The sequence below is a fragment of the Neophocaena asiaeorientalis genome, unplaced genomic scaffold (genome assembly GCF_003031525.2).
Source record: "Neophocaena asiaeorientalis asiaeorientalis breed wild unplaced genomic scaffold, Neophocaena_asiaeorientalis_V1.1 scaffold100, whole genome shotgun sequence".
Lineage (NCBI taxonomy): Eukaryota > Metazoa > Chordata > Mammalia > Artiodactyla > Phocoenidae > Neophocaena > Neophocaena asiaeorientalis.
The window spans coordinates 170,622-241,770 of NW_020173955.1; the positions used below are offsets into that span (position 1 = coordinate 170,622).

Consider the following 71,149-nt stretch of genomic DNA (forward strand, 5'->3'; position numbering starts at 1 on the left):
ATCAGACAAGAAAAAGAAATAAAAGGTATCCAAATTGGAAGGGAAGAAGTAAAACTGTCACTATTTGCAGATGACATGATACTTTATATAGAGAACCCTAAAGTCTCCACCCCAAAACAATTAGAACTAATCAATGAATTCAGCAAGGTTGCAAGATTAATATACAGAAATGCATTGTGTTTCTATATACTAATACTGAAATATCAGAAAGAGAAAGTTAAAAAAAAATCCCATTTAAAACTTCATCAAAAAAATCCCCACAGGGCTTCCCTGGTGGCATAGTGGTTGAGAATCTGCCTGCTAATGCAGGGGACACGGGTTCGAGCCCTGGTCTGGGAAGATCCCACATGCCGTGGAGCAACTAGGCCTGTGAGCCACAACTACTGAGCCTGCGCATCTGGAGCTTGTGCTCCGCAACAAGAGAGGCCCTGACAGTGAGAGGCCTGCGTACCACAAAAAAAAAAAAAAAGAGTATTTCCATCAAACCCAAAAGTTCCCTTGTGTCTGTTTGTGGACAATTCCCTCCTTCCATTCCTAGGTCCTAGCAGTCACTGATCTGATTTCTGTCTCTATACACATTGTATTATTTAAATTTATTTTTGCATTTTCCCCCCTAAGCCTTATTTGTGTACACATCTTTCTCTCAATAGGTTGTTATCTTGCAGCTAGAGAGCTGTAATCATTCCCCTTTGTATTCCTCATCGTTCCAAGCACAAGTTCCAAGCACATTTATTACATGCCAGGTCATAAATATTTAATAAAAGAAAAAGGGAAGGAAAGGAAAAAAAGGAACGAAGAAAGAAAGAAAGAAAAGAATGAGCCAGAGAACAAATAGCCAAATGGCCTTAGGAGAGTTCTGATTTAACAATAGGGCAATCAACAGGGCTCATGCTAGTTTAATGAATTATAGAGTTATTAATCTGAACTATAAAAGTAGCTAATCAAACACCTAATATGAAATATATTAAAGTTTGAATCAGCAAAACTGTCACTTTTTTGGGGAAGGAAGTTAATGTAAATGACATATAAGGTGTAGTACGGGGTGGAAAACACCCACCCACCACTGCCTCTGATCTCCTTGCATACTACAACATCACAACTATGATATGAGGCATTCTGTCCTTGGTATACAGCAGGTACACTTAAAACTTTCAGGAAGGGGGCTTCCCTGGTGGTGCAGTGGTTGAGAATCCGCCTGCCATTACAGGGGACACGGAGCAACTAAGTCTGTGCGCCACAACTACTGAGCCTGCACTCTAGAGCCCATGAGCCACAACTACTGAAGCCCGCGCGCCTAGACCCCGTGCTCCACAGTGAGAAAAGCCGCCATGATGAGAAGCCCGCGCACTGCAACGAAGAGTAGCCCCCGCTTGCGCAACTAGAGAAAGCGCGTGTGCAGCAACGAAGGCGCAACACAGCCAAAAAAAAAACTTTCAGGAAGGTAATTACCATTTACTAAGTGCTCCCAAAGTCATTGTACTACATGCTTTTTCATGTTTCATTTAAATCTAACAACTACTCTCGCTTAGGTTAAAGTTACTAGTTATTTCTTGGGAAAGGAAATAAGTAATTAAAGGAAGTATAGGGTTATACCTCCAAGGGAAGGAACAGGTTAGAATTTTTATCTTTGGCTCAAGATGAATTCTTTTTTTTTTTAAATAAATAAATAAATAAATTTATTTATTTATGGCTGCGTTGGGTCTTCATTGCTGCATGTGGGCTTTCTCTAGTTGTGGCTAGCAGGGGCTACTCTTCGTTGAGGTGCGCGGGCTTCTCATTGCAGTGGCTTCTCTTGCTGCTGAGCACGGGCTCTAGGTGCATGGGCTTCAGTAGTTGTGGCATGCGGGGTCTAGAGAGCAGGCTCAGTAGTTGTGGCGCACAGGCTTAGGTGCTGCGTGGCAGGATCAAACCCATGTCCCCTGCATTGGCAGGTGGATTCTTAACCACTGCACCACCAGGGAAGTCCCTCAAGATGAATTCTTTAGAGATTTTCTGAGTTTTTCTTCTGTGAAATCACAATAAGCAGGAAGGCACGAGAGTCTAGGGTAATAAACACTTTTTGACGTCTATCATTGATCCATTCAGGGTACTTCTGACGTGTTGACCACGTTCATTTCAGAAGCCAACATGATGAGAAGGAATTCTAGTGTACTGTTTGATGAGGTGGTCAACTAAAGAGCATGCGTTAAATTTGTGCGTTAAAGGGGTGTAGTTAGTAAATGGGTAGAAATAAGAACTGCCTTCTTCCCATATTTTGATGTCATGGGAATTTAAAGTGATCATGCAACCACACTTCTGAGATAATTTTCTCGGTTCTTAGAACAAGTTGGAAGATAAACTTTGGCCAATGTATTACACTATGCCCTGTGTAATTAAGTAACCCGAGATAATGTGTTAAAGTTTAGTGGAGATTTAAATTCCTGAGCTGATTAAAGAGAGCTGTTAAGACAATAAGCTTTTTAAAAAATGTAGTGTTAATATTACTCCTGAAGTTTCCAGATATTGTATAGTGATGATCTGCGCTATTGCTTATTACTTGTCAATCTTGTAGAACGGCTCAGAATTAAATAACAACTAAAAATAAGTATAACTCAACACGAAGGCTGGAACCAGGGCAGGAAGATCACGATTTTTGTCTGGCTCCAGGGTGTGCTCCATCCACGCAATGTGGAGGCACTGAAAGATGTGGGGTTAGGGATGGAAATGTTTCAGGAAGATACGTCTAGATATGGGTGCAAATGGCATGGGGCAGAGAAGAGACAGAGGCAGATAGTCCACTCGGACGGAGGCTGCTGCAATATCCAGGCTGACGTGATCAGAGAGGGGCTGGAAAGGGAATGGTAAGAGATCAAAAAAGAAAATGGTAGTGCTTGCGGCCAACAGTGGTCGATGACCAGACCCAGTGGGGTTGGGTGAGTGAGGAAGAGAACTGAAAGAACGGCTTCGTGTTTTCCAAAGACCCAAAGTTTTCCGCAGAGGCCCCTGGACTCTTCTTCCATCCTTAGAGCGGAGGTCCTGGGACCAGCCGGGAAGCTCAAGCCTCAAGCTGGTCAGGCCAGCAAAAGGCGAACAGGAGGCAAGACCTTCCCTCCGCCTAGGTACTCAGGCGGTCCCTCGGGTTCCATCCCCTACCTGCCCGCCGCTCAGGGTCCCCTGATCCCCACCCCCTTCTTCCGCCAGCGGCCGGCACAGCCCTCAGTCCCTCCCCTCCCCCGTGGGGCGCTGACTCGCCTGGCTGCCACGTCTCACTGATGACATCACCAGGGCCGCTCGGCCTTAGCCAATCCGCTAGGGGGAGTCCTAGCGAAGTCCTAGCCAGCGAGTCCGAGGGGAGGGGAGCAGGGAGGGGCTGAGCGGGGGGTGTTGGGAGAGGGGGGGAATAGGGCGGGCGACAACCCCTCAAGTACGCGTGCGCCAGAAACGCGGGGCTTGGCGGGAAGCTGAGTCCGGGTCGCGGCGCCGTACCGTCGTTCCTCAGCGCCCGCAGCGACGCTCGCAACTCTTTTTCCCGGCATGCCACGCGGTGCGGCCGCCCTTTGGGCTGTGTAAAGGCCCCTTGATCTAAGGCTTTCCTATTTCCTGGTTCGCCGGCGGCCATTTTGGGTGGAAGCGATAGCTGAGTGGTGGCGGCTGCTGATTGTGTTCTAAGGGGACGGAGTGGAGGGAAGACGATTGCTATCTCGGAACAGCGTATCTCATTCCTCTCCCTTCGACTACCCGTGGCGCGGAGAGTCAGGGCGGCGGCTGCAGCAGCAAGGGCGGCGGTGGCGGCGGCGGCAGCTGCAGTGACATGTCCAGCATGAATCCCGAATAGTGAGTGCAGGAGAGCGCCGGTCGGCTGGGTCCGTGGGCCAGCTTGGGAAAGCTTAGAGGGTGCGAGGAGGGCGGAGGCGGGGGCCTCGGCCGGGGTGAGGTGGGGGTGATGGGTCAGGAGAGGTTGGCGGCGGGGAGTCGGGCCCCATTGTCTGACGGAGGAGGGGCGGTCGGGGGGAGGGATCGGGTCGGAGGGGTGAGCCGTCCGGGCCTGGACCCGGTCTGGTTGGAGTCCTGGCCTGAGTGCCAGGCCGGTGCGGAGGAGCAGTCTGGTAAGGGGGTTGGGGTGTCGGGGAGTCGGTGGTGGGGTCGTGGGAAGGGGTAGCTTCTCTTGGAGGCAGTGACTTTTGAAGGAGGGCCTGTTTTTAAGGGGAGGGAGGGGATGGGGTGGGAGAACTCTCCTAGAGGACACTGTTAGACCCTGCGCCCGCGATCTGCGGAGCTGTCAGAGCCGTTGGGGTGGAAACCAGCGTTACTTGCAAATCTTGAGCTTGTTGGCTCTCTCTTCCACCCTCCGCGCCAGGTTGTAGGTAATATGGATGCTTTTCAGGATTGCGTGGGATTTAGGGGAATGGGTAGATGGTGAGAAGAGATTTAAAATTTTTAGTTCTCTTTTAGTTTTTTCCTGGAGTTCTTTACGAACTCAGCGGTCCCATTGCCTTCCCCAAAACCTGGGCATTTGTGAGAATTTTTTATTTTTTGAGGACACTACAGTCATTTTGCCATGTGTAGGTCAAGGGAAAAACAAAACACCAGCACTAAAACCTAGGGACATCTTTGTGATATTACCAACTAAAAGGAAGACTTTGCTTTCAAGTTGAAAGAGAAACGAATGGGCCCTATGATAGATCTGTAGGGTTTGGATTACCTACTCGAATGCTTGCAGATAGGGAATGAGGTTCCATGACGTGTCATGAAAAGTTAATGCATTTCTTTTTCTTGCTTACTCAGTAAGTCACCACAGCAGATGTGACACACCTGGCACCTTTCCTGGGAACTGGTGTTTACTTTCCTTGGGAAGACTTTCTTGGGTTCTCCTTAATGGCCCTTAAAAACATCCTTCTACAGTTTGCATATTGAAATTAAGGAATAATTGAAGGAGATTTAATTGGTATTCCTCTATAGTGTCAGAAGGCTTTGAGGAATTTTTTAAAGCAAAGATCAGTATTTGACCTAAATGTTGAATTTATTTGCTGCTTTGGTCAGTTACTGCCAAACATTTCCCCTAAAAGGTCCGCCCATGGGTTTAGCTGACTGTCATGTGTGTGTCACATGGCTCTTGCAAAATGCATTCTGACTTCAAGTTTTGTAATACTGTGGTTTGATGCTGAAATGTCCCTTTTTTTTGTTCTAAATAGAAGCCACAGTATTTTATTAAAATTTTATATACCTTAAGAAGTTGAAGAAAGTGTTCTAATAGTGTCATATTTGCTGTGTTGGCAGTTTTTTATCAAGGGCTCCAAGGACAAAGTTGGTTATGCATAGTTGGGCAGAGTTGAACTTGAGGTCCCTAATTTAGTAGTTCCTGGCAACAGTAAAGTACATGGATTTTCCATTTTATGGAGGTTTGTCTTCTGTTCAGGAGTTTCTTAAATTTGCTACATATATTTAGTACTGTAAATAGATCTTGAAGATTAGTTGGACAGAACCATGACAAATGATTTAGACTCTGAATTTGTTTCTCCTTTTGTAAAATAGGAGTCATCTTTATTCCTATCCGGGTAGTTGTGAGGCTCAAGTATATATAGAACAATTTGGTAAACTGTAAGAGCACTGTAGATGGTGTACATCATTATGTGAGGCATTCCAGTAGTGCTGGGATTTAGGAATATAATCCTTACCTGCAAGGAACTTATAATGGAATATAAAAAATAGATTTTATATATGTTAAATACCAGTACATATGGCAAGTTCCAGATGTGTGGCATGGATTGGAGCCACAAGATTTTAAAAGAAGGTATGGGACTGTGGTTGGCTAGTAGGGTTTAGAAAGACTTTATAGAAAACAAACCAGTAAGGGAGTTACTAGCATTAGATTTGGAGAAGCAGTGGGGGTGAAAAGGATTGTTCAAGAGAGAAGAAGAAAGAAGAATGGTTAATAAATGGCAAGGGTAGTAATTCTTAAGTAAATAGAGTGCCAAACCATTCTTTCTTTTGAGGACTCTAGATTAATGACCTCAACAGAATCAGTCCCAGAAATAATTTGTATATTTTTATGGCCTTGAGTGTGCCTGTACCTGGGTTACTGTATTTATATTCTAGACTGTCTCTTAAGTAAAATAACCTAGGAGTTTGGAAAAATGTTTGGAAAAGCACTAGTGAAAAGTACTAAGGTGAGAGGAGGTGGTATTTTATTACAGAAGGTCACAAAGGCAACCAGCAAGCAGATTTTTAGAAATCTGAGTTCAGCGGTTTCTTCTTTTTATCTTTAATAAAGTTTGTTACCATCATAAAAGTAGAGAAAAATTGGAAAATAGAGAAAAGAAGGAAATTCTTACAGTTTAATCACCCAAACACAAGTCCATTTGCTTTAAACCTTGTTCTAAACTTTAAAGTCGCATGTTTTTTTAAGTTAAAACTTTTAATGGATGAATGCCTTTCATGATTCCACAGTGTTATCCTAATAGCTAACATTTATGGCCACTTATTATATGCCAGGTACAATATTGTACATTATAATACATGTATATTATAGCGTACACTTTATATACTAACTTGAAATAATAGTATACTAGGTAATGTTTACAGGTGCACCCCCAAATGTTCCTTGTTTTGGTTTATCATCTACTATTTATCTTAATCCTTTTAGAAACTTTCAAAATCTGCTTTATGGGTGCTGCTGAATTTGGTACTGAAGATGTGTTCTTGACAAAAGAAAAAGTTTGGTTCTCTCAGAATGAACAGGACTTTAGATTTATATAGGTTGACATACAATTACCTGATGGTAGCTTTATTACGGAATGCTTTTACTTTATGATCTTTAAGTTGTAAGCTTTTGGTTTGGGAGTGAGGAGAATAAGAAATATGTCAATCAATGATTAAATTTTAAGCTTTTTCTTTTACTACTTTCTACGTTATTTGGCTGATTTGGGAGAAATGATGGCCCTGGGTTATCTTTATGGTAGAAATTAAGGGTAATGACTGACTCACTTGAATTACAAATGCTACAAACAAAAACAAAATGCAACTGAAGTGGAATCTGAGCGGTGGAAAAAGTAGATGGAAAGGATCAGAGCTTTCTTTTTTTTTTCTGGAGATTTGAGGAAAGATTTTGATTTTCCTGAGCTAGGTGATAAAGCAGGCAGTGATTATTTCAGCACACTGCTTAAGAAGTACTTAACACTATTCTCATATCAGAAGCATTTTTCCAAATCCATTAGCTTCTAGTAGATTTTTTTTTTAGTGTCAAGAAAATAATTTTGGCCGTTTCATCAAGGAGTGTGTTAAGAATAAAGTAGGTGTACCTATCATGAATATACCAGTTAACTGCGGTAGGAAGAACTATATGTAGTAGTCTCTTTGGATTGGCTAGATCCATCAGTTAATGCAGAAAAAATTTGTTTAAAAAAAAACTTACCTTGTTTTTAACTTTTTAAAATATCATGGCTTAAGTTTTAGTCAGTCTCTTAAACTTTGTTTTCTGTTATGGTAGACTCAAGGAACATCTGACTTTTTTTTTTTTTTTTTTTTGTCAGCACTCTGCTTTGAATAAATCTGTCTTTTAACTTAAGGGTTTAAAGGTAAAAAGTTAATCAATTCTGTTATCTGTCTGACAGAGTGTAATTTCATTAATAAGTATATCATTACTGCCTTTTACATAATTTTTAGTTAGAATTTTTTTATTAGAAAAGAAGCAGAAATCAACTAAAAATAGATTTTCTTTTTGTAGGTTGCCTTGATGACTTTTTCGTAGTGTTGGTAATGATTTGAGAAATTCAAAGAAGTTTAAAGAAGAGGTATTCTCACTATTCAGAATATGATTATTTAATGTCCGTAGAGAATCAATGTATGTAATTCTTTGGGTAATGTAAGTTACCAGTAGCTATATAGACTTTCCATCTTAAGAATTTTGTGTGAGTGGATGATCTTCAAGGATCACTGAAAGAAACTGAAATTTTGCATTTAAAATTTTCTTCTTCCTTTTCATCATAATTAGGTTAAAGTATAAGATGTTGACGGTTTCTTACATATTCAAGGTTTTTTTTTTTTTTTTGTCTTAAAGATGGAAGAGCTTCAGAATCAAGTGTTCTCTTGCTGACTGTTTAGTTGACTTTTAAAGAGAATTTTGTTTTCTGAGCAATTTCTTTAATATTTCAGTTTTTATTCTAGAAGCAATCTTAGTGATTTATCTAAGTGATTATGATTAACAAGTGCTAAGCATCTTGCTGGATTCATATCCTATCAGCAGTCCTTTGGCCGTGTGTGTTTCCTCTCCTTGGTAACTTTTGATTGTACGTATATGATGGTTTTACTATTTGTAGTTGTAATAGTTAAGTTTCATTTTTGATAGTTAAGAATAGCTTCCTTTTGCTAATGTTACCTACTCTTGTCTCTTTCCTAATATATAAAAACAGGGTTAAATAAAATGCTTTTTAAGATTTTGAGATTTTTAAAGATTTGCTAAAAAATACTTTGAGTGTTTTAAGATGAAGAGAAACCGAAAATGTCCCCCCCACTTTTGTTTTTTAATCTTACAGGGAGAGGGGAACAGTCAGACTGTTCCACTGTTTTCTTGTAGAAGGTGGGGCTGAGAAGAGATTGCTTCTTTGATATCTGGAATAGAATTTAGGGAAAAAAACCAAAGTCTTGGCTTTTCTTTGGAACCACCCTGTGATGTTTCAGATTATAAAAGGGTAATGGTGTAATGATATTTTGGGGGAAAAAATAATCCTGGGGCCTTAAGAAACAAGAGAACAAGTGTTTGTTGGTTTGTTTACTGACTTAAACATGTGAAGAAATAGGGTACAAAAGAGAGGTAGGAAATGAAATATTCCTTGGTACTTTTGTGACTGATGGCTCAGTTGGTCAGAACACCCCACTTTATTAAATCCAAGATTGTTGATAGGTTCCAGTTGTTTACTCTGTTCCATGTTTATAGATTCCCAATTCTGACAGGTAGTGTTACCTTTGCTCACAAAGGTGACCACTCTTTGGAAACATTATTTTTAATAATAATAGCTACTATTTAACAAGTGCTTACTCTTTGTGCCAGCTACTTGGCTAGGGTCTTTACCCAGGATATTTTATGCAGTCTGCATCTCAAACTAGTGATCTTTACAAAGGAAATTGAGTGAATTATATAATTGAAGTTTTCTAGGAACAGTGATGGATTTAACTTGTCTGAATGTATTTTCTTTGAATAACAATAGTACTTAAGTGGAATTGTTCTTTGTCCTTGCTACTCTGCCCATAGATGTTTTCCAATAACTTGATTTAGGGCATTTATTCCTTTTTTTTTTTTTTTTTGCGGTACGCGGGCCTCTCACTGTTGTGGCCTCTCCCGTTGTGGAGCACAGGCTCCGGACGCGCAGGCTCAGCGGCCATGGCTCACGGGCCCAGCCGCTCTGCGGCATGTGGGATCTTCCCGGACCGGGCCACGAACCCGTGTCCCCTGCATCGGCAGGCGGACTCTCAACCACTGCGCCACCACGGAAGCCCTGAGCCTCTTTATAACGTGATTAGTACTGCCTTAGTTCTGAGTCTCAAGAGTAAACTGTACAGTGCTATGCAGGAGTTGACACGTGTATTCCAGTAAGGGATGTTAGAATATATGTAAGAATATATGTAATATATATATATGCAGGTGGTTTCAATTTTAATGTTTTTCTAACACATTTAATAATTACACATTGATCTCTGACCTTGTCTATTTGAAAAATGTTTTCAATACAGATACTTAAAATCTTCCAGTGAATGTACACACACACACACACACACACACACACACACACACACACACATGCACACACAATCTGATTTCCCTGGAAAAAAAAAGGGAGGGGGTTTTATTTTTTATTATTTTATATATAATTATAAAACATGGACTTTGCTTCCAGGTGCTTACCAGTTAAGATGACTCAGGCTCAAACAAGCATAATCGATTTAACAGTATTAGCAGAAATTAAATCTTGTGATATTTTTAAAGAGTAAGATGGCATAATAGTGCAAAAGATTTGAAGAAGGGGCCTAGGATTTCTATTATTAACACAAAGTTTTAGTTATATTGCTTTAGCTGGAGAGGAACAGAGCACTGAGGAGGACTTTCCAGAAGCCCTGACACTAGTCTTGGGATAAGGTCAACAAATAACAATTTGAGTTCCCACCACTACTCAGAAATTTTATGTATGTCCATTATTTCCCCTAATAGTATGAAGAAATAGTGTCCTAATTTTACAGCAGTCAGAGCCAGAGAAGAGTTAAATGGCTTGCCCAGGGGCATTCAGAGGAAGCAGTAGAATTGGAATTTTAACTCAAGGGCCTGTGATTTTACAGTCCAAGTATGCTGTTTCCAGTTTAGTGTGTGTGGTTAACTTCTAGGAATTTAAAATTAAGCCAGTTAATTAGGCGACTAGCATTTTTGTTGTCAATTATGTCTAAAATTTGTGATTGGAGAGGCCTTTTAAAAAATGTTAAGAAGGGCTTGTGAGGTATGTAAGGTGAATGGCCCTTTGACTTTCTTCACATCTTGTGTTGGGTTGATATTTAAAGCTTCTCTAGGCTTGAAGTTAATTATCTTATCCATTCTCAGTTTTTCTACCCTCATGACTATTCTTGAATACTTATACTTGGGGCCTTAAAGTCATGGATGTCTTTCTGTGAGAAAAGCAAGTAAAGCAGAGAATGCGTGTCTCTTGCTGGAGAGGCAGGCACATTTGCTGCAGACCGTGTTACTGTTTCATGTGTTGCTAGACTTTGGGAGTTGTGATCATAGTACTTATAACTGTTAGCTGGTAATTTTTACACTTTTACTGTAGATTATACTGGTAAACTCCTGTGATACTTTGTCACCCATCATCTGTACTGAAACTTTGGATAAATAGCTTCAAAGTTTTTGTCTGTAGCTCTTGAGATTTTTCATTAGGTTGCATCCTGATTTGGAGGGAGGAAGGAAAAATAATAATAATTGCCACTTATTGTGCCCCTGTACCAGACACTGTGCTAAATGCTTTAGAGGCAGTATTTATAATCTTGACCAGAGCCTAATTGGGTGGTAGAGAGTGCTAATTGAACCTTTTTACAGATGAGGAAATAGAGCCTCATGGTGATAGATTAAGTACCTTACCTCAAGATCTTGTAGCTAGTATGTGATGAAGCCTGAACTCAAATACAGTTCTTTCCAGGTCTAAAACCCATGCAGGCTTTGAAAGGTAAGGAGGTATGGACACTTACAGCCCCTCCTTGGTGCGTTTTTCACTAAATATTTGCTGTTATCTACGTGGTAAGACCGTTTACTCTCTTGTCCTCTTGTATGGCTTACTACTTCTTCAGAACAACCAAAGTTTCCCTCATTTTCAGAATTCCAGCTTTGGATTTTTGGAACACTGTTTTAAACAGAGATAAAGTGGAACCTGGAAAATTAATCTATTGTCTCTAAATATTTTTTTTTAATGTAGTTTTAGGGGTCAGTTATGGGGAGAGTTTTTAAAAAATTGCTTGGCTATTTTCTTAAATATGGAGGAAAGACTGTTGCCCTCTCAGATTCTTGGTAATTGTTTATTTGACTAACAGGCTGCTTTTGTCCATAGCTGAAGGTTTATTTAGTTTTTTTTATTAATTTAATCACAAAAGTAATATGTACTCTGTAAAATTCAAATGATATAGAAGCATATGAAGTAACTAAAAGTTCTTACCTCTTTTATCCAGCCTGATGGGCAATTTTGTTGTTGTTGCCACCACACCACATGGCATGTGGGATCTTAGTTCCCTGCCCAGAACCCGCGGCCCCTGCAGTGAAAGTGCAGAATCTTAACCACTGGACCACCAGGGAAGTCCCCTGATGGTCAGTTTTGAATTGTGTTCTGCGGAGCATACTTAAAGTGAGTGAAGAAGAAAAGTAGATGTCAAGCACAATTATTGCAGCTCAAGTTTTATTAATCATTCCATACCCCAAAGACTAATAGACTAGTGTATAGTTTTAAAGTGAATTCAAATTTATTTGGCCACTATATCATAATATCATAACCATGATTTTGTTTTAAATTTGTTATGTGAGCTTAGTTTTAGGGTGTTTTCAAGTATGATTTTATAAAAAGATAAAAGCTAAATGATTCCTATCATGCAGGTGAACTTGTTCTAGGTGAAAGAGAACAAATTTAGGTTCCATTGAACTTTTTAATATAGCAGCCTTTTCTAAGGTATACTTATAGCTGACACTGTGAAATTTGTATTTTGGGGGTACTGTTTGGATAAAAACAACTATATAGTTCGCCACTGTTTACTTTTGTCTTCCTTGGTGTGTTTCCAAAGGGTAGTTGAAACTTGTGTTAATGTCAGTCAACTATCTCTTATATTCATTGACAGGTGAACTATGTCTGGTAATCCAAATTTTGTTTCATAAAAGAAGAAAAAAATGTTTATTCTTATTTAATCCAAAAAGTTGACTTCATATCTTTGTGGCTATATTGGGAATGTGCCAGTGCTGTCTGCTTATAACCTTGACCTACTCTACCTACTTAGATGTCATTTGTGTTCGGACAGGTATGCTGAAAGAACTTGTAAGGTTGTTCAGTCATTGAATAAATCATTGATTAAAAGTTTTTGCTCCCCTCAAATGACTTTTTTTTTTCTGGTTAGAAAAGTAATACAGTCTGACTGCAGACTGTTTTTAAAAAATATAAAGAAAAGATCGAGTGTAATCATACAATTTAGAAGTGTCCATTTTTTCCCCAAATCTTTTGTGTGTACAAATTTTTTTTAACAAAAATGGGTTATACTAGACAAACATAGTCTATAATCTTTTTACATAACAGTATCATGTAGTAGTCTCTTTTGAGATTATAGAATTCCGAGTAGTATTTTAGATTCAGCAACAAGCAGATTCATCTCCTACTTCATATTTTATAGATGTAGTTTGGTAACTTCATTAAAAAGGAAAACATTTTACCTAAATAGAATTTTGAGTCAAAATGGGTTTTGGTAACTTTTTATAAATATTCTTTCATGCTCTCTCAATAGTGATGTTTTTTAAGGTATAGAAAATGTTAATGCTTACATGCAAAAATGGCATGAGTATCACGATTATGTTCAGATCATAAATAATGGAAATAGAGGATCTAGAGTATTGCCGAAGTAGACCAGGAGTAGACTTAAGGAGAAACTGATAGCAAAAATAATTTTTCACTTGCTACCATATTTGACATCCCACCATCCAATTATTAAAAGGTTGAATCTGCCCCTTTCCATCGAGCCTTAATCTATGTCAGTCTTAACTGTCTTACTTTCTCACTGAATTATTTCCACCTTAAATTAATATTCTCAAAACATACTTGTGCCTCAAAAGCAAAGTTTTTATTTTACAGAATCCAGCATGATTTATGATTGTTGACTTAACTCGAGAAAACACAAAATATGTCTCTCATGTTTAAAAAGTATCAGGGGCTAGCTTTTCAACGAGATTGTACCTATTTCACTAATGTCCTCATAGTTTGTTTTTCTAAAACCTTTTTATTTTGAAATAAATTTAGATTTACAGAAGAGTTGCAAAAGTAGTACAGAGAATTCCTGTATACCCTTCACCCAGCTTCCCCTAATATTAACATCTTATATACCATGGTACATTTATCAAAATTAAGATATTAACACTGGTAAACTATGAACTAAACTATAGACTTTTATTCCAATTTCTCCAGTTTTTCCACTAATGTCATTCTTCTGTTCCAGAACCTAATCCAAGATACCATATTGTATTTAATTGTTATGTCATGTTAGCCTCCTTCAGTCTGTGAGTTCCTCAGTCTTATTTTTCATGACCTTGACAGTTTTGAAGAGTTTAGGTACTTTGTAAATTTCCCTCAGTATGCATTCGTCTGATGTTTCCTCATGATTAGACTGGGGTTATGGATTTGGAGAGAAATACCATAGAGGTGAAGCACTCTACTCATTACATCATAATATCAATATGACTTATTGCTGGTGATGTTCACGTTGATCACTTAGTAAAGGTGGCATCTGTCAGGTTTCTCCAGTGTAAAATTACTATTTTTCCCTTTCTACACTCTGTTAGAAACCAGTCGTTAAGAACCCACACTCAGGGGAAGGGAACTAAGCTCCACTTCCTGGAGGGAGGAGTGTTCAAAGAATTTGTGGGCATATGTTAAAACCACTGCAGTAATAAATATTTGGGGGGGACAAATTTTGAGGCCATGCAAAAAATATCCTAAGTCTCCTTGAAGTTTCACCCACTAATTTTAGCATTCATCGGTGGATCTTGCCTGTAGCAGTTAATCTACCAGTGGTTTTCTATTTCTCTCATCCCTTCTACATGCATTAGTTGGAATCCTCATGTGAGGAAGTGTTGTCTCTCCTCTCCTATTTATTTAGTTAATGATTTATACACTTATGGCCTCATGGATATTTATTTTATTCTTTGGGTTATAATCCAGTACATGATTGTTTACTTTGTGGCTCAGATTGTTGCCTTGGCCATTGAGGTTGGTGTCTGTCCTTTTAACATGCCATGTCCCTGTAAATTTTTTTCTCTAGCATTTTGCCCAAAATGTTACTCAAGGATGGCTATAGATATTCTTTAGGTGTTTCTCACAATGAAAGAGACCTGATTAAAAACGCAAAATTAAAATGTTCTCTGATCTCTCAGCACAGTGCTTTGTAAAAGGCACAGTGTTATATTTTGGATGAATAAGTCAGTTTACCTTCACACAGATAGGTATGTTAAACATAAGAGTGGGGAAAAACAGACTCCGGACTACTTATGGGGAGAAAATATGAAGTGTCATTGTCATAGTAAATTAGACATGAAAAGAACCTGAGGAAATTGTGATTGGGAACAGTGGGTAGGATTTACTAGAACTATCTGATTTAGGTGAGTGGTGATTACAGTTGTACATAAAGATTTCTCAACTGATATAATTCAGTTTTTTCACCTAAGTCAAAATGGTATTGCAGACTGAAAACTTAATCCAAAGTCTTGAGAATAAAAGAAAAATACATTTAAAGTCTTACTATTTGCTAAATTATTCTTGACTCTTTGTACCAAAATTCTGATATTGAGCTTTCTAACTTTAGATTTGTGTATTTCCTATCAACATTTTTACTGTGTTCTGTTTTGTAAATATAGTTACAGAAATGTCTTTAAGTGATCTCAAATATGAATTCTGTTGTACATCCTGTGTATTAATAGTTTAGAAATAAGGTACTATAGGAGTAGGTAATTTAAAACGTTCCAGTGCAGGTAACATGCTGTTGATCACAGTCTCCTGGTGTGTGAACTCAATAAGGCAAGAAGTTTGTTGGTTGATTTTGTTTGCCATTCTCCTCCACGTTTCTTGTGGTGTTAGTGAAGCTGATGGTTTGGGAGAGAACAAAATAGCCTTCTTTGACAAGATTCGTTTTGGAACAGAGTGCTCAACTCTTCATGTTATTTACCATGGCTCTGAGCCTTAAATTATCAGGAACTCATAAATAATGTTTCAAAATAATGCCGCTTGTAAAATTTAAAAAGAATGATAATTGAAAAGTAATTTTTAAAAAAATTGACTACTAATTTCCTTGAAATCATAATGTAACTTGTAGCACAGTTAGGAAGCTTTCATGTTTTTTACAGCCTTATGGTTATTCTGAAAGAGAGAAATTGATCTTTAAGGTAATGAATGATACCACAGGCAGCATATGTGGGCCCAGTGCTGTCTTTTACTGTAAAGGGGTCCAGTACCACTGATTCAGAGGATGTTTATTGAGTGTTTACTGGATGCCTGGCACTGTCCTGAGGGAAACTGGTAAATTCAGGGCATTTGTTGTATCAAAATTTTTGTTAAAAACTAAGTAATTGTAGTAGTATCGGTGGTGTGATTTTTTTTTTCTTGCTGACTGAAATGTAAATTCATTGCTAATGTTCAGTGTTCAGCATTCTTAAGAATTCATTTGGTCTAATTAAAGAGAAAGCTATCAGTAGTACTGAAGTGAGTCAGCACAGCAACTGTATTGACTAAAATAAAAGTTGTTTGGTATTAGGTACCAATAATTTATTAAGGGTAAATTTTTATAATCATTATCCCCACTACCCCCTTTTTTCCTTAGGATCTCAACTGGAAAGGATGTTAGTTGTTAAGTTCATCCTATGTTTCAATCAACTCTTCCTAATGACTTATTTAAAAGCTTACTTCCTTCTGTGACCTTTATTTTGCTGCTGACTAGGGCACTTTGGATTTTCAAAAAAATTCTTTCCTTTAGGTATAATTAGGAACAATAAGTGTACTATGGTAATTCGGTAAAACCAGAAAGCTATGTTTTAAGTAATACACATCACTGTATAAACCTAGGTAACAACAGTTGATTAATATTCACAGAGATAATCACTTCTAAACATCTTGCTTACATGTAAATCTGATAATTGTAATCTACACTTCATTTGCAAGTGATACTTGGGGTTCACTTTAAGTACGTAGCATTTTTTTTTTTTAACTAAATCACAAGGAAGAAAATTAAGAATCATGTATATCTTCTGGAAAAAAAATCTGTAAATTCTGGATTTTTTGACATTGCTTTAAAAGAACATACAGAGGGCTTCCCTGGTGGCGCAGTGGTTGAAAGTTCCCCTGCCGATGCAGGGGACACGGGTTCGTGCCGCGGTCCGGGAAGATCCCACATGCCGCGGAGCGGCTGGGCCGTGAGCCATGGCCGCTGAGCCTGCGCGTCTGGGGTCTGTGCTCCGCAACGGGAGAGGCCACAGCAGTGAGAGGCCCGCGTACCCACAAAAAAAAAAAAAGAAGAACATACAGAATTGGTCAGTGTTGGGAACAATCTATGAGAGATTCCTTTGGAGACCGTTGGCTGACCGTCTGTTGTCTTCAGGTTCATGAAAGAATCCCTGGGAATGTTTTGTTTTGTTTTGTTTTTTAACATCTTTATTGGAGTATAATTGCTTTACAATGGTGTGTTACTTTCTGCTGTATAACAAAGTGAATCAGCTATACATATACATATATCCCCATATCTCCTCCCTCTTGCATCTCCCTCCCACCCTCCCTATCCCACCCCTCTAGGTGGACACAAAGCACCGAGCTGATCTCCCTGTGCTATGCGGCTGCTTCCCACTAGCTATCTGTTTTACATTTGGTAGTGTATATATGTCCGTGCCTGGGAATGGTTTTTTGTTAGGTTTGGCAGTGGTAAAGGTGCATAAACATAGCCTAGCTTTCAGTGTTTTCCAAAGAATGCTTTAATACAAGCTTAGAATGTTGGGAAAGTTGTGCATTTACACAGCCTTTGATTTTACTGCATCTCCAGTTTAAGATATTTATAATACAGACTTTCAGAAGTTAAATGATCCATTTTAAAGGGAGAGAATTCCAGGTGGATGCTAGGGAAGGATCATAAAAGCCCTTCGTTGGAGGATTCTTATGAAATAATGACTTTAGATTGGAATTTGAAGGAGAGATACGTTTCATTGGCAAGAACAATGAAAAGTTAACTCCCGGTATTCTAATATTGCAGAAGAGTGGGATTTTTCTAGCATAGGTCTTCGGCCCTCCAAGAATGCATATCACTTATGTTTCCTTTCATTCATTGCTTGGCAGTGGAAGTTCAGCTGATATTAGAGATCACGGGTGGCATTGCCTATCTTATTTTTACATAATTCTGTCATGTTCAGTGATTCATCAAAAGGGCTCCTGCTGTTTGTTGCAGTTTGGTCTTCTGTTAGGCCGTTCGGTCTTCTGTTAGGCCGTTCATGGGCTTTTCAGAAGCTGTAGTCTTCCTCAGTGAGCTGTTATTCTTGGCTATATTTTTGTTGTCGTAGAACTTAAAATACAATATGCTTTTTATTAACGTGATTTTCTTTTTCTCTTTGCAGTGATTATTTATTCAAGTTACTTCTGATCGGCGACTCTGGAGTTGGAAAGTCTTGCCTCCTTCTTAGGTTTGCAGTAAGTTGAAATCAAAATGCTTTTAAAGAAATTAATGCTGTTTATGTTTTCTAGGGAGACAAAAGATTAAACAGTTTTATTCAGAATATTAACTTTTCCAGAATTTATATATTATATATAAAGCCTCCAAGTGTACATCCCCAGTGATATCTAGACTCTTAAATAGAAGAAATGCTGTTGCTCTTCAAAGAAATTCAAGCAAAGTGTAGTTATAAAGTCAGAGTGTCTAATACTCTTCTTGGAGATCAGTGTTTCATTCCAACATAAGTAGTGAGGTAAGGGGAAAATAATAGGTCTGTGTTGAAAGTGACTTGATGGAAGACAAATCTTCAAGTAAAACTTTAGTAGAATAAAAAAAAAAAGCAGGGCCTGGTACAAAATTTTTTTGAAAATGGCATAGTGTTCTATATGCTGAAATTTACAAACTGATAAGTAACTTTCAACCTAATAAATAAAATCTACAGTCTTATTCATAGTCTTATCAGCTGCCTTTAAATTTAGCATGTTTTCCTTCTCACTGTCTAGATCATTGGTTCTTAAGAGTATGGACCAGTGGGGATTATCAAGACCGTCTTGGGGTCCAGGAGATCAAAACTACTTTCCTAATAACACTAAACCATTAGTATTTATTAAGTAAATAATTACTTAGTACTAAGGCAAAAGACATTTGCCTTTTTTCACTCTATTGATCTTTGCTCTGATGATGCAAAAGCAGTGGTGGGTAAAACTGCCGGTGCCTTATTAACACCATGTTGAAGTAGTGCTAAGCCCCAAATTATACTCACAGTCCTGGTGTTTACCTCTGTTCACTCACAGTGGGGAAGAGCACCATTTTCATTTAAGAGTGTCTTTGATGAAACAGTAAAAATGATTAATTTTTTTCATATTTTTTAAAATTGAGGTATAGTTGATATACAATATTATATGTTTCAGGTGTACAACATAGTGATTCACAGTTTTTAAAGGTTATACTCCATTTATAGTTATTATAAAATATTGGCTCTGTTCCCTGTGTTGTACAATATGTCCTTGTAGCTTTTTATTTTATATATAGTAGGTTGTACCTCTAAATCCCCTACCCCTATCTTGCTCCTCCCTCTTTCCCTCTCCCCAGTGGTAACCACCAGTTTGTTCTCTATGAACAAACTGTGAGACTGTTTCTTTTTTGTTATAGTCATTAGTTTATTTTTTTTAGATTCCACATGTAAGTGATATCATACAGTACTTGTCTTTGTCTGACTTATTTCAGTTACGATAATACCCTCCAAGTCCATCCATGTTGTTGCAAATGGCAAAATTTTATTGTTTTTTATGTCTGAGTAGTATTCCATTGTATGTATATGTATACACCTTTATTCATTCAATCTGTTGATGGACACTTAGGTTGCTTCTAAAAATGATTAATTAATAAAATCTTGATCCTCGAGTATTCTTTTTTTAAATATTCTGTGTGAAGAAATGAGTTTGCATAAAGTAGTTTTACTGAAGACTGGAGTATGTTGGTTGTCTTAAGGGAAAGAAAAGCACTTGTATAGTTGTTTCCATTTTGAGCTAAACTAGCTGCTTTTTTCATTGAACATTTTTTTATTTTTACTTGAAAGAACAACTAACAAACTGTAATTATGTAGAATTGAGTATTGGGTACACATTTTATTAGATGAACAGACATTATCACTTCAAGGAAAATATCTAACAGCATTTTGCTGCCTGTAATAAATTCAAGCTTTTCAAAGGAAAATTAGAATTTTAGAAAACTTAAAATTCACCACTGCAAGCTTGACAGCATCTCAAATACTTAATATGACTTTTCTGATGATATAAGTGATATTAATGAATTCCATATATATATATATATATATGTATAAAACTTCACTATATATAATAGTTAAAAAATGAGACCATGGAAGTACCAGAATAAAACCTAGGTGACTCTTTAATCTTGTGTGAAAGTATTTTCTAACACAGAAAAAAAATCAGGAAAGAAAAGATTGTTAAATTTGATTGCATTAAGATTAATGCTGAGCACATAAAAATGTTGGAAAACAAATGGTACTAGGAAAAAAATATATATGAGGAAGGGGTGATATTCTCAATATATAAAGCACACTTACACATTAATAATAAAAGGATGTTTGCCCTGATGGAAATATGAGCAAATACATGAGCGGGCGGTTCACAAAAGGAGAAATACAAATTGCCAATAAATATGAAAAAAATGTTCAATTTTATTTGTATTTAAAGGACTTTAAAATTAGATATTACTTTTATTAAATTGGCAAATATTAAAAATAAATTAAAATTAAGAATAATTCCTAGTATTAAATCAGCAATTCAAAAAAAAATCAGCAATTCTAGGTAGGTGGGAAGAAGCTGGCCTCTCTTGAGGAAAATGGCTATAGCCTGAGGTATTTTTGCTTCAAAGAAAATTCTTTCCAGGATGCCTATTGACCTAAGTCATAGGTTTTCATACTACCTACACAGTAGAATCACCTAGGATGCATTTTGAAAATACTGATTCTCACACCCCTGAAGTAGAGACAAGCTGCGAAAGGTGTGATAAATGTATAAGCTTTGGGAGTACAGAGGGAAGAATCTCTTAACTGTTGGCTGAATAGTTGGGCAGTGTTTGGACAGTCAGTATTATTGCCTGAGCTCAGAATTGAAAAATGAATAAAAATTGTCATGTGACCCAGGGACTGGGGAGTAGGGGGATAAAGCTTGGGAGTGGGGAGAAGGAGATACTGAGAATTTGGACAGTAGGAAGGGCATGTGCAATGGTTCAGAGGCACACAAGTGAGGGTCATTTAGGGGTTTATAAGAATTCTAACAGCATTTGTAAGTATTTCTAACAAAGTAAGTGGCATGTACGAGTGCTGAATGAATGTTTATTGCATTCATTTTGTTCTCTATCCACTTTCTATAGTACCTGATGCTTATTAGACAAGTAAAAAATTTGAATTTAATGATGAGCATTTTGTCAAATTGCAGTCAATGCTTCAAGAGTATCCTTTTATCCAGTGATTCTGTGTATGCATTAATGTGAATATATGTGGAGGATAAGTCAGCATAGCTACCTCTAGCCACTTGGAACTCTCTTTGATCACATTTTATTCTTTAGTGATCTTTGTTTCAGTCTCATGTACACATCAGGTTCAGCATTATCAAGACTTCCCCACACTGGCTTCATTTAATCCTTTTTCCCTTTCTCTTTGTTGGGAGTGCCACAAATGCAGATCCCAAATGTGTCATTTTCCCCTTATATACTTCAATATGTATTTCTAAGAACTGGACATTTTCCTATAAAATACATTTTATTTTAATATTATTTTATAGGATGTTATAGTTGGTTTGATTCACGATTCAAAACATGGTTCACACAGACTCATAGACATAGACAGTTGTTGCCAAGGGGAGGGGAGGATGGGGTGGGATGGAGTGGGAGTTTGGGGTTAGCAAACGGAAACTATTATATATAGAATGGAAAAACAACAACGTCCTACTGTATAGCACAGGGAACTATATTCAGTTTCCTGTGATAAACCATAATGGAGAAGAATAAAAAAAGAATTTGTATATACGTATAATTGAATCACTTTGCTGAACAGCAGAAAGTAACACAACATTGTAAATCAGCTATACTTCAATTTAAAAAAAAGGTGTAATCTAAAAAGTTTAAAAGTTTATTGTTCACATAAAAACTTGTACACAAATGTTCACAGCAGCATTGTTCATAATAGCCAAAATGTAGAAACCACCCAAATGTCCACGAACTGATGAATGGATAAACAAAATGTGGTATATCCATACAGGGTACTATTTTTCAGCCATGAAAAGGAATGAAGCCATTAATTTTGGAATTAAATAGTGCTGATGGTTGCACGACCTTCTGAATATACTAAAAACCACTGAATTGTACATTTTAAAAGGGTGAATTTCATGTATGTGAGTTATATCTGTTTAAAAAGTCGCAACTAAGAAATAAAATTGACTTCTAAAAAATTTCAGGAGAGTGACATGATCATAGCTTTGTGGTGAATAAGTGGATGGGGAGGAGCAAGAGTTCCACTGATTAGAAAATTAGAAAAATCTTTCATAATCATTGAAAATATAAAACCTTTCTCTATGTGATGTATGTAAAGAATTTGCCAAGAGATGTTTGGAAAAATTAAAGAATAGCTATTGAAAAAAATGTTTTAAGAAGAAACCATTGTTAAATAGCACTTTGTCTTCAGAACATGAACAGAGTGCAGGAGAGGATGGAGTGGCTGTTCTCAACATGTTATGCCTTATAAACTTTATCAGCTTTGTAGATAAAAATTAACTTTATATTTTCTTATTTACTCTGTTGAACATTCATTTTAATTGTTAGCTTTCCTTCCCTTCAGGATGATACATATACAGAAAGCTATATCAGCACAATTGGTGTGGATTTCAAAATAAGAACTATAGAGTTAGATGGGAAAACAATCAAACTTCAAATAGTAAGTAATTTTTGGACTAGAAATTTTTGTGGAAATTATTTTGGTAAATTTAGAGTGTATTTGTTACTAATATGTTAACAAAATTAAAGTATCTTAAGAATCATTCCTCTAATGACAGTGGTAGAATAAGAATTGTTTAGATTAAAAATGATATGATTACCTTCCTCATTGAATTTTCTATTCATAAAGCAGAGAAATACATGTTTTTAAGTCAAACTTGGTCCTAGTTCTTTTTCTTGTGCTTTTATCAGTGTGGTCTAAGGGGTCTAAGTTGAGGTTTACCTTGTCTTATAGCAGAAGTATATTGAGCAATTTTCGTATGTCTTTTATTGTGCTGAATACTATGGAACATTCGAAGAAACCTAGGAGAGGTTCTTCATATGTGGTTTAGTTGAAGAGTATTTATTAGATAGTATGTACCAACTTTGTAGAAAAGTAGAATTTCATTGGAAGGGAACTTAGCTTATTTTACAGCTCAGAAGATGGATGCTAAGAGATTCAGTGACTTGCCTACAGTTACTAGCAGAACCAAGTAACCCATAGCTCTCTGTTTTCAATATTTTGTGTCTCTGTGCTGTCCTCACTCCCTTATCCATCCTTATATCCTCAACCCTGAATTAGAAGTAGGCAGTTGTAGTAGAAACTTAATATGGGTCTGGCTACTACCAGTGTGGACATACCTATGGTCATAAAAAAAAAAATCTCTGGGTATCTTTTAGAGTTGGCTGTTAGTATGAGGTAACATAGAAAACAAGTGACTGTTCTTTATATAGAATTGATAACACCCTGAACTGGAAGGAGTTCTGAATTTGGAGTCAGAAAACTTGGATTTGTTGTATTCATTCTGCTATTTATTAGAGAGTCATGGGTTTAACTTCATTTTTTTTCCTGAGACTCAGTTTCTTACCTCTAAAATGAGTGTGATAATGCTTGATTTACTAACTAATAAGGTAGTTGTGAGAACCAAATCTATAGCTCTGTGTATGTGTGTATGATAATGTATGTGAAAGCCCTTTGTAAACTTTTAGGCAATATACAATTGTTACTGATGATGCAACACACCCAGACAAGTGGATATTTGATAGGTTATTATTTTTTTTCTTTGTTCTCTTATGTGACTCTGATAAGGAAAAGAAAGGTACATTACAAAAGAATTGTGGATTTTGATACAAGTGACCAACACCCTTGATATCCCAAATTAGGACTTGCAAGGATGTAGTTATCAGAGATACCTTGAAATACTTTCAACCAATGAACAGAGTATCTTCCATATTGATTTTTCCCATTATATGCAGAGTGCCAGCTTGGCACCATAAAGAATATTTCAGAAAGAAGCACCCAAGCCTGTAACTACTGATGGGAAATGACTGTGTTATGTGTGATCATTGGTCTTCATAACATTTGGGTATATATTTGTGAAACACTTATATATTGCTACTTCCTCTGGCTGGAAGGGATCTTATAGGTCACTCACTCAGTCTTCTTTCATCTTCAGTAGGAATTTCCTTTCCCTATCTGGTGCCTTTTTTGAACATTTCTGAGAAGCTCACCATTTTTCAAAGCAGCTAGTTCCATTTATAAATAACCTCTTAGTTATTAATTCTTTATTTTGAGCCAAAGCCAGTTTCCTTTAACTTCTGTCTCTTACTGCTCAGCCTTTTGTAGCTGCCTGATAGAGATTAATTTCTTTTCTATTGGCAGCCTGCCATTTAGATTGGTCTTACCACACCTTCTACCTCTGAAGTCGGTCATTCCCTTCTGGAAGCATGTTTTCAGAACCTTTTACAATTTGGGTTTGGGTTGCTCTTACATTTTATACGTGTCATTTATTAAAATATTCCTAAAATCAAGTACAAAGATATAATCCAGCCTGTGTGACTACATGGGGTAAATTCTCTATTGATTCGGACTCTGAATTTTTTTTCTCTCACACTTCAGGGACTCATGCCATTTTCTCTTCATTGGCCCATTCAAGGACATAAAAAGAAAACCTGCGTTTACTACATTTGCTGCCTCAGTAACCATTTTACCTACTAGTTTGGATCTTAAAGTTTTTGATTGGTTTTTTTGTTTGATTTTTTTAAGTCTTATATTTTGTGACTAGGGCATTAAAAATCTTAATGCAGGATTTTACTTTTAACCCTGTTACATTTCATCTTGCCTGGTTTGAATTACCCTTCCAAGTTTTCTGGATCTTTCAAAATGATTGGGTTTATCTATATTTTAATTATCTTTTCTGCTTTTCCTGTTCAAGTGTGCCATCTGCGTCTTTATCAGAGTTGGTGATTACAGAACATTCAGCAGTGCGGGGCATGTACAGAGTGTAGTCCTATACCATGAAAGGCCTCTTTCTGTGATGGTTTATTCATTTTCGAAGCTTTATGGAAATGCATACGTTACACAGACATTCAGGTAGATTCAAGGTTGCAGGGATGAATGAAACACAGCCCCATAGGAGGAGATCCCATTTCAGTGGGAGAGACAAACATGGGAAAATCAGTTACCCTGTGATTATGAGGGGTAATGAGGATTATGTACATAAAGGGTGATCAATTACAGAGGAAGGTATTGTTAGGATATAGAGTCAGCAGAGTTTTCAGAGTGGCAAGGAGACCTCAGAAGTTTTGCTCTTTGGATGCCATTGCTTAGTCAGCTACAATTCTTTGTTAACATTTATTCAGAAACATTTTCTTCCTGTTGTTGTGCTATCTTTGTTAAAGGGGTTGGTGGGCAGAGAAGAGAAGGGAACTAACATTTTACTGAGCAGCATCTACAATCAGGCGTTGTGCTAGGCATTTTACAAGCATTAGTTCATTTAAACTTAGCAGTTCTATAAAGTGAGCGGTATCTGGGATTTATAGACGAAGAAACTGTTAGGTGACTCTCCCTAGAGTTAAATATCCCGGAAGCTAAAGAAGATGTTTTGAAGTCACGTTGGCTTGGCTCCAGAGGTCGTGATTCTCCAAGGATATCCTGAAAGACTTGAGGCTCCTTACTGATACAGTAGATCTAGATAGTCTCCTGACTCTCATAGGCTAGTACTTTGGACGAAAAAGGTAATGTAGCTATGGTGGCTTTTGTTTGTTTTAAGTTAACAGTTGTTAACATACTACCTTATTTGCTTCATTATTACTTCTCCCCGCCCTCCCCCCTCAGTATGTTAAATTACAGATACGGTACTTTACTCCAGAAATACTAATTATGCATCTCTATTTTACTATGTAACCACCATTATTACATTTAACAAAACTGACACTAATGCCTTAATGTTATCTAATATCCAGTTTGTATTTAAATTTCCCCAAAATTAAAGCTTATTTTTTTTTTTTAAAAGCTTATTTTTAACAGCTCTATGTTGGCTAGGTCTTAGAAAAGGAAGTGATTTCACTGAGTGCTCCTGAACTTTTTTTTTTTTTGCCATCTAGGACTAGTGGGGATCAATGTCAAGTTCACAGATATATTCCAAAACTTTACAATTCCTTCCCACTAAAGGCTGTTGCATCTTAATCTCCACTTGTCTTAGGCTTTAAGTCCACTTTTTGTTTTTGTTTCCTTAATGGTAACCATTAAGTAACCATTCTGTTATTTCCCCATCAATCAAGATGTTATCTTTTACTGGTATTTTTTAGTGGGGCAGGTAGCTTTTCTAAACAATTTTTTTTAAGAAAAGGACATTGTCTAGGAGCAATTTAAACAAAATTCTCATTGCCCTCGTTAAACTTGTGGCTTTAAAAATCTGTTTCTTGATTTTTTTTTTTTTTTTTTTTTTTGTCTGCATTGGGTCTTCATTGCTGCGCGCGGGCTCTCTCTAGTTGTTGCGAGCAGAGGCTACTCTTCGTTGAGGTGCGGTGGCTTCTCTTACTGCGGAGCACGGGCTCTAGGTGCACGGGCTCAGTAGTTGTGGCACACGGGCTCAGTAGTTGTGGCGCATGGGCTTAGTTGCTCTGTGGCATATGGGATCTTCCCGGACCAGGACTCGAATCTGTGTCACCGGCATTGGCAGGTGGATTCTTAACCACTGTGCCACCAGGGAGTCCCTTGGTATTTTTAATAGTTTTTTTTTAACCCAGAACTTTAATGTAGCAATGTTATTTGTTTCCAGTGTTGGAGCCTGAATGAAGTGTGGTAACGTGCTCTTAAAATGAATTTTATAAAAGTATTTGGAATCATGTTACCTACATGGTTTTCCCTGGGATTAAAATAATTGTTCCAGAGATGGCTAAAGTGCTGTCTTGACGGGTGGTTATCTGCATTAGGTCCTGTCAGCGCTTTCCATGATGATCAATTGTGCCAGCAAGTAATTCTGTCTTATGTGTGAGAGTTGTACTGTGTTACAGGGGTGTTAGTAGACCAGTAGCTTTCCTAAAACCAAGTCAGCCTGTCTTTGCATTCATACTAGCCTGGCACAATGCTAAAGGCTGTAGAGAATATGAAAAGTATGACAGTTTCTGATCTCAAAGAGCTTATAATTATAGTACTGGTAGCATTACTGCAAGCTAAATTAGATACTACCTTCTTTTCTGAACCTTCGGGTATTTGGCAGTTACCCTGCAATTTAGTAGTGTGAGCACAGAGAGCTAATGCTTCTATATCAAATCCTGGTAATCCACAACTATGTAAACTAAACTGTTCTCCCTCCTCCCTCCTTTTCCCCAACTCTGTTTTAATGGAATTGTTTGGATTTCTTGATTGTTTTATAACAGTGGGACACAGCAGGCCAAGAAAGATTTAGAACAATCACCTCCAGTTATTACAGAGGAGCCCATGGCATCATAGTTGTGTATGATGTTACAGATCAGGTAAGCTCCAGGAAAAATTGTGTTATACTGACAAAGTAGTAAGTTACTATTTGATAAATAGCAGACTATTTTACTTTACATATAAGCCATTAGTATCATTTATATGGCAGAAAACTTTGTCCACCCCTAAGGAAGGACATAAAAAACGTTTTAAACCAATGTTATTTTTTAAGGACAGGTACATTGTTATTTTTCTCCCCTACATCATTTGAACACCTAATGAATGGGTCAACCAAAATTTCCTAATATTTTCCTTTAGTAAATAGGAAATTTAGTAATTGGTTTTACATTTGCTTTCAAGGGACCCAAGTTATATTTATTATCAACTAAATAACTGATCATTTTGTCAAGAGTGTGTAGGGAACTGGGATTGTTTGGCTTATACTGTGTTTTGGGTGCCAAGTGTTAACAGGAATTTGCCTGGTAATTAGACCTGTCGGAATTGCCAAAAGTAAGATTAGAGGCTTCTGCCTGTGGAGTATGTGGTTCAGAAATAGGATGAACTTTGAGGAAGATTTTAAGAGGAGAGTGAGTAGCTAAAGGTGAGCTGTTGAAAGAAGGTAGGGGGATGTGGAGGTACTGTGAAGAATGTGGTCTGAGGGCCGTAATTGTTCTTTTGATCAGAAAGTTAGAAAATTTCAGGGTCCTTTTATTTTGCCCATCAAAGAAAAGAATGAAAGATGAACTTTGAAAATTAGAATATATAATTCTTGTAGGAGATGTTAAATCTCACCTCAACTATGAAATCATAGCTAATTAGGAGATAGCTAGAATTACAGACTAGATTCAGCACCATTAGGAGTATTGGGTGAGTGATATCAACATGAGGAAAAAAATGTTGCTAGTTTAAAAAATCTCAAGTAATGACTTGTAATATTTAAAAATGGAAAATTTCCTCCCTTAAATATGACTATGGAAAAGAAAACAAGCATCTTTACTTTGGACCTGTTTATTTAATGATTTTTGACATCTCTGGTAGTTCACATTTAGTAGGCTTATTCATAAACCAAAATTTTGTCACGTTTCAAAAACCAGGTTTTGTAGTGCATATAAATGGCATACTCCAAAACAATTCGATTTGCCTGAGCTGTAGTTTAATGCTGAGCTGTATTTCCCTCTCAGATAAGGCATTTTCATCCTCAAGCCTTAAAATTCTGTTTTCTTATTCATGTACGTATGTATCATTTTAATATGTCAGTTCACTTCTTTCCCAGCATTAAGAGTTCTTTTTTTGTAGCTAGATTGTCTCACTAGCTCGTCTTAGGTCAGGAGAGATGCGTCTGTTTATCACTTGCTTCATTAGAACAGTTGTGTCCAGAACTATATTATCATTCTTTAAAATGTCTATCTTTTTAGGAGTCCTTCAATAATGTTAAACAGTGGCTGCAGGAAATAGACCGTTATGCCAGTGAAAATGTCAACAAGTTGTTGGTAGGGAACAAATGTGATCTGACCACAAAGAAAGTAGTAGACTACACAACAGCAAAGGTATGTTTAAAGTTTGATCTTCAAACTGAATTGGAAGGTGCTGAATTTGAATTATATATGGGTATGGAGTCACACAATGGCCGCAACCGCCTTATAAAAATACATGCGCCAGAATACTTTGACAGTAATAATTTGTGCAGTGTCTGCTTGGATTCAGTAAACTTAGTCCTTCATCAGTCCCCATTTCAGATGATGAAATGCACTAAGTGAAAAAGATTTTTCAATTAATTGTGCCTTATATATTCTCTTAGGAATTTGCTGATTCCCTTGGAATTCCATTTTTGGAAACCAGTGCTAAGAATGCAACGAATGTAGAACAGTCTTTCATGACAATGGCAGCTGAGATTAAAAAGCGAATGGGTCCTGGAGCAACAGCTGGTGGTGCAGAGAAGTCCAATGTTAAAATTCAGAGCACTCCGGTCAAGCAGTCAGGTGGAGGTTGCTGCTAAAATTTGCCTCCGTCCTTTTCTCACAGCAATGAATTTGCAATCTGAACCCAAGTGAAAAAAAAACAAAATTGCCTGAATTGTACTGTATGTAGCTGCACTACAACAGATTCTTACCGTCTCCACAAAGGTCAGAGATTGTAAATGGTCAATACTGACTTTTTTTTTATTCCCTTGACTCAAGACAGCTAACTTCATTTTCAGAACTGTTTTAAACCTTTGTGTGCTGGTTTATAAAATAATGTGTGTAATCCTTGTTGCTTTCCTGATACCAGACTGTTTCCCGTGGTTGGTTAGAATATATTTTGTTTTGATGTTTATATTGGCATGTTTAGATGTCAGGTTTAGTCTTCTGAAGATGAAGTTCAGCCATTTTGTATCAAACAGCACAACCAGTGTCTGTCACTTTCCATGCATAAAGTTTAGTGAGATGTTATATGTAAGATCTGATTTGCTAGTTCTTCCTCGTAGAGTTATAAACGGAAAGATTACACTATCTGATTAATAGTTTCTTCATACTCTGCATATAATTTGTGGCTGCAGAATATTGTAATTTGTTGCACACTATGTAACAAAACAACTGAAGATATGTTTAATAAATATTGTACTTATTGGAAGTAATATCAAATGTATGGTGATAAGTATTGTTTTAATTCTTATGGCTAAAGGGAAATAGAGCCTTGCATTATACTCAAAACAGCCATTTGTGTGTGCAACCAGGGCATTGTAGACCTATCTTAGAGCAGCATCCAATATGCTTTCCAGATAATATAACTAATAAATGACCTAGGGAGGCTTCCGTGCTGCATAGGGATTTAATCAAGTTTAGTGGTTCAGGGAGATGTATGCTAATCTAGCCTGTTATCTCTGATCCTTCTCTAAAACCATTTGAAATGGCTTCATTGATCAACATTTTTTAATTCTGTGGTAGAGGTGGAAAGCAGCACACCTTTCCTAAGTGGCAGATGATTAGACTAACGTGTGCTAATGTTGTTTCTTCCATGCTTGGAGTCAGATGTCAGCTCTTATCCTTCACAGCTGTGTAGGCTGGAGGAGCGTTAAAGCATTGAAGTAGAACGCAGGAAATTTACTCTTCGCCCTAATTTTAGAAATTATATCCCTTAAAATTAGCTGAAAACAGGAATGCTGGGTGGGAATGATAAATGAGAGAAATATATTTATTTCAGTCGAATTTTGCACACGTGAAAATTTTGTTAACTAGGACCTTAAAGATCCTAGGGTTGGTTTTTATTGTGGGGAACAAAAATCTTTTGCTAATAACACTGGCATTTTAAGGTGATAGAAGTCAAAGAAAGATTGTTTCCTTGGGGTTGAACTAGCAGCCAAAACATTCTTTACTTAGGGGCTTGGGATGTGGCTGTTGGCAACGCATTTCATGGTGGGGTCTTTAATTCAATGGTAAAATTTAAGCTAAAACAAGCCAAAAACTATAGGTTTCTTTATTTTCACTAAACAGACAATTGAAATACACGGTACAAAAATAAGTGGTAAGATTATTGTAAAATGAAATGGACAGAATAAATATTCAATTTAATTTTCCATCTATGAGAATTTCACAATAAAATCACAGTTTACTTTGTATTATAGATGTGCTTGTTGGATCTATTCATCCTCACATAAGGCAACTGAAAAATTCCTCAAGTTACCAGTAGTTATTTGGGTGAAGATTTTTTTTTAATGCTTCAGAAGGTTTGTTTTTTTTGCCTTATCAATACAGTATACAGGGGGAAAGAATTCAGAAACTGTTTTAAAGTAGATGATACAAATGTCAGAAGTGTGATGCAGTTCAGTTTTATACAGCAAGTTGTTCAAACTGTCAGCTTATTCTTGGTGAGTTAGCAAAAAAACATTACATGAATTTGAGATGTAAGCATATATACATACTTATTCAGTTTGGAAAATTCTAGTGTTCTTTTTCCTCCATGGCAGTCCAGACTGGGGCTTACTGTAGATATTTCAGCATGCTTCACTGCTTGGCTATTTTAAATTTGCCAATAAATGCAGTTTGGTGGGGAGGGGGGAAATTCCCATTCCTACCCCCATTTTCAGGTACAAATATTTCAAGCTACTAATGGGCTTTTAATAATCCGTTCAACTCAGTAAAGGGAATTGTTGCTCGCCATATTTTAAATAAGTGGCTGCCATGAATTAGCTTACATAAGTGAAGAGTATTCTAAACCTAAGCAGTCACAGTCTCTGGGAATCCTTACAGAATGATGATAGCCATTCTGGTATGAGCAGTAACTTCCTGTTCTTTGACCTTGGACCAAAATTTCCTTTGGCATGTATGTCGCCATTGCAGCATATTTTTCATCAGCCCTTCTTTATGTTCCCATTTAAGCTTCAAAACAGCCCTGTATTGACACTGTCTCCTATTTGTAGATGAGCTTAGCCATGGAGCTTCAACAAGAACCCAGGTTTTGAAACTGCCAATCCAGCTCCTAGTACTGCCACTTCCCTGTGGACTTAAGTTCTACTAATTTAAGGGGACTACTAGGAAATTATAATACAGGTAAACTTGGGATTTTGGAACTACATGATATGTCACTGTAAGGCACTGCTGTCCTTAAGGTAATATGTACCACAGTGCACTGGCTAGCCAGGCCACTTGAATCTAACCTGGCTGTATTTGCTCATGGAATGCTGCTGGCAGCGTCTTCCTAGTCAGAAACAATTTCAGCTTGAGCTGTAAGGGAGGTCTTAAACAAACTTCTTATAGCACTGCCGAAGACATCATTAACAATTGTGTTGATACTCTTCAGTGGCATTCACAACTAGGTCCAGAGTAGGCACCCTTCAGTCACACCTTACTTCAAAGGAGGTGAACAAAAGTATCTTAGATCATCTCTAGTTAAAAGCAGTACTTTGTCGGGAAACAGGGTACTCCGAAATAAAATATTCTGTGAAAATTCCTGTCAGCTGAAGCTGATTATAATTATTAGGTTGAATGGTAGAATGGCATGTTCAGCATTCAACTGCTATAAAATACCATCAGCCAGTTAGTTTCTATAGGGTTGTCATCTTCAGTTTTTTTGCTGACTAGTAAGACTTATTTTCATGTCGATCAAATGTTAGTAAATAAATGGTTTAACTCCCAAGGGCTGTCTTGTAACACACTCATTGGAAAGGCATGTACCAATTTATAGCCACAGAGAGAGATGAAATGTATCAATTTAAGAACAGAGGCCATTAGACAGGCCTTTTTAACCAATTCTAGGCTTTTAAAAATACTTTACATATATAATGATCCGCTAGGAAGGTGTTTTGTGTTTTTAAAATCTCACTATGTGTGGAACCAAGATTAAAATAGATGGCAGAATCATAATACACAGCTGAGTTCTGATCATGCCCTTAGGCATCATGACAAATCATACCAGAGTAACAGAGGCACTTGAAATACTGCATTTTATATAGCTACTATTGAATTATATATAGTTTTACTTCATAGTTAATCTTTAAATATTAGAACTTACAGCTCATTTTCCAGCATAAAGTCTGAGAAATTTTGAAGCAGAAAAGTCACGTTCATAGGATCTTAGTTCACACCTAGGTGGACGAGATGGTGTTAAGATTATGTGGCTCAGCCCCCAAAACTAAAGTCCACAACTTCTCTTAAAGAGGCTAATTTTGTATTAAATGTTTTATTCTGAGGGGATATCAGAAGTCTGCTCTATGAGAATAACTTCTAATGTTACCTTCTCTGGGTTCAGGTGACTTGTTCATTGCTTTATAAACTTAAAAGATCTTCCTTTCTTAAGCACTCTCCTCAAATGAGAATCTGCAGTTTGAGAAAAAGACCTGTAAGTGTTTATCTCACATGTTTAAGTGTGAAGAACCTTTCCTCAAGTCTTAGCCCACGGTAACACTAAAAGTCAATGGGGAAAGTGCTTTCTTTCCTCCTTCTATGTTCATTCACAGCCCAATAAAACTTTTTTTTAAGTGCTTTTTTATTTTTGCAGAATCTGTGGTTACCAGCAGTAGCTGATCATTTTGCTTTAAAAAGCCACAGAATTGGCTTTAAATGGCTGATCCATACTTTTTTTTTTTTTTTCTCTACAAGATACTTACTTACATGTCAACTCCCAAAGCAACGAAGAATTACCTTTTTCCCCTCACTATCGACAGCCTTAGCTTCTGTAGTTAACGAGGCTGTGTGATCCTATCCATGCCCTTCTCTGACCCTGGACTACTCTTACAAGGGAGAGCAGGAATGGAGGAAGGCTCCTCCCGGAGGTACCCTTAAAGCAGATAATTAGTCCATAGTCCTGCTGAAGCTCAATGGCAGTTCCCCAAGTCCCTAACACATTCTCCTTTAAGATGTTAGTTAGGCAGGCAGATGGAGGCCTGGGCACTTAGGATGATAAAAGGTATCCTAACAACAGCCCAAAATAACTGACAGAGGTTCTATTTGTTCAGAACCTTCTATTAACTGGGAGAGTTAAAAGTCTCTTCAAAGAGGAGGGATTTATAAGCCTATGCTTCATTTTATGAAAAGACCCAAGTTCCAGGCCCGCCAGTCTCTTGGATCCTCTTGTATGCCTGAGAATACCAAGTATCGGGTACCTGCTTTTCTCATACCTTCTTTAAATGATCTCAGCAGGTGGACTAGTTTAGGAGCACTCTCTCCTCCTTTTAAAGGGACAGAGGAAAGACCTGTAAGCCTTATTTGCATTATTTTATCAACAACCGCAAAGCTACATGCTCTTTGTAGAGAAGCACCAAAGGAAAACCTTAATTTGGAAGGATTCATTTTAAATAAAAATAGTTAACTCAACAGCCCTTACTTCAGGGAAGAACATTTTAAAGCTAGTACATGAAAGTTTCCCCCTTGATTTCAGTACTGAATGGCTCTTAACAAGGACTTCTGAAAGTTTCCCAATAGCCAGATTTGGACTAACAGATTACATCTCTTCCTGAGAAGATGCCTGAAAGAAAAGAGAAGCATCTGTTACAGGCAGAATGTTGCAGAGGAAGAAACGACAGGGCAGTCACCTGCATTCACTTTAGAATTAAAATGACTACTGCTCAGATTTATTTGAGGCAAATAAAGGGACTCCCCTGCTCTTGATACACCTGGATTTATCCTTTACCTTCTTTTTGTCTACAGTGAATTCTCACCCAGAAAATCTATGAGTTAAAAGCCAGATTTTGGCTGTAGGACAGGAAGTTTCAGAGAAAGTATGCTCCAGCTGTGGAAACATGATGTTGGGCAGCGGCAACCCCACAGCCAGCGGTGATCCCTCTGATCCCTCTGTTCTCTTGGCCTCCCTTCCCTATGACTCCTGCTTGACTTTTCCAGAGATAAGAAGTTGTGCTGTTAAGCCTCCAAGGCATGGAACTCCCATCTTATCCCCCTAGCCTTTTTTGGAAGGGAGCCTTTTCAGGAAAAGGAGGTATGGAGAGTGGTCAGCAATTCTGGATCCCTGTGGGTACTCGGTGCTGTTAAGAGTTGCTTAGAGATGGGGCACCAAATGGGTGAGAAGAGTCTGCAGAACAGAGGCAGCTTGTACTGGAGAAGTGTACATGTGCAGACAAAAAAGTAGGTACAGGTAAATTTTGCAGTTGTTCTCGTGGGGGGTGGGGGCAGTGTCGGGTCTGCATAGACAACGGAAGCTAGAGCACCCTAGTCCTCAGCAGGTGCAGGGCTGAAACTGAGTAATGGGAAGCACCACAGTGAGCTTTCATCATCACTGGAAGACACCCCCCCACCCTTCCTGGCAATGGCAGCATCTCCCTTTTTCAGTTTCAGGGGCTTCTCCCAGCCTCTTATTTGTTTCATCAGCTCTTAACTCGACAAGCTTCTAAGAAACAGCCAACGGTTACAGCAGGAGCTCTGTACCCTAATTGGGCACAAGGACAGATGTTCTCTTGGGTTGCTCTACTTACCAGGCTAATCCCCTTCACACTGGTGTTCCTGTGTGCCATTGGTGTGTTCTCGGGGATGAGGGTGCAGCCAGCCAGTGTGTCCAGAGAGGCTAAGATAGTGTCATACAGGTGATCTGCATGGCTCTCCAGCTCGCTGGGCTGCCTGGAGATCCTCCCGAGGATGTCCTTTAACACTAACAAATGAGGTTTAAAGCAGTCAGGCCAAAGAGACAATGCAAGTGTGTTTTCAAAAGAACATATAAGGGTGTAGCACTTTATACAAGACAGGAACATGGCAATAGTTTCACAATGTCCACTTTTTTTTTGACAGTGACTCTCCAGGGACTGTATGGCACTGGAGGATCTATGCTGTTAGCTTCTGATTAAAGCTGAGAGAATTATTTCACTGGCTCCACTTTGGAGTTAACGTAATCCACAAAAAGGCACAGAGACATAGGTGTCTGGTGACAGGAATTATCTGACTTTTAGAGATAAGACCCAGGGCACACACCCAGATCCTGTGGGGCAGAAGTCTGAAATGAACCAAAACAACATGCCAAGATTAGGACTCTGGGTCCTGCTACCAGGTCCTATCAGCTTGTTGGCTGTGGGACTGTCATTTAGCACATATATGGGTGATCTGGTAATGTAACATGGGAATGCTTGTGAACCCTTTTTTGTGGGTCCTAAATGAACAGACTTCAAAAGAAAATTACCTGAAAGCAGGCTAAGACAAGATGGTTAGTGAGGCCAAGATTCCATCCCCTACAGGTCAAGTGTTCATTTGAGGAAGGGATGGGCTAGGTTCAGAGTGCATCACCCACAGCAGGCTTGTTTCTTTCTCTTAAAAACTTTACTTCCTTTGTTAAACACAAAGGCTGCTTTTGCTTCCTGCGCCTTTATCAGCTGTGTTCACACTCTCCCTAGTTTCCTGCCACAGCTGCAACATCTGCTAACAGAGGAAGGGAAAGGGGAAGCTGCATATCTGCAAAGGATACTGACAGATGGGTGGAAGAAGGAACAGGGGCTGGCTGTGTTGAGATCAGCCCCTGGGGAAGCCACGTCAGTGCAGCATCATCGGGGCAAAGTGCCGACCTGACAACTTTTATGAGAGCCAGCAAGGCAGGCCGAGGAATGCAGCCAGGGCACACGGCACAGCTCACCTGGAAAGGCAAATGGGCTGGGTTCTCCCCTCCCACATTCACCAGACCTTTGCCCAGTCCTCCTGTGAGTGGTCAGTGGAATTCAGGGGACCTTTATTTTTTGAACTTTTATTTTACAATGTTAGAACATCTGGTTGGCTCCAAATAAAAGGAAAGCTGGGAACAGTGACGAAATTATCTTTCTCAGTTGAGACTTTGATGTTTTAATTGAATACATGCATACAGGGGCCTGGTTCAGCTTGATGCCAATGGGTTCTAGTTATTTGATCCAGCGTAACGAGAAATTAGGGTGTGAGACAGGACCATCAACTCATGCACCAAAGTAACTGGGTCAAAATGGTGTGAAAACCTGCCAGATAGCCATTGGGGAGGCCTTTGGCTGGAGGCCGAGATGGGCAGGTTTTGAAGGAATTAATTTGACGACCTGTCCCTAAAGTTATACTTGTGGCTGAGGAAGAAAGCAGGCTCTGAAGAAGCCTGAGGGGGGCGGGGGCAGGGGACGGGATAGGAGGTGTCCGTGCTCAGGCTCCACTGTCTCTGACAGCATGCTCTGGGAAGAAGAGTTGTGCATCTAGCTGGAGAGACCCTGTGAATGTCTAGGGAAAGTTGTGATTTTCACAAAACAGCCAAGTTTCTGATTATTCTAAGCAGAGGGTCGGGCAGGGTGTCACTCTGAAACCATAGAATACCCAAAAGCCTCTTTCTTTCTGGCTGCGCTGTGCAGCTTGTGGGATCTTAGTTCCCCAATCAGGGATCAAACCCAGGCCCACAGCAACGAAAGGGCCGAGTCTTAACCACTGGACCACCAGGGAATTCCCTAAAAGCCTCTTACTTGGGCAGTAAAATACCTCTAGACTCCTTTGGAGAGGAGGGCAAAGTGGGTTGTTATTACAGATTAAGCGCTGAGAAGTATTATTGAACCACTTTTTAAATGAAGGTCCAAGAACGTGAAGCTTGTAAGAAGCCCACTGTTACACGTGGCCTCCAGGCAGTGTCCTGGTATTGAGCTCTTCTGTGCGGCTGAGTCTGGAGGTGCAGGAGCCTGAGCCGGAGGGTCAGCACACAGGGGCTGGAGCCAGGCTGCCACTCCTTGTGTGGCCCAAGGCAGATGCACAGCTCTGTGAAATAAGAGTAATAATAGTATCCATCTCACAGGGCTGTGATGGAATGAAAACACTGGTATGTCAACTGCTTCAGCACACAGTATTCAAGAAAATACTGGTGTAATCACAAGGGCAAAGGAGCCTGGCATACTGAACTTCTGCCCCAATAAAAACCAAAAATCCCTAAAAACCCTAGTGCGAGAGAACATCAGAAGAGCCAAGACAAAGGCCTCCCGCAGGCAGGGGATCACCAAGGGCTCAAATAATTCACACTGGATAAACCATGCCCTACTGAAAACCCTTCAGTGGCTGCTCGTCCCATCAAAACCCCTCTGCCCATTCACAGTTTTCAATCTCGGTTTTTTCTTCCCAGGGGACTTTTGGCAATGTCTGGAGACGTTCAGGGTTGTCACAACTGGGGAGGTGCTGCTGGTGTCTAATGGGTAGAGGCCAGGGACGCTGCTGAACACCCTGCAACGACAGGACGGCCCCCTCACAGCAAAGCATCACATGGCCCAGAGCGTCAGCGGTGCTTAGGCTGAGAAACTCCGGTCTCCACCACCTCCCTACCGCCCACCACTTCTGGTCAGGAAAGCGCCACCTCTTCCCATCTCAAGCCAGTGGGTCCTGCCCACTTCTGCTTATGCTGTTTGCTTCCAGCGTAAACCCCATTTCACTCCAAAACTGAGGCAAGACATAGACAGGCTCTTTCAACACTTGGTGGTTCAGTCTTACAGGAAAATAGTGGCTGCTCTTGGCGGGGGCGGGGGGGGGGCGGTGGTCATGTTTTAACCTAGCGTTCTCCTAGCTCATCCTATCATACCTGCCCCCAGCAAGATCAAGGCCAATCGTAAACCCCTGCCCCCTGCACGCTGAGGTGTACTCTCAAAGTCTGTGATTTTCACACCTTTCTAACCTGGGACCCCATCCTGCAAAAGGGGCTCGAGCTTAGTTTGTACACTGCTGTCCACTTGTCCCCTCTCATCAGTTCACTTCTTCCTTCAGTCTCTTCCTGTAGAATAGACTGACTGCTCTCAGATCCTGGAACCAATCCCTCCCCAAACAGATAACCTGAGAGGGGTCCAGCCTGCACTGCGAAAGGATGGGAACCCTAGGGGCTCCCCGCTGTGAGTACCCTAGCCGAAAGCCAAGGACAGGACTAAAGCCAGCATTCCCATCCAGGACACCATCAAGGAAAGATAAAAGCAGAAACTAGAGAGCACGGTTCTTGCAGGTTCAGTGCCTAACTTCTTAGCACCTGCAGGGCTGTGACTGCCTCATCATGTGTTTGCGGGGCCGTGATGATTCGACGGGCTGGCAGATGGCTGTGGGAGTCGAAGGCAACGGGTATGGATGGGAGGGACTCTGGCACTAGGCTCCTTCCCAGTGACAGTGTGGGTCCCGGACTTACACTGAGAGGTATTAAGCCCTGGCTTAATTCAAAACCTCAAGCGTCTCACCTGGGGTGTTATCCAACAGGCACTGAAGTAGGATCTCCCCTTTCTGTAAGACGCTCTCCGTCAGGGACTGGTGTTCATCTATATCTTTCTTAAATTGCTTAAAGCATATCAAAAAAAAAAAATTCATTACTACCATTTCGTAGAAGTTATTAAAAATGATCCCTCGTTCAGTAGCTGGATCCCCCTTTTAACCCACCCAGTCTTCAGCATCCAAGTAAACAATATGATAGTTTAACTTCACCTTCTCTGAGCCCAAGGCAAACACAGAGTCAATCCTTTTTTCTGTTTACAGTTTGACAAAAGCAAAGCTTTCTTTTCCCTGGCAGAGCCTGGCTCACGAACAGCCTGGAGTCAGGGTTTCCTGCTTGTGCCACACCTCACAGGGTTCTCTTTAAACTCACAGGCCTGTGAGAGTCTCAAAACACGGACCTGGTAAGTAAGAGCCACAAGGGCAACGCCTTTCACATGACCACAGGGAGCTGCTGCCTCGCCCCACGTCCTCCCCTCAATGTCCTGCTTTCTGTGGACCTCAGGACATGGGAAGGCGTCAGGGAGGCTGACGGTCTCCCAAGCAGCTGATTTCTTTTCCCCTCGCAGTATCAAGCCTTGTAGCCGTTTCTGGTTTTTCCTTTAGCTGCTAAGATGTAACGTCAAATCCGTGACCACCTTCAGTACAAGGTGCAGAAACTGGCAGTTTAATTTTGAAGTTACAGTTTTACTTTTGGGTTTACTGTACTCCTGTCTTCAGTTTTCCTTTGCCCTATTACCTATACTTTTTATTTTATTCTTTAGCACTCTCTGCAGTTTATATGCTGCCAGGAACCCACCGTGTTATTAAGACAAAGTATATAAGACAGAGTCACGAGTGAAAATACATGAACACAAGCGCGCGTGCCTATATTAGGTCAAGGTAGCTCATACATATGCCTGAGCCAAGCCCCATTCTGTGTAGGGAGGGACTGACAGTGTGGTCCCACTCTGTGACACAGTTGTGTGGATGACACAAGTGGGCTAGGCTTCGCTGACCTGCAGGGGTAACTCCCAGCTCAGATCTCAGCTCTACCCACAGGGCAAGGTAGTTGCTTACGACCACCCTGGAAGTGGAGGTGCAGGAGGACTGAATGCGGGATAAAACGGAGGGCATGGAGCTGTTCTACGTGACACCTGCTCTGACGGGAGCGGGGCTGGGGCACTCCAGAAAGGCCACCCAGGTAGATCCAACTAGGGCAATTTCCAGGCACTGTCCTCTCCTCACAGTGGTGCTGCCCCTGGGCCTCCTGGGGGTGGGCCCTGCCCAGCTCTGCACATACTCTCCGGGGGTCCCACACAGAGGACCCTTGCACTCGGGCCTTCCTCTCCTTCCTCAAGCGTACTCTGGGAAGGGAACTCTGGCAGCCTCTCTCCATACAGCAGGAAACAGCATTCCCACTAGGGTAGGGCAGCTGGCCCACCCAGGCAAGCCCCCTCCCCTAAACCTTAGTAGGCTCCAAGTTGTAAAACAAAGGCCCTCCCTCCTGCCTGGGTGTGGTGCGAGCTCTGAGTGGGGTGGTACGGCCCTGGCTCAGGCACAAGCAAATCACACGCTCTCCTACTTAAAGAACTGTCCCAGAAAACCCTTTCTAGACTAGCACCAGGTTCAGACCACAAATACCACCTCTGCTCCTTCAGAAGAGGTGAGAAAGGCTTGGCCAACCAGACATGCCAGAAGTCAGTGGGTACTTCAGTCACAGTTAATGTTTATACTTAGGGTAACTGATTATCATCCAATTCAGAACACTTTTGAGAATGAAGGGGGACCTACTGATAATTACGCCAGAACAGCACAAACTGTCACCCAAAATACACCTGTTCTAAAGTCAAGTTAACCGGAACCCACAAAGAGATTTTTAAAATAACAAAATCTAAAAAGAGGCAAACTCCACGCCCAAAAAATACCTTGAGAAGCAAACTGGACCCTATTTTTGTTTAAATACCATCAAAACGCCTTGTGTATATTCTGGAGTCAGTACAATTGCAACTCAGATCCTTAAATCCAGTCAGTGTTGGCCAAAAGAGCTTTCTGTGATGCTGGAAAGGCTCTGAATGCTCTGTTCAATCGACATGGGAGCCACCAGACAGATGTGATGACTGAACACTGGGAACGTGGCCAGATAACTGAAAAATCTGATCTTTAATTTTACTTAATTTCAGTAGCCACGTGTGACTCGTGACTTCTGAAGAGTGCAGGTCTCTGCCTATCAATCCCTGAGATATTTGGGAAATCACATCACAAATAACCCTGAAGTATTTTTGATTGAGGATAAATAAAATGCACTTTCTTCAAATTCTATTTGGTCTGGGAAATAACTCATACATGGTAACAGTTTTTCAGCTCTAAGAATTCAAAAAGAACCTCTGATTAGATTTCAGGTAAAAGTCAATGGACCACAACACACACAGTGTCAGTTATTTGAACTTCTACTTTCTAATCAAGTAATTTAGCCACCACTCTCGTGAGTGAACAGTCAGATGCCAGGACCACACATTACCCGGTAAAGCTGCAGAGAAGACTTGAGGCCTGTAAGGCTGGACCGGGACGCAGTCAGGTGGTCAGCAGCGTCTGCTACATTATACAGCCAGCGGATCAGCTCTTCCAGCTGACAGCAAAATGTCTGTGTAGACAAATTAACACGTGGTGTTACCCATGGAACCGCTGTTTACATTTTCAAAGGCTAAAGATACCTGGGGGAATCCCAGGATACAGACCGTGCACCTTTCGAGAGCATTCCCCACTGAGGCGCTGTCTCCTCTCTCCTCCATGCCTGTCCCCACCCCGTGACTCCAGACCTCCGCCAGGGCAGTAAGAAGAGCGCACCTGGTTCTGTTGCCCCCTCAGTCTGAGAAAATCCAGCCCCGCAGGTAGGGACAGAGGAGCTCAGGTGAGGGCAGGGACGGGGACAGCCCAGAAGGGGCCTGCCTGGCACAGAGACCAGTTCCTGGGTCAGCACTACCGCCAACTCTAGAACTGCTCCTGGGGAAGACGTGGATGTAAAATACGTGACCATGATTGTGACTGACCGGATCCTATGCCTGAAAACGACTGAATTAAAACTGCTTGTCCCTGTTCTGCTCCCACCCGCCCAGGGAGCTGGGGACCTAGACTCCTGCCACTCACTCATCCGGGGGGCCGTGACCCAAGCATTTCACCCCACGGTCTCTCTCAGTCTTTCATCACAAAGGAGGGCACACGCTAACACCTGTCCTACCTGCTCCACCGTACAAATGAAGTCATCCACGGGACATCAGGGGGCAGGTTAAAGCCCTCCTTGAGAGCTAGAAAATTTCTGTGATGTCGCTCCTGGGGACACAGCCCTCGGGCTGGCTGCCCTGCTGCCGTGTGGACACAGCACCTGGGCGCTCAGCCGGAAGGCAGGCCGTGAGCTCTCCAAGTGTGTGTACAGCCACACTCCAAACATCCTTGTGTCAGGGACTACGCAAAGCCCTCGGCATGAATTACTTAATTTAATCCACACGACAGTCCCACAGAGGCAAAGCTCCCCATTCTACAAACGAGCAAAACTAAAGAGACTGAGCCAAAGTTCACATCTGCCTGACGGTGACAACCCGATTCCTCGGAGTATTAGCTCCATCTCCTGGTGGTCTTAGGTGGTCCACAAGAGAAGGTTCAGTGACCGAGAAGCCCAGGAAACGGCACATCTGATACCTCCAACCCTGCAGTTACACCGCTTTATCAAACTGAAGCTCTGAGCAGTCCTTTGGCCAAGAAGCACTTTCACTGAGCCCATATTTCCTGAAGGCATCTGAGCACCGGTCCTTCCTGTGCAGAGTACCTGTTAATCCTCAAGGTCAAGTGCCTCGCGGAACAGCCTGGGTAGTGGTTAGCAGCTCAGGCTCCAGCCCTTGCTAACTGTGAACGGGTAGGTTACCTCATCTCTGACTGCCTTTTTCTCCAACTGTGACATGAGTACGCCAGTAGAAAAGTCATGGGGGTTAGACAGGAGAAGGTGCAATACCGTGCCTGGTGCGTAAGTACTCAGTGTCACTAGGTTTTATTATGAGGCTAGTGGACTGGGGGAAGAAGACAGACTCCTCTGAAATGCTGAGTTTACCTTCACACACTGCACGAGTGACTCTTTTCCCTGCTGTCCTCCTTTCCTGGGAGGCTGCCCTTCGGCATCTGGATCCGAGGATGCCCGCTGGTCCAACATCGCCGGCAAGGAGGCGCGTGTTCTCAGTGGTCCAGAGGAGGCCCCCAGGGCCTGGCTGCTCAGCAGACTGCCCTCTCCCGCTGAGCCCCTTGCGCGGACGAAGGAGCATAGCAAGCGGTGGTTGTGGTCCTCAGGGCTTCGGGACCCTCTGAGGGCAGCTCCAGAGGGAAGCTGGCTTTGGCTGGAGTCTGACGGGAGGGAAGCTGGCCCATCACTGTCTGACACATCCAGCGATCTCTGCCCTTCGGCAGCATCAGTGGGCAGGGGCACCAAGGTGGGAATGCAACCCAGATACGAAACCAAGCTAGAAACCTGCGTCAGCCGAGAGGGCAGGGCCAGATACTCGTCATCACTTTCTGCCTCCTCTTGTGGTTTCCATCCAGACTCCGTGCAGGCGAAGCGCTCGACACCCTGGCTGGCCCCCTTCTCCCTTTCCAGCCTGGGTGAGGGCCACCCTCTGTCCCGTGCTCTCAGGTGGAGAGAGCCCAGCTCAAGGTGCTTGCCCACAGGTGGCCAGTGCTTCATGCCCCTCAGGGCTGGCTCTCTGCTCTCCCAAGGAGTGTCCCTACTGCCTGGGACTCTGGGGGTAGAGGCAATGGGGCTACAAGATGCCAACCCCACACTGCCCTGCTTCTGGGGTACTCCAGAGGGCCACCGCTTAAGGATCGGCGGCTCTCTGGGCCCTGAGAACGGCAGGGCAGCGGCCTCTGCTGGTGGGCAACTGTGCGAGACATTAGTGGGTGACTTCAGGGTGCTTGCTGGGGAGACGGAGAAGCTATCCAGGTCTATGCCTGAGTCCTGCAGGGCAGGCTCAGCCAGCACGTGGCTGTCAAGGTGTTTTGGGAGCTGAGGCCCGGGCCTGAGGGGGTAAGTATAGTCCAGCAGGTCTTCATACTCTTTATTCGGGCTCCAGAGTGGGGAGTGGCGGTCAGGGGAGGGAGGCAGGGAATCCGGCAGCACGCAGGCCCAGTACTCGGCCTGGAAGGAGAGGCGCCTCCCGCCCAGCCCGGGAGTATCGCCCCCTGAGGACACTGGCTGGGGCGACCACTGGAGCCGAGGCCCCAGCCCCACCACCGAGGGGGCCGACGGCGGGACAGCCAGCTCCAGGGAGGAGGAGACCTTGGCAAGGGAGCAACTCTGAGGCTCCACCTTTTCCTGGTGACCCTGGTGACCCTGGAGGCTGCTGCCCGGGGATGAGGCACAGACGCTGCAGCTGCAAGACTGAGGTGCAGTGGCACCTGGGCTCACCGCGGACCTCCACCTTGACGGGAACGGGAACCCTGAGACGTGAGACTGTGGGCTGTGGTCTAGCGCCTGCGGCGACTCCACTGGGGACGGGTCATCTTCAGTGTCAGCATCACGTCCTGAGCAAAGGGCGGCGGTTCGGGGAACGGTGTGAGTCTGAGGTAGCTCCTCCGAGGCAGAAAGCCTAGTCTCCTCCATCTGCAGTGACAGGAGGGAAGGAAAAGGTGAAAATAAGCACACCAAATTTCTTTCCTCAATGACAAGTTGGCACTTTTCTCTGGGGACCCAGATGATACTGAGGAAAGGTCTTGAAAGGAAGAGCCTGCTACCTGGTGCGAGAATCAGACAGAGCGTGCCGCTGGTGACTGGAGACGCAGCCTGTTCCGGGGAGCAGACTGCCTGCCCCGAACTGATCCCACCCCCCGTCCTTTCCAAAGTTCTTCCTCCGCAGATGCCTAGTTCGTGAGTGAGCAGAACTCAAATAGCTCTGCCGTGCTGAAGCTGGAACACACTGCCTAACCTTTGAGAAGCGTGTCCTGGGCAGGCAGAACCTCAACCATTCTGTCGCTGACTCACATCCAAACCTGGCAGTCAGGCAGCCCACCTGGCTCAGCTCACACCCAGCGGTGACGCGTGGCAAAATGAGTCATTCACCTCAGCCTCAAGTTTTTAACATGCTCGATGAAGAGGCTGCCCCCAAGGCGGGCAGGACGGCACAGAGGTTAAGGGCATGGGCTTTGGAACCAGACAGACCTGAGGCCAGCCCCTAGCTGCCAGCTTCCAGATGTACGACTTTGAGCCTCACTTCTCTCACCTGTAAAATGGGGGTAGTGACAGGACCGCTTCCTCAGGACATGTGGATTAAATGAGCTCAAGGGTGAAAAGCACAGGGTGAGAGTTCAACAAACAGCAGAGTTATAACAGCACCAGACTCGCACTCAGGAAACAGCCCATTTCTGTGTTGGCTCACGTGCTGCCAGCCTCACTGAATCTGACTCAGGTACCCGAGCCTGGCACCGTCCCTAGCCCCCAGGCAGGTGGGCCTAGCCTGTTTTCTCCCAGTCAGCTCAGCACCTCCTCACAAGACGGGGCTCTGGGGGCATCATGTAGCACTCGATGCCACAGTGCGGTGGAAGAGATCAAAGCCGTTCCCATGAAAGGCCTTGGCAAGCAGAACGCAACAGGACGCAGAGATGGGAGGGGCAGGTCCATCAGATAATCTTCCCAACTATACTGAGGGCCTGAAAGATCCGGTGACTTGCCTGAGGTCACAGACACCGGCAGGACTCCCTGCTCCACGTGACTCCCATTAGGCGAGGCTGCCCTGTAATCAGGGAGGCCCCCAAAATTCTCCTTGCCCAGAGATGGTGCTGCCCACCACAGGGGCTCTAAGGCACCGCCAGGTTCCCTGGGTCCCAAGGAGATACAGTCTCAGAGTCCTCAGGAGCCCACAGCCCCGGACCCTCCTTTCGCACGTCTCCTCAGGGGCCCCGTAAAGCCTACACATCACCGAGTCAAAAACAGAACATGGCTCCCCCTGTCAGGGCTCCCCTGGTCTAGCCCTCTGGACAGCAGGTCTTGGCCATAGCTTCCCTGATCCTCAAAAGGTCACCAGTCACACTCCTGAGGAACAGGAGATGCTGTGGACAGAGCCCCCTGCTGGCCCCAAGGCCCAACTCTCCATGTGACCCTGTAAAACAGAAATCATCACACCCAAGCTCCCCGACTTCCCCACCTCGTACGGGGGCTGGGAAAGCGTGTCAGATGCTGAGGCAGTGCTAGAAGGTACTCTCACAGGACACCTTTAGGTGACGCTACAGCCCCACTTGCCTCAGCCCCTACCGGGCTTCTCACGGAGTGCCAATCTCCAGTCCCCAGGCTGGCAGGGGGAAGCAGGGAACTGAGAGCCGGCTTAGACCCACCCGCTGCCGGCTCCCTGCTGGCCCCGCTGGCCTGCAGCTGGCAGGCTCCCGAGGGGCCAGGGCCAGTCCCACCGTGGCAGGCAGGGTCAGGAAGCCCCTGGGCACCCCTGACAGGGGAGGGAGGCCCCCCTCGGCTTGCAAGTGGGGCGGCTGCTCCCCACGCGCAGGCCTTGCGGGGTCCAGCTCCTGATCCGGGCAGCTCCACCCCCCAGGGCACGGGGCCTTCGCGGCCACGGCTGCCTCTGCCTTTTCTTCTCCCAGGGCCATCGAGATGTTCCTAGATCAGGGCTCTACTGAAGCTTCAGCTCCCTACAAAATGGAAAGGGGAGAGAAGAAGAGAAGCTTTCTGTATCTACGGCTAAGAAACCTTGTTTTTTTACCTTTTAATGATTAAGACAAACACTTTTTTGGCCAAAAGAGCAAATGATGGCTCCCTCCTCGAAGGAAAACAGAGAGGTCTGGCTTTTCCTCAGCTCCAGACCCTTCCACAGGGGACATGGGAGCACGTCACTGTGTCCTCTGCTGTTGTGTGGCTGGCAGCAGTCCCAGCAGCAGGTGCCAGGAGGCTCAATGCAGGCCCCAATTAGAGTCAAGGTCTGTCCTGCCTCAAGTCGCCTTTCCGCCCCTGTCGCTTTGCCCTAGCCCTGCTGGGTAAGGGGCCCGGCTTGGGCCCTCCCTGTGCCAGCCTGCAGCAGTTGTCGTCGCAACACACCCGGCGGCCGAGAGGCAGCCTCGCACCCACACACGGCCTGGGGGGCTCCAAGATGGCCCGTGACCGGAGGGAGAGGCAGCTCTCCTCCTGCTGACTGGGTTACAGGTAACCGGCGACTAAGGGAACCGTGGAAATCCGGCTGGTAACAACAGCAATGGTCACGCCGTGTGCATGCACGTGACAGTGAGAGAGAAGCACACCGGGCAGGCGGGGGGCAGGTGGGGCAGGAGACCAGGGTGAGCACTCGGGGCAAGAGAAGGAACAATCTGGGAGCTGGATCTGAAAACAGAACCGTTCCAACAGGAGCTTCAGGGACCACAGAGGGAGACCCACCCCCCCCCGCCGGCCTGAGTGTGCAGGCAGGGGCTCTACCAGGAGCCCTGGCTGGATGGGGTGGGACAAAAAGCGGGCAGGAAGAGAACTCCAGGAGGATCTGGACACGGAGGCGAGGGAAGCACAAGCACCCAGGATTTGGGCGGCCGCCTGGAATGCACTGGGTCAACCTCAAAGCTAAAACCTGGCCAGAAACAGCCCCATTCCTCAGAGACGAGAAGGCGGGTGACGGCAAGAGGAGGCGCTGGTGGCAGCAGGGAAGCCTGAGAGGGCGGAGGGCTGGGGCTGCGAGCTCATCCTGCTGGGCCCGCACACTGGGAACCACCACTGGTGCGGACTGTGTGCCCGGAAAACAAGAGCGTCCTGCCCCGCCTGCCTGGCGAGGCTCCAGACAATCAGAGGCGAGCCTAGAGCACAACACACGTCACACGGACTCTCATCGCCTTCTCACCGCCAGCAGCACGTGCGCAGGGACTAATCAGAAGAATGACAGTCTTGAACCGGTCACACGTGGTTCAAATATAAAATACACAAGATACACATTTTAGGAATGTCCCCATTCCTAAAACGAGCCAGGGCACGCGGGGCGTGACGACAGTGCCTGTGCGCAGTGCATGCTGAGTGTCAGCTAGTGTTTTGGGGGGGAGGGGCGGAATCAGTGCAGAAAGTCACCTTGCAAGGAACGAAGGAGTCCAACAGGGGAAGAAAAAGCAGGTTATTTTTTCATATAAATCAAGCAAAATGCTTACCACTACATACTCCCACAAAAGCAGGTAAATATGCTAATTAAAGCCATGTGTGTTTCTCACCTCTTGATTGTATATACAGACAAACACAAAAATCTATTTCATCCTTCCCCCTCTTTTTACATGAAAGTAGCAAACTACAGGACACACTGTTCAGAACCTTGCTTTTCTTTCTTTTTTTTAAATGAAATATCTTGGAGATCCTTCCTTAGCAATAAACAGACAGCGCTCTCTCTTTTTTAACCACTGCCCAGCACCGTACTCCACTGTAAGGATGCACGCCAGCGTATTCCACTGGTCCCCTACTGGTGGATATTTACGTTAGATCCAACCTTTTGCTACTACAAACAACGCTGTGATCAACGACCACATACACACACCACTGCTCGTGTGCTAGCACACCCACAGCGCCAACAGTCAGAAGGAGAAGTGCTGAGGCGAAGGGGACCCGCATGTGTACTTCTGGCATACGTTCTACCTCTACCAGGTAGCATCAATTTATACTCCCACCAGTGGCCTGAGAGAGTGCCAGTTTCCCGCACAAGGCAGGTCCTCCTATCCTCATTTCACAGAGGGGAAAACCTCTCAGAGAGAGTCAAATCCAGGCCTGTGTGACCCCACAACCCAACCTCTTTATGAACTGGGGAACAAGTTACAAAACAGACAAACAAAAAAAAAAAAAAAAAAAAAAAAACAAAACAAAACAGACAGACACACAAAGTAGAAGAGGGGAGAGACTGGTACAGGAACAAAGAGATGAGTGACCAAGTCCTGCTGAGAACGATTTTCATGGAGCCACATCCTCACCTAGTGGCTATTTAAGGAACTGCACATGAAGACGATTCAGGCAAACTGTGTTTTCACAATTATAGGAATAAGCTGAGCCCACAAGCTGGAAATATTAGGGTGACGGCTGAACCTAGCCTGCAGCCTCCAATTTCTACTTCTTGCTCCACCTCTAGAAATTCTCTCAATGGCCAGAGTTGGGCCATGATGGGTGGCTAATACCCCTTTTACTCTCCTAGTCCCCTCCCCCTCCACTAAAGCATGTGGTCATAAGACAGGACTGGAATAAGATGATGCTGGGGCAAAAGAGGGGTGCAAACAAATGATCTCTGTCTTTGTTTTAATGATGTATTTTTGATTTGTCTTGTCTGGATCTCGTTATTCAAAAAAGAAGGTATCCATTCATTCTGGGGGTGAGTGGTGAGCTAGAATTATAAACTATGCAGGAGATATACCTCTAGATAACTTTCAGGTATACATACAAACTTGAACTAGGTTAACAGTGTCGCCAGAGGCCCTTCAGCAACCAGCAAAGAAGGTCTGAAATTCAGTGATTTTCATGGAAATGGTACTTCTGAAGAGACAGATTATAGGTGGTTATTTTCTCAGTCCGGATACGCAGTCCCTTCATAATCTTACTTATTAATCTGCCTAACAAATCATGCTGTATTTTCCCTGCGCCACAGGGTTTTATGTGAGAACTAAGACAGATTCATGTGAAAGAAAAAAAGCCCATGAGTGTCCATTCCAAATTCTATGTAAAGTACCACAGAATACAAAGAAAAGAGAAATCAACTCAGAGTGAGATAATCAGGAAAACTTCTTGAAGTAATGACTGCTGAATACATCAATCATGTCGAAGAAAACATCAGCGTAGCAAATGTATAAGCTTTGGATTTCTAGGGCTCAACTCTGTCTACATCCGTCAGGTGGGCATCTGTAATACTGCATGAAAGTCCAGTCCTCATTTCCATAGATTCTAGATTTTACCCATCATCATTCCTTCTAACCCTCTGAGGGTGAGGATGGAGATGGGGATTCTGCTTGAACCCTTCCAGTGAGACAGCTTACTGCTTTCCTAAACACCCAATGGACTGCTCAGATGAAAACAACTTGCTATGCTGTCAGCAGCTTCAAACAACCTACTACTCTACGTGGGTCCTCCCTGCTCTCTGATCACACAGTTTACAGTGTTTCTGGAGGCTAGCAGCTTCTTGGTGGGCAGAGGCCTCAGTCAGCCTCCTTCCTAACCGGGAAGCAACAGGAGATTGGACAGAGTGACTGGAGAGCTCTGAGCATAGACGATGAACAATGAATTCAAGCCTCCCATCTGAAAAAGGTCTGCACACACCAGTTCACCCCTGTGCTTGGCCAGACCAAGCGACAAGACACATAAGCTTCAGGATGTTCTAGGGACCACCTGGAGTTTGGTATTAAAATTCTCCATTAGTTTCTACGACCTGCAGAGACCGTATGACCTACCAGATACAATGAGGAGTTATGCAGGCTTGGCTTACTCTTGCCCTACAGAAGTATGGGGTCACACTAACTGGGTAAGCCTGGACTCCTGACGCTTCCTGCTATCTGCTACACCACCCTCGTGCAGGCCTGTCACAGCTACCAGGACTTCCTCCCACTTGCTCCTGTCCAGGATGGAGAACAGAGGACAGGGAGGTGTGCGTGTGGAAGGGGGGGGGGGGGTGATGCCCCTCCCTTAACTAAACCAGTCAAACGTACAAATGATCGACTTAGGGAGCCATCCTCCTCTGATCAGAAAGACTTTCCCCACGATTCTATAAATCACAAGCTCCCCTTCCAAACAATCTGATTACTACCAACTCTGCCCAGGAAGCTGGGTTCTGATCAGGGCCTGTCTCTGTAGCCAAGTGCACAGACGGCACCTGTACAGGCCACGAAGGCCAGGTGCTGCCTGACAGAGCCAGCCCTACCTGTTCAGGGTCCAAAGTCTTGAAGCTCCGTGCTGTTTTTGCAGGAGGCCACAGGTGTAAGTGGTCACGGCGTGCACACACAGTGGCAGAATCTGGCCAGAGAAGCAGGCAAAGAGGCTCTCAATGCCACTCTTTCTCTAGGAACATAAAGCTACCCACAAGGAAAGGGGGCCAGTGGGGAGGACCCAGCACTGTCAGGTTGCTGGAAGGCTTCTGGGGGAACTAGATGGACAGCAGAAAGGAGCTCAAAGGCAGAAGCCAGTCCAGGCATGGGAGGCAGCATGAAAGCAGGTAAAGACTTACGCGGAGGAGGCCAACAAAAGGGGCAGTCACAAGAGGGCCAGGCCCGCCTCAAAGGGGGGTGGTGCCGGGAACGCTGTGGCGGGAGGTTTGAGACTGGGAGGCCAACGGCGGAGAGCAACCGCCGTTCCACCTGCTCCTTCCTTGGATGTACAAGCCCTGCAGCCCCTCAGTCCTCCACACTGGCCCTGTCTTTCCCTGTGGGGCAGGTCACCCCAAGTGTTCTGTCCCCCTCCTTTGCAGGTGAAAGCAAGCAAAATGAAAAGGGAGAACAGGCTCAAAGCTATGAAGGGGTAGACGTGTCTCCCACAGCTTGGCAATAGGTCGACGCCGTCTTCAGGATCCTTGGCCCCAGCAGCCCTTTTCCTCCCCCGCAACTGGGGCAGCTTCCTTACCTTTTGCTTGGAGACAGAGAGTCCTCCAGGGCCCTAGGAGGCACACTGGGTCCCTCTAATAAAGTGGTGGGAAGGCTTCCACCAGGCTGCTCTCCCCTACTTTCACACTCTCACTCAATAGCTGGCTGACTGACTGGGGCCGCAGAGAACCTCACAGAAAGGCCAGTCTTCTAACTTGTCATGAGAGGTCTTTAGATGACCTATAAAGAGGTGCAACTGTCACATCTACGAGGATCTTAACTGAGCTTCCAGCCACCCCTCCCCTCAACCCCAAGCTCTCTGGCCTCCTCAGCAGTCACTAGATCGTTGCCATCCAACAAAGCTCGAAGTATGAGGATGACGGGGACTGAACGTGTCAGTCAACTGGACACTCTATTCCCACCAAAGAGCAAGACCGAAAAACAGCTGCCCTGTAACAAAAATCATTCCTACTGTCTGAAGAAGCTGGCCCTGGACCACATGGCTGCAGTTCCACAGGCCACTGGTTTTACTGTACTGGCAGTTTTCTGTGAGTCTGTTGGGCTACATCGTATGAAGATTGATAAGAATCTTACTGATTTTCTGGAGATACTATTCAGAACACTTCTCTTTGGAGAAGAATTCTCAGGTCTCAGTAATAGAAACAGCTGTTTCACTGAGTAGCCAGTTTGTTTTTACTTTATATAGGTACTGGCAAAACTGGTTCCAAAAAATATTCTCCTCTTTGCTCTTGCTGCTTGGAAGCTCAGAACCAAATCAGTAGTCCCACCCAAGTAAAATGTATAGCACAGAGAGGAACTCACCTTTTGTACTTATCTTTGACTTCTCTTAATTTTCTTTTACCCTATCTGCCTCAATCACTTTTTATTAAAAATCTTGTTACACTGAAACTATTTTGGAAAGATTCCTCAAATCATTTTTGGAACAAAATAGAGGAACTGTTGTTAAAAACAGAAGGAAAAAAAAAAAAACAACTCCTAAATCCAAGACTTCATCTCAATACCAGAAGGAAACAAAGCCTGTTTACCAGTACATCTAAAAAGCAAATGTAGATACTTATGTTAGTACCTTTCTAGTCAAAGTCCATGGAAAAGCAGCATATGCAGCACCTCAGAGCCTGTTGGGAATGCAGATTCTCAGGCACTACCCCAGAGCTTTGGGATCAGAATCTGCATTTTAGCAAGCTCTCGAGGTGGTTGGTAAGCACAGTAATGTTTCAGGACCACCAGGTTAGTCGGCCTGTTTCAGCGCCCTGAACCATTCATCAAGCGCCTACTTACGCAAGGCACACAAAAGAAGGAAATTTATGGTCCTTGTCCTCAAGGTCTTTCCAACAGGACACTAGAAAAAGCTCACACCTTGTGGCAGGTTTTTAATGGTTAATTATAGAATGTCACAACTGGAAGGGCATCTTCAGAAAGAACAGTATTCCCTAGAAAGGATTCAAGATTCATGTGACTACACTAAAAGCAGAATCAGAGACCAGAATTCTCGAGACAGTTATAAGTGAGAAGAGGTACGGTCTCTGTTTTGGGGACTCCAAATAATTTCAGAGAAACTGACATGCCAAGGGGACCTACAGCTGGAAGGAAATGGACAACTTAGCCTGTTTCCTGTGACCAGAAAGTGGTACAGGAAAACCTGGAAGTGAGGCAACATCCTCCTAGGGGATGTATATGCCACCTCAAGGTCTGGCAAATAGATTCAGAGCTACCAGAAGACTTCTTCCACTTTTCACAATTTTTGTGAACAACTTTAGAGACAGGAGACAGTTTTTAAGAGAGAACAGATTTAAGTTAAAAGGAGAGAAGCCACTTCAAGTCCGCCTCCAACTGAACCAACATTTTTGTCAGCCATATCAGCCCCCATCTCCTCTGCTTTCACATGACCATTCTGAGTAACAGACCACATGAAGAGTGCATCAAATACTACTGTACTACTTGGCCAAACTGTTATTCGGCACTCCATCAATCTCCATTGGGTAGAGGTACTCCAAAGGCATAAACAAGTAATCTTCCATGGAATACTTTTACAGTGGGGGGAAAAGTCTGGAATGGCTTAAGGGATTTTTTAAAATCAAGGAACAGATAAGGACCAAAAGGAGACAGAACCTGAAGGGTCAAATACTATACAGATACTGAGCACTAGTGAATCTGTTCAAGTACGTTTATTTTTATCCTAACAACTGCTAACAGCTACTGAACATTTTCTTTGTGCCAGGAACTATGCTAAGCACTTTATGTCAATGTTTTACTTAAACCTCAGAAATAATGGAGTAGGACCTATTGTCACTCCCACTTTATAGAGACTGAGGCATACGGAAGTTAAATAACTTGTCCAGGGTTAGGAACATGGCGGAGCTAAAGTCTGATTTGACTTCAGAGCCAGAGCTCAACTGTCTCCCTCGCCTGTAAGAATAATCGGGCCGAGTTAAAGGAATTAAAGTTTTTATTTCGTCAGCTTTTGGTTACACTGCTGATTTTTTGTTTTCTTTTGGCTTCCTTCAATCACTGAGTGCCTTCTATGCTCCAAGCACTATGCTACGGGCTGGGGAAACCACAATACAGTGTGATGTATAAAATCAGAGGCTATGGAAGGCGGCTGTGCAAAGGAGGGAGCGATAATTAGTTGTGGGGTAGGGCAAAAGCTTTCCAGAAGACATAAAACCTGAATTATTTGCTCTTTTCTGTACCGGGTGGCCCAGAACTGATCGACCCAGGTAGTGGAGGGAACAAGGATGAGAAGGGGTGACCTCTACCTCTTTTAACCAAGCCCTGTATCGTTGACTCCTTGACCCAACACATTTTGTCATGCATTTTAACAACACCCTTTACACCCTAGGTCCAGGAACGTAAGGGTATTTATGAATGCCATCTATCTTTGTGCCTGCCTTCCCCCACCCACTCCAATGAATTCCCAGTGATGTCCAAATTTGCTCTGGCACTAGCAGGTTTCCGCTCATTTTTATTACAAACAATACACCGAACCCAACCTAATAATTATAAAAGGCCTTGAAACAGGTTTTGGACTTGTGCCCCTGGGCTGAGAACCGTTCTAGCGATGACAGTTGGAAAGGGTGGCCCCTCCAGGCAAAAAAAGTGAGACAAATTGCTTTTTCCCCTCGGCAGCGGGTTTGCTGCATTCAAGGTGACCAGAAGGCATCGTTCGTCTCCATCTTAACAGTGGTAATGATCCTGAGCGGGTGAGAGAGGGTCTCTGCGGTAGACCAGGTACGGGAGCAGCGCGGGCCCCTAACTCCCGGGGACCCTGGGCCCGGCGAGCGCGCAGTGTAAACAAGATACGCCCAGGGCGAGGCCGCGAGGGAAAGTGAGTCCCCAGCAGCCGAGGCAGCCCCGCGGCGCAGCTGCTTCGACCGGAGGATGCGCGGACACGCGCGCTCCCGTGGCCCGGCCTCGCGGCGCTCAGGCTCCTCCAACGCCGGCCTCCCACCTCCGCGCCTAGACTCCCGGCCGCTAACCTCACCCGCCGTTTCGCCTGCAAAATGGAGTCTCAGGCACGAGGCGCCCCCGCCTCCGCGAAGTCTCTGCGCCCTTCCAGGCGGGGGACGCGAGGCCCAGAGGCCAGCCCGGCCCGCCTCCGCAGACCCTGAGAACGCAGGGCAGTAGGGGCCGGGCCAAAGCCCCCTGCGCCGCGGACCCCCAAACCCCGCTCCCGTACGCCGACAGCTACATACCGCGCCTCAAACCCTTCGAACTCCCGGACCGGGCCGGGGGCGAAAGCAGCCGCACGCAGCGGCCCCGAAACGGGATTCCCAGGTGGACACCGCCGCCCTCCCGCCGGAGTCCTGAACGCCTGGGGCGGGACCGAGTGATGACCACGCCCTTTGGGCCCGCCCTGCCTCCGCGCGGAGGGCGCCTTTGGAGCCGCGCGACCAATCCCAGCCGTCAGTCCGGAGGATCGACCAATGTACGACCCACTCCTGCAAGAAGAGCCCACCCCTGGCACCGTCTTGGCCTATGGGAGGTCTGACTTTATTCTATCTGCAGGCCTCCCTCGCCTTCCGCGCTCGCCGCTCGCTTTGCGTGTTTGGAGCCAATGGGGTCGCAAGGGGGCGCGTAGTCCCGAGCAGCGAGGAGGGGAGGGTGACTTGGGGCGCTCTCCTTGCGAGCAGGCCGCAGCCGGAGGCATGCGTTCGTTGATTCATTTTGCGCAGAGCGCCGGGCAGTGTTCCTGGAGCGACGCTGCCAGGGAGGCGGATCCACAGTCTTTGTGCGTCTGTTTACATTCGCCTGTAAACAACCAGGCGTGAACCGAGGCCTGAACAGGTGCCACGGGGCACAAGCACCGGAGGAGGGCGAGGTCATCAGGCCGGGTGGTTAGAGACAGTCTTAGGGGGCAGGTGGGACTTAGGCAGGCTCGGAAAGGATGGGAGGGGTGTGGATAAATGAGCCAGGAGCTGCTTAGCGGCTCTCGGAGCAGCCTGTCCAATGTGAAATCGGTAATGGAATTTGAGGGGAATTGGGATCCAGCTCGTGGGAGGCTATGATGCACATCTCCTTCCTCCACCTCCTCCTCCCCTCCGCTCCCGCCAGCATGAAGCCTGGGAGCCTACTGGCACAGCTCTTTAGCTTGTACCACTCAGTGGAGTCCCACCGGGCTGGAATGGGGAAAGGATCACAAGGTAACCCCTCTCAGACCGGTCCTGCCTTCTGATGCTTTTACCTAGCAACACTTTCAGCAATCTGGGTTACGTTGAATGCCTAGCCAGTTCGTAAAACATGTCCGTAAATGTCTGAACCCCAGCTGTGGGCAACTTGAATTCCAGAGTACAAATTAGTTACCGTGGAGCTCTCGGGCGTCAGAGAGCTTAGGACAGCAGTCTCCAATCTTTTTGGCACCAGGGACTGGTTTTGTGGAAGACAGTATTTCCGGGGCGGGGGGAGGGTGGTGGTTTCGGGATGATTCAAGCGCATTACATTTACCGTGCACTTTATTTCTATTATTATTACATTGTAATATATAATGAAATAATTAGACAACTCACCACAATGCGGAATCAGTGGGAGCCCTGAGCTTGTTTTCACTTGCGACTCATTGATAGGGTTTTGATATGTCTGCAAGCAATTGATTTATTATGGTCTGTGGTGCAGTCAAACCTCTCTGCTAATGATAATCTGTATTTGCAGCTGCTCCCCAGCGCTAGCATCACCGCCGCAGCTCCACCTCAGATCATCAGCCATTAGAGTCTCATAAGGAGCACGCAGCCTAGATCCCTCGCATGCGCAGTTCACAGTGCGGTTCGCGCTCCTATGAGAATCTAATGCCGCTGCTGATATGACAGGAGGCACAGCTCAGGCAGTAATTCGAGCGATGGGGAGCGGATGTAAATACAGATCAAGCTTCGCTCGCTCGCCCGCTGCTCACCTCCTGCTCAGCGGTACCCGTCCGTGGCCTGGGGGTTGGGGACCCCTGGTTTAGGAAGTAAAAGACTTGTTGGGGTTTCCAGAACCTGTCATGACAGCTGGAGGTTTTGTCTAATCCAAGGGTCACAAACTTTGACAGTAAGAGCAGAAACTAGCCCACAGATGTTTTTATTTGGAAAGCATGTTGATTTTATTTGCTTTTGTTTTCTTATTAAGAATTTAAATCCCACAAGCACTACTTCTGTATTAAGTAACAGCCACCCACTTCACACATTTATTACCTGCCTGACACTGAAAGATGTTTACGTTTGTGACCCCTGATCTTCTCTGAGTACACAGAAGACCTCTGGCGGTGTCACCTAATCCCACTGGTTGAGACTTGGGTCTTTCCCAGACAAGACAACCAGCTGGACAGAGAATGGGGCCAAGTCCAAATGGGTAACCAGGTCAAGCATAGAACCAGGGCACCAAATCCAAGTGAAGGGAACTTGAAAACAAAATCAAGCCCAAATGAATAAGCTCTCAAAAAGCCAAGGAAGTTATGGGTGGTGGAATTTGAGATAAGCAGACTATAAACATAAAAGTAATTCTGGGGGCTTCCCTGGTGGCGCAGTGGTTGAGAATCTGCCTGCCAATGCAGGGGACACGGGTTCATGCCCCGGTCCGGGAAGATCCCACACGCCGCGGAGCAACTAGTCCCGTGAGCCACAACTACTGAGCCTGCGCGTCTGGAGCCTGTGCTCCGCAACAAGAGAGGCCGCGATAGTGAGAGGCCCGCGCACCACGATGAAGAGTGGCCCCCGCTCACCGCAACTAGAGAAAGCCCTCGCACAGAAACGAAGACCCAACACAGCCAAAAGTAAGTAAATAAATAAATAAAGCTGAGCTGATTAAAAAAAAAAAAAGTAATTCTGAAGTTAGCAAAAAAGCAGCCCAGTATACCTGCTGTATGTCAGATCCCAGGTCAGATCCCATCCTGATCTCCTCAACCAGATGTGCACTCTCCCTCCTTTGAACTCTGCAGCATCTGTGTTCACCTTTCCCATAGCCTTTATAATTTTCTACCCTGTATGGTTTCCTTATCTGTAAGATGGCCTAGGATGGATGGCTCCTGAGGTTCCTTTCAGCTATGACATTCTGTACTTTTGTGTTGTGAGCATCTTTTGCTTTTGCCTGACAAGTGATCTTTCCTTTGAGGAATTGTCTGAAATCCCCTGGACCAGATGATTCTTTAGGGGCGTCTCATTTCTCTCATTTCTCCTTCCAAGGCAGGAAAGGTGGAGAGTGAGCAGGCGTGGAGCCCAGGCCTGGCCAACTATAGTCTCCTTCCTCTTCTCCACAGAGATCCAACCTGAGATGGTCTGAACCCTTGCCTGGGATTTTAAAGAATGAGGCTGGCAGAGAGTTTATTTCCTCAGGTGCCTCTAAGCTTAAGCAGAGTAAACCTAGAGCTGTGTATGGTTATATTCCTTATTATCAGAAAACCTGGGGGACCAGGTCTGGAAATGGTAGAAATCCATCCAGGAAGGTCAGGCAGCAAGATACTCAGCCCAAGTCAAGCTGCTTGAGCTGCTCTGGTTAGGGTGTATGCCTGTACTTTTAATGCCACCGTGAATTATTTTTCAACTCTTCTGTGATGTTAGGTATTCACTCCAGATTCAAGTTTTGGGCAGGACCATTGACTTGTCTAACTGTAGGTCATGTTCCTGTATTCTAACTGCCAACAAGCAAGGAGAGTTCTGGTTTCTACTGTGGCTTGTACTGGATCAGTTGGCTTCTAGTGTGGGAGGAGGGGCCCAATTTCCTTCCAAGACTCGGAATAGGGGGGTTCCCTCCAAATTAGAGGGATATTCAGGTGCTGGCAGCCAAAAGGACCTCCACTATAGTCCATCTCTTAGGCCGCACAATGCAACCATCTCTCCTACAACAACAACAAAAATGCACTCATGCCCTCCTCAAAGGAGAACAGTTCAAAGTCTCATCAGTCATTTTATCTGGCCCCAAGTCCAAGTCTGCAAGTGATGGTCCACTTGAGACAGGCTGGGACCTGGGACTTGGGACCCTTTACTGCAATGCTGGCACCTAGACATCTCCTTGGGCAACAGAATACAAAGAAACTATAAGGGACTAAAAATAACTGTGTGCATGAGTAGTTGGGGCAAATTATGAACAACAAAATACAAAAAAGGCCCAAACCCAACTGCCTCTTCTGAGGTGCCAGGAGCAAAAGCGGGGTACCACGCATGATTCCTGCACACAGCACCACCAAGGGGGTGGCCAGGCCACCTAAGCCACACCTCCGGCTCCCACCGACCCACTCCAATCCTCACCCCATTTAAGAAACCAGGTCGCCCCACCTCAGGGAGTGAGCAAGGGAATCTTTTACTTGTTTTTGCTCCCTTGTGCCACAGCAGGAGTCCCAGTAAAGCCTTGCCTGAATTCCTCGTCTGTTCTCTTATCAATTTCTACTGATTGAAGAGTCCAAGAACCCAGGTTGGTAACACATCCTTCTTCTAAGTTTTCATCATCATCCTATCTCAATGTTGTAATATGTAGCCTAATTTTGGAATTAACTATCACTAATAAACTTTAAATACAATAATGAAGAGAAGGAAGATGAAAGAAAAAGACAGTCACTAAAAACTTTACATTTATAAATGCAGCAAGAAAGGAAATACAAGTAGAGACTACAATCCTCATTTTTGAAACTAGTAATGAGGCTTTATTGGCATTTATGATTCCCCATCTTCAATACCTATTCCAGGTTTCCAGTTACCTTCAAGCTGCCCAGGATTCTTTCCTGGTGGGGTTAACTAAACTTTCATTCTTGAGGAATCCTACTTGGTGAGCCTGCCTATATGTAGTACAGTACCTTTCCATTAACTTGTATCCCTGGTGTGGGGGTGATGAGGTGTCCCAGGCGACCTACTGGGTTCCAGTCATACCCCTCCTGCCTCTATCCCCTTGATAGTCAGGACCAGGTACCAGCCAACACTGTAACCTCCAGTGGCATGAGGAGACCACATCAGTTTCCAGTTAATAGGAGCCATTGCTGTAAGGCTCTGTGAAAGTATTGCACTTGAATATCTAAATCAGCTGATTTGAGTAAAAGGGAAGCATGCATGTTGGAGAATCATTAGGTATAATCTGAGAGGTGCCACACCCACTTTCACCAGTGAACCAGTTGGTTCACTGACATTTGCATTTTGCTGAGGAAGAAAACTCTATTTGTCCTTGGTTCGGAACACACACTTCACCTAGCAGGACAGTACTACAAACTCTCAGAGTACTGTCTCCTGGCTGGCACTTGAACTGATCTTTTTTTGAAATTACATTCTTATGTTATTAAAGTAATATATGCACGTATTCTTTTTTAAAAATCATGTAATACTAGAAGATTAATAAGACAAAGGAGTCCACTGCCCATTCCGCCTCCTTAGTCTCCTTTATTAGAGGCTTTCATTTTCAAAATTTTAGCTTTCTCTTCTATTATCTTCATATTTATAAATAACATACTCATTGTGTTATTATTGATTTATGAATTTGATACCCGATCTGTTGACTTTTTGTTATATGAGAATTTAGCCCTTTCCCATTTTCTCTCATCCACCTTTTATTTGCTATATCACAATCTTTATAATTTAAGATAGACACCATTTGAATAGACACCACTTATATCATTATGACTTTGTAAATATTGTTTACTGCTGAGCCAAGTTCTATACCATGGTTATATTTTCTTTATCTTAAAACTTTTATTTTCCCTGGAGCTAATGATTTTTTTCCCTGCATAGATTTCATTGTATCTCTACTTATTTTTTCCATCAAATGTGTCATATTTCTACCATTGTTTTAAAATGCTCACACTCATCACATATATTTCCATGGCCATTTTCCCCTAGAGATTTTCTTCCTAAGAAATCTTCCTCTCTTCCTTGCTTGCTTGTTTACTTCCAACCTCTTGCTCCAACCTTGACCTATTATTTTACCTTAGGCCTCCTATACTGTAATCTCCCCTCATTAGAAAAACTTGTTATTTCTGGTTCATGAAGATCCAAGACTTTCTGAAATAAACAGAAAGCAGCAAACACCATCCATATAAATCAACTATAAGAAGAAAATAACAACCCTTTTCAGCTAATGAAAATACAACCAAAAAATAGGGGGAAACTGCAACACAGCACTCAACATGAATTAAATATCATTTGGTAAGCAACTGCAGCTAAAAAGAACATAAAAAATCATACACTGAAAAGCTCAAGATAGAAATGGACACAAAACAGAAAGCTGAGAAATGAGGATTGACTGATTCAGAATAGAAAAAGAAGAACAAAATAATAATCTTGGGCTTCCCTGGTGGTGCAGTGGTTGAGAGTCCGCCTGCCGATGCAGGGGACATGGGTTTGTGCCCCAGGTCCAGGAAGATCCCACATGTCGCGGAGCAGCTGGGCCCGCGAACCATGGCCGCTGAGCCTGTGCGTCCGGAGCCTGTGCTCTGCAACGGGAGAGGCCACAACAGTGAGAGGCTCGCATACCGCAAAAAAATAAATAGATAATAATAATCTTGAGATATGAAAACTAAATTATATGGTGTCTAAGGACAAATGGGTTAGACTAAGAATTCAGTAAGGAACATTGAGAAAAAAAATTAACACAGGAGAACCAAAAATAAATTTGGAAAAGAAGTAAACAATCAGAGAAAAAGTGAGAAACACAGAAGACAGACAAAGAAGAGCCAACATACGTATCATCAGGGTCCCCAAAAAAGAAAAACAAACAAACGAAAACACCCATGAAACTATAATACAAGACAATTTTCTGGAAATAAAATAAGACATGAATTCCTCCAAGGGACCAAAGGGACCTGGGGAAAAAATGGACTCAATATCATTAGCCTCAGGGAAATGCAAACCAAAATCACAATGAAATATCACTTCACATCCACTAGGTTGGATATAATAAAAAAGGCAGGTAATAACAAGTGTTGGTGAGGATGTGAAAAAATGGAACTCTCATACCTTGCTAGTAGAAATGTAAAATGGTGCAGCCACTTGGGAAAACAGTCTGGCAGCTCCTCAAAAGGTTAAACATAGATTTACCATATGATCCAGCTGTTCCATTCTTAGGTATGTTCCCAAGAGAGCTTACAATATGTTCACATAAACACTTGTACATGAATGTTCATCGCAGTGTTATCCATAATAGTCAAAAAGTGGAAACAACTCAAATGTCCATCAACTGATGAGTGGGTAAATAAAATGTGGTATATCCATAAAATGGAATGTTATCTGGCAATAAAAAGAATGAAGTACTGATGTATGCTGCACAGCATGGATGAACCCTGAAAACATAGTTGGAAGAAGCCAGTCACAAAAACACCCACATATTATATGATTCCGTTCATATGACATGCTCAGAATAGGCAAATCTATAGAGGCAGAGAATAGATTAATAGTTGCCTAGGGCTAAGGAAATTGTGGAGAATTAGAAGTGACCACTAATGGGTAACAAGTTTCTTTGTGGAGCGGTGAAATATTCTAAAAGTGATTGTGGTGATGATTGCACAACTCTGTGAGTAAACTAAAAACCATGGAATTGTACACTGTAAATGGGTGAGCTGTATGGTAGGTGAATTACATCTCAGTAAAGCTTTAAAAAAAAATGGATACAGGAGTCAGCTTCAAAGAGTTTGTCATTGGCCAAATTTAGGACAATTTGCACATCAAAAAGAATAATGTTGATCAATTATAATAATTTTAAAAATACGTCCATTGTAATTCTTGAACAAATAAAACATAAGAAAGGGGGAGAACAAGAAAAGTTCATCTCTACAAAGTGGTAAGTGTACAAGGAATAAGAAAATAGACAATCACCATTTGCAACCCCAAATGTAAGAATTAACCAAGTCAAGGATTATTAATGAATGCTAAAGCTATTGGGAAAAGTTGTTGGGGAACAGGATATTCACACAGACTCCAAGCATCACCCCACAGATTACTTATTAATTACAAGAGGAAAGTTATGCATTCATAAAGGATAAATCAAGCAATCATCATACCCAAGTGACCAAAATCACTAACAATGGGACTACCAAATGTGTACCTCCTAAGAGGTATTTTTTCCAAAAATATTTAACCTAACTTCCCACTACAGGAAATACAGTGGATACTCGGACAAGTTTAATACCACCATAAGGAAATAACTGTCTCCAGAATAAGGGATGTTCTACAAAACAATTGGCCTAGACTCTCCAGAAATGTCAAAGGTATGAAAAAATAGAAACAGATGGTATCGGGATGAACTGTTCTAGATTAAAAGAGACTAAATAGATTAAACAACCAAAAAACAATAAGGGAACCTCAACTGAAAACTGGAGCAAAAAGAAAAAAGAGCTATAAAAGATTTTAGGGGGAAAGTTGGAGAGAGTTGAATTTGGGCTGATATTAGATTATATTATAAAATTTGGGGGGAGTGATATTATAGCACTATTATTAAGATTGTAGTTATATAGGAAAGCGTCCTCCTTGTTAGGAGACACATGCTGAAGTAATTAGAGGTAAATGTCTTGATGTCTATAACTTATTTTTGGTTAACAAAAAAAGTATATGGGTGTACCTATATCTATATAAAAATAGCAACTGTTAACAATCAATGAATCTGTGGTTGGCAGCCTTTAAGATAGCATGCAATGAATCCTGTCCTTCCCCCGTGAAATTCACACCCTGTGTAATCTCTTTCCTTGAGTATGAGCTAGAGTTAGTGATTGGCTTCTGCATGTGGCAGAAATGATAGGATGTCACTTCTATGCTTGGGTCACAAAAAGACTGCGGCTTCTGTCTTGGACATTCTCTCTCCCTCACTGGCTCAGATTGAAGCTGGCTGCCATGCTGTGAACCACTCCATGGAGAAGTCCACGTGACAAGAAACTTAGGGAGGCCTCCAGCCAACAGCCAGTGAGGACCTGCGACCCTCAGTCCAACAGCCCACGAGGAACAGAATCCCACCAACAACCACATGAGTGAGCTTGAATACAGACCTTTCCCCAGACCAGCCTTCACGTGAGTCTGAAGACCTTGACTGCAGCCTCATGAGAGACCCTGAGCCAGAGACACCCAGCTAAGCAGTGCCTGGGGCCCTGACCCACAGCAACTGTGACATGATAAATATTTGTTCCTTTAAGTAGCTGTTTTGGAGTAATTTGTTTCACAGTGATAGAGAACTAATTCACTAAGTAAAGGATACATCTATCGCACTCTTTTAATTTTTCTGTGCATTTGCAGTTTTTCTCACCACAGGGACACTTTGGCCTGCACACTGCTGTTGGCACCATGGCCCTGCATACTGAATCCAGCCACTGCTGACATTTGATGTTCCTGCAGTAAATTATTTCTCAACGGATTCACTAGCAGGATCGTCCCGTGCCCAAGCTCAAGCTTCCAGGTGTAGGGCCAGAAACGACCTGGCTTTCTCAGCTTCCGCAGTGGGAACTGTGTTCCTGCCTTCTGCCAGGACTCATACAATGGGGGATTCCTCTCAGATGGGAAAGTTATTCAGATGCTGGGTAGACCAAAAAATAATAATGACGGGGAGGTGGAGGAAAAAAAAGGGGAAAAGAAAGAAAAGGAGAAAGGAGGGAAAAAAGAAGATGGGTGGGGGGGAGGAGAGAGAGGAGAAGAGAAAACACCTCCTGTTCTTTCTTCTGCTCCCCAACTGTCTGGAAAGCTTATCTGGAGGCCAGGGCTGGAGGTGAAGATGGGATAATTGGTCATATACACATGTAAAAATTAATAAGCAGAAACCTCAATTAAATAATTTGGAGACCAGAATGGGGAGCTCTCACACCCTGCAACCATAGCGGAGCCCAACAGGAAGAAGAAAAACTCCTCTTCTTTCCTGGGAAGGAAAAGCCATGGACTCTGTTTACTATAGCTCTCCCCACTTCCTTTTCCCTTCTATAAAAGTGTTCTCCTTCCCTTGTCTTGGGAAACTTGCATGGCAGGTTTGCAGACCCTGACTTGCAAATTTTGACTGATCCTGAATAAACCCATCTTTGCTGGAGAAAAATCTGGCAGTCTATTTGTTTTAGATCAACAGACGTGATATAGCAAAAGCTACAGACAGGAAAGAGACTTCCACAGGCGTGGAAGAGATTAGAAAGCTGAAAATGCAGAGGGCCACTGTTGTAATAATATCTATTCCTTCAACCATGTTTACCTCTTCCCCTTCCTCAAGCAGGTAGCAGGCTCTGTGTTTACTTTCCTCAGGAGAGGTTTGTGGTGAGATGAAAGAAGTTGCCTAGGAAACATTCCATTCCTGGCTTTGTTTTCAAAAGTCTAGCCCCCCTGAGGTGATTTAGTGCACAGTGGGGAGAGGAGACAGGAAATGGCTTTGCGGGAGCAGAGGCACTGGTGGGGTTTCTTGGGCTTCCCTGTTGGCGCGGTGGTTGAGTGTCCGCCTGCCGATGCAGGGTTCGTGTCCCAGTCGGGGAAGATCCCACATGCTGCGGAGAGGCTGGGCCCGTGAACCATGGCCGCTGAGCCTGCGCGTCCAGAGCCTGTGCTCCGCAAGGGGAGAGGCCACAACAGTGAGAGGCCCGCGTACCGAAAAAAAAAACAAAAAAAAAGATGTCCTCTGGCTGGGGGAAGGGTCCAGGCTCCTGTGACAGCCAGGACCTGTGCCCTGCTCCCTGACAACACCCCAGGGGCTGGGTGACCTCGGAGGGAACAGTGAGGGGTTTCCAACCTCACCAAATCTCCACATGCGCCAAGGGTGACATGTAAGCTAGTGGCTCCTCGAACTGAGGGAACCAGGTAAACTGAGACTGGGGGCCTTGGCAGTGACGAGGGATGACCCATAATGGCAGGGTGTTCCAAGGGCCTCCCAAGGATGGCCTGAGACAGACTTTCCTGTTGTTTGGAGGTGAAATTAACTTGATTTAGATAATTTATTCCATAATGGAGTTTTTAAAAACTTGGAGGGGATTAATGCACTACATCAATAAACTGCCCTGACCATCTTTGTGCACTTAGTTTTTTCTATCTATGGGATGCTTTTTGAAAGGTAGATTCACAGAAGTAGAAGAATTACTGATTGAAAGGGTATAGACATTTTTAAGGCTCTTGATACATATGACCTAAATGTCCTCTGGAATCTTTGTGACTTTTCAGATTTAGATTTTTTTTTTTTTTTTTTTTTTTTTGGGTTACGGGGCACGAACCCGTGTCCCCTGCATCGGCAGGCGGACTCTCAACCACTGCGCCACCAGATTTAGATTTTAAAACTAGGACCTCTCCTCAGTGAGGTTGGGTGGGAAGGGACGGGAAACCTGTTGGGAGGCTCTTGCAGTATTTCATATGAGACATGAGGAAGGGCCAAAGTAATATTATGGCAGTGGGGAAAGAGGAAGGGACAAATTCCAGTGCCATTTAGGAGGTGATGTCAGTAAACCATCTCTGCCTATCGGTGAAGGAGAGAGAGTAATCAAGAGCAACTTACTAATTTCCAGTTTCAAAACTGGGTAGACGAAAATCCTATCAATCAGGAAGCAGTGAGCTTTGGTGGAAAGAGCCTGTGTCATGGATCTAATGGACCTAGCTCAAATCCCAGCCCTCCACCCCCCACTAATTAGCTGTGTGGCCTTGGGCAAGTTACTGAAACTCTCTAAGCCCACATGCCTAGATTTCCTCACTTGTGAAGTGGCCATAGTAACATATGTTAGTCTCCTGGGTTACTGTAAGGATTAGATATGAAAATGTTTTTAAAGCACCTGGCCTATTGTGGCTTTGAAGAAATGAAAGAAAACCGATTATATGGATAGAAGAGGATATAATCACTTGAGAATAAAGAATATATGTGGTTTGAGAGAAATTGTGTTTAAGATGTCTGCAGGGGGTTCCATGCAGTAGAGTTTATCTTGGTATACTATTTTAAGAGACCCACGTGTATGAGAAGGACTAGAAAAGAGGGGGTGGTGATCCGGCTACCCTTGGGCAATGGTGCAGTTCTCAAGTATGACCACAAGGTGGAGGCCCTTTTGTGCAAAAAGCTCCTTAGACTGTTGACTGGTGGGGTGGGAGCGCCATATTCATCTGCCAAACAACCATGGAGATGTTCTCTGTACTGGACTCTGCCTTCCAGAAGCTTCCTGACTTGTATAGTGGGGGCTTCAGCTTGGTGGGAGGGCAGTGAGTTTCTCTTTTTACCACTGTAGGCTTTTAGACCTTTACCTAATCAGGGAAATTTTCCTTCCAGGTTGGTCACTGATATATCTGACCAGGTGTAGAGTGAACTGCAAAACTGAGTTCCCTAAGCCTGAAGTACTTTTTTGTTTCTGACAATGCACTTAGAAAAAAGATAACATTTAACAGAACTCAAGAGATTTCCTGGGGCTTTCTACCAAAGTTCTTCCCTGCCTTCCAGTCCTTTAAAAAAAAAACAAAAAAAAAAACCAGGACACTGACCCATTTGAAAAGTGCAAATCTGACCAAAGGCACAGATCTTCCCTGTAGAGAGTGTTGGGGGACAGTAAACCTCTCCTATCTAGAGAAAATAAAATGCCTTATTAATAGGAAGTACAGTGTTATCAGCATTATTAGTCTAACTGTATGTTGAAGAAGATGGATTTATGAGTTATAATCCAAACAGCAACTTTAGTTTTAAATGCCATTATCCCTTTTGGGAGTGGGGTGTAAGTAATTTTCCCCCTTCATCTGCATTAAACCCTGCAATCCCCAGTATTCTCCTAGTTACTTTAAGTAAAAAGAGGTCATCACTCTACATCATAAACAGGCTCAGCTTAGCCATTGAGATGTCAGTCCTAAATAATCAGAACTCCAAACATTGTTTCCAGCCTTCTCCCCTCTCCCTACAAGGGCGCGCTATGCAGTGTGTATCGAGGACAGAGGCGTCTGTCTCCTCCTGTCCCCAGCTCCAAGCAAACCCCCTCCACCCCAACTTTCTAACTCTGCTTTTGGATCCTCAGGATTACAGGAGGTGGGAGGGGGCCGGGTACATTTTTACTCAACTGGTACTGTAGTAGGATGGCTTCCTGCTCTTCAGGTCTGGAGGTGTTTAAAGCTGATTTTCTCATGGGGTTTTCTTTCAAGAATCCCAACACTGCTGGTTTCACCTGAATTCTCTTGACCTGGGAATTCAGCAGTTTCTTTGCTCCCTCCACAGTCCCTAAGAATCCACTTCAGTCTTCTTTTGGCTGAGGTTCCAATGTTCCTCTAGACGGCCCCATTGGTGGTGGTCTAAGACAACCCCAGTGGCTCTCTTTCTCTCTGCTATCATCAGGTCCACGAGACACACTCTCACTCTACATGGCCTGAGAAACTGGGCATGCAGCTCCATCCCAGGGCAGAGGCAACTCTTCTTCATTCTCCTCCCAAAGCAGCTCATCAGCCCACCTCTTGCCTCTAGATTTCCTGAGTGAGGGCGAGACACTCATCTGCTCTGCCTCCGTAGCTGCAGGGCACACGGATCCGGGTTTCTAAGGGCTCCGGTTGAAGCCCCTGTCGCTTAGCCTGGGCAAAGGCAGGCACTGCCCTACCCCATCAGTCAGGGTCCAGTCAGGAGTCAGAAACCACATCTGTTATTTTCACCGAGACAATTTAACGTGAAGAATTGTTAACGAGGTATTGAAGAACCGAAAAAGCAAAAGAGCGTGAAGATATCATGGAGGTGGCAACGACAGGAAGCCACTACCGTGCCTAAGGCTGGAAGCACAGAGAAGCCGTTGGAATTATTTACAAGGAGAAGCTTGTTGGAGGGGCCAGCAGAGCTGAAACTCAGACCTCTGAGGACGGGGTGCCAGCCAGCTGGTGCTGCATGTCCAAGGGGGTGTGATTAGCTGGATCAGAGGCAGAAAAACTGTATGTTGGAACCAACTGCTGCTACTGGAACGAACTACTGCTGCCAAGGTGAAGAAGCATCGTTAGGGCGATGGCAACAGAAACAATAAGCAGAGGGAGGGGAAGAGCCCTTCCTCCCACTCCAGCCTTGCAAGCTCCTCTAACGCCCCCTAGTGGCAGAACCTAAAAGGAGCAGCTGGCAAAGGAGAGTCCCCACCACGAATCACAAAGCCTAGTGCAGAGGGTGGGTCTGAAGCTGAGAGACCCTAGCTTAAACACTGCCACATCCTTTCTTTGTTACTCTAAAGAAATGCTCCAGAAATTATTCTCATTTCCAACCACCAGTACTCTCTGATACACTTGATCTGGGTAATTTGTCTAATAGATCTCAGTCCTCTACTTTGAAAATCCTTCAGATTATTTGAATTCACAACTCACATTAGTATCCCAAATCTATTGTATCTTGGTGCCTCCACTGAAACTTCTAATTTAATGTCTATAGCTACTATTACAATAATAGTAGCTAACATTTCATAGGCATCTACAAGGTACCAAGCAGCACTAAGGAATTTACATATTAATAAATCTCATTTAATCACCAACAGTTTTACTATTATCATTAAATACTATTATTGATATTCATGTACTTTTTCATCCCCATCTTATAGATGAAGAAACTGAGGCGCACAGAGATTAAGTAACGTGCCTAAGACCATACAATAAGTAAGTGATGGAGCCAAGGTTCAAACCCAAGCAACCTGGTTCCACAACCTGCAGTCTTAGTCACTATGTTGATTGTGTTGTAGACTGAATGTATCTGTTCCCCTTCCCCCAATTCATATGTTGAAGCCCTACCCCTCAGTGTGGCTGTACTTGGTGAAAGAAAGTGATAACAGTTGAATGGGATAATAAGGATGATCTGATAGGATTAGTGTCCTTATAAGAAGAGACACTGGAGAGCTCTGTCCCTCTCTCCCTCTCCCTCTCCCTCTCCCTCTCCCTCTCCCTCTCCCCCTCCCCCTCCCCCTTCTCTCTCTCTCTCATCTCTCTCTCTCTCTCTTTCTGGATGCACTAAGGAAGGACCAGATGAGCACACAAGAAGGCGACTGTCTACAAGCCAGAAAGAGAACACTTACCAGAAACCAAATTGACTAGTACCTTGATCTTGGACTTCCCAGCCTCCATTATCAGGAAAGTAAATTTCTGTTATTTAAGCCACCCAGCCTGTGCTCTTTTGTTATAGCAGCCTGAGTAGACTAACATGGACTGATAGTTTTATTATGTAACTTGAGTTTATTGGTTTCCAAGGGAATTAATGTATTCGAAATAAGGCATCATTAGTAGTCCCCAGCTAATTTCATGTCCCTCATATTTTGATGGTCAGACTGTTTCCTTCCACTCCTGGAATAGCTGAGTCACTGCCAGGAGAAAGGGAGTGTGAGATAAGGTTATGTCCAGACCTCTATGACAGTCTGTTAGGAGCACCCAGCTTCCTCAGCACACGGAGTAGCACTCGGATGTGCTGCTGTTGCAGCGGGCAGGTGGGCAACCATTTGGTGCTTCATGGGAGGACACCGTAAGTGGGAACGGCTTAACCTGGGCAGGAGAGGGGCTTAGCAGGGTGCAGGGTCAGATTCCACGGCAGCCACAGAGCCCTCAGCCTACTTCTGCAGGTGAGTTGCATCTAGCCTTTCTCCTGCCTTGTGGTGACTGATCTTTCAAGCTATCAAGTTAATCACAAGGACATGTACCAGCCTCAGTGCCCCCCTCTCCACAGCACCCCAAAGAAACCATAAAGAAAATAATTATTATAAGCACATTTCAACTTTTCATGCCTCACCATTGCCAGTTGCAGGAGCTCCCAGACCCTTGACCTGGAAGTTCTAGGGCTTTCACTCTATCATCCCAACTGACCTTTCCGGTATCTTCTCCTAATACTTTTCTACTCGACCTATAGGTTCTAGCCAGCTGCCTACCCAAACATAGATCCCTAAACATGTTCCTCATTTTCCTACCTTTGTCTTGCTTATCCTGTTCCCTATTTCTGGAAAGTTCTTTTCCCATGTCTGCTGTTGAAATCTCAATCATATTCAAAGACTCATTACATCTGGGAGGGCTCTTTACGTTTCAGGTGACACTCAAACAATAAAGGGAATCTATTGGCTCATGTAACTGAGAAACACAGAGATATATAGCTTCAGGTGGTGCCTGATCCAGCAACTCAGCACCACAAGTGACGTGGTTTTGCTCTATCCTTCTTTTCTGCCTCTTGCAGGATCAGCTTGACTTCACACACTGTCTCTTCCCTGTTGGCTCCCCTCTCTCCTCTCCTAGCGGTGGTAGGTGTCCTCCATGTCTTTGGAGGCTGACCTGGATTACATTAGTGGGCTCCTGTGTTCTCTGCCTTCCACTTGGGCTTGGCCAGTGTAGAGCACCAGCAAGGACTCAGAAGATGGTTGGGGTGTCTGTCACACCTCTGTCTTTCATGGGGCACATCCCTCCCCGATGAGGTGACGGTCTCTACACAGTACTCGCTGTCTCTGCATTCCAGTAACCATCCTCTGTGGGTCTAGAGTAGTAATGGCTCCAAGATACTTTAC

At 43.4% G+C, this 71,149-nt stretch overlaps 2 protein-coding genes across 13 annotated transcripts; one reads left to right on the forward strand and one right to left on the reverse strand.

Annotated features, from left to right (window-relative positions):
• The first annotated feature begins 3,575 nt into the window (after positions 1-3,575).
• On the forward strand, positions 3,576-30,726 carry RAB1A (RAB1A, member RAS oncogene family). Its single transcript, XM_024752927.1, has 6 exons — positions 3,576-3,813; positions 17,840-17,912; positions 22,298-22,393; positions 27,097-27,192; positions 28,549-28,680; positions 28,932-30,726. The coding sequence occupies exons 1-6, from the start codon at positions 3,791-3,793 to the stop codon at positions 29,127-29,129; spliced, it is 618 nt and encodes a 205-aa protein (XP_024608695.1). The 5' UTR covers positions 3,576-3,790; the 3' UTR covers positions 29,130-30,726.
• On the reverse strand, positions 17,846-55,129 carry CEP68 (centrosomal protein 68). Of its 12 annotated transcripts, none has more exons than XR_003004177.1 (8): positions 55,008-55,129; positions 42,848-44,389; positions 41,267-41,389; positions 38,739-38,835; positions 35,034-35,206; positions 33,932-34,072; positions 32,843-32,925; positions 17,894-17,962 (listed from the first exon to the last, which is right to left on the reverse strand). XR_003004177.1 is itself a non-coding variant. In XM_024752923.1 (7 exons), exons 2-6 carry the CDS (start codon positions 44,387-44,389, stop codon positions 34,049-34,051), a joined length of 1,959 nt encoding a protein of 652 aa, XP_024608691.1. In that variant the 5' UTR covers positions 55,008-55,129; the 3' UTR covers positions 30,571-32,925; positions 34,046-34,048. The 12 variants fall into 12 exon arrangements, 5 of the variants coding, with proteins under 5 accessions (XP_024608693.1, XP_024608691.1, XP_024608694.1 ...); XR_003004178.1 differs by lacking the exon at positions 17,894-17,962 and adding an exon at positions 30,571-32,693 and having other exon boundaries at positions 34,046-34,072; XR_003004175.1 differs by lacking the exon at positions 17,894-17,962 and adding an exon at positions 33,726-33,776 and having other exon boundaries at positions 30,571-32,925.
• Between the last annotated feature and the right edge of the window lie 16,020 nt (positions 55,130-71,149).

Excerpts from the sequence above, each read along its gene's own strand:
- RAB1A (XM_024752927.1), top strand. The coding sequence starts at position 3,791 with ATGTCCAGCATGAATCCCGAATA. Across the intron at positions 17,913-22,297 it reads GCCTCCTTCTTAGGTTTGCA|GATGATACATATACAGAAAG; the intron begins GTAAGTTGAAAT and ends CCTTCCCTTCAG. Across the intron at positions 28,681-28,931 it reads TAGACTACACAACAGCAAAG|GAATTTGCTGATTCCCTTGG; the intron begins GTATGTTTAAAG and ends ATATTCTCTTAG.
- CEP68 (XM_024752921.1), bottom strand. The coding sequence starts at position 44,389 with ATGGAGGAGACTAGGCTTTCTGCCTCGGAGGAGCTACCTCAGACTCAC. Across the intron at positions 41,390-42,847 it reads CACTCGTGCAGTGTGTGAAG|ACATTTTGCTGTCAGCTGGA; the intron begins GTAAACTCAGCA and ends TTGTCTACACAG. Across the intron at positions 38,836-41,266 it reads CTTCTCTGCAGCTTTACCGG|CAATTTAAGAAAGATATAGA; the intron begins GTAATGTGTGGT and ends ATATGCTTTAAG.